Genomic DNA, 72,089 nt, shown 5'->3' with positions numbered 1-72,089 from the left:
TCTGTTAATTATCTTTTTTCTTTTTATTATTCATATTTTTGTTTTTTCGTTGTTCTTTTGTTACAACAATGACATTTTTCAAAACAAACAGCAGAGCAAAAACAATATGCGCAATTTTATTTCAGACAATATCGGACTTGAGTACATTTTCTTCTATTTTTCATTTCAACAAACACTTAGAATAATTTATGTAATAACTTCCTTTTTATCTATATTGTTTTCTGTATTTTCAAATTCAGAAAAATATGTCCATTCACAAAAATACGATGCGTGTAATGAAAAAATAAACTGAAAAAGTTTGATTTGTGTGCGATTTACTAAAGTAAGGCATTTCATCCCTCTTGGGCCTCTAGCTGTTTTACAAAATGAGGTGAAACATGCGCTGAAGTCATTGTTTATCATGGAGGCGAATTTGACAGCGAAAGGCTGTTGTGTTTGAAATGACGATGATTATCGTTGCTTTCGTGTGGAATTGAATGGTTTCAATTGTATTCCCTTGCGGCAAAATCATTCATGAATTGATTTATGTACGTTTTCGAACGATTCACATCAAATGTAAGCTGAAATAAATTCAAACCGAATCGCGACTGATTTCCCACATACTTTATGAAGGCTTGGACAGAAACGAGGGGGATAGGAAGACCGAATATAAATAACCCCCTCGTTTCCACAGAAACTAGGAGGAATGATAAACGCTACAACAGAAAAATTTGATATGGTCGCATTGGATGAAAAGTGGAGGATATGTACAACAATATTTTGAAATTGAAAACTTTAAATTTTTTCTTTAGTCAAACAATCCAGAATTAGTGGAAAGCAATCTGAAAATAAATAAATTAAAAAAAACAAACAAGATGTGATTGAAATGCCCCCGATAATGGCCAATTCCAAAGATGGCCAATGCCACAAGGACATTGGTACCTGTAGAAAGATCTTGTCACAAGATATGGTCATGTGCAATATGAAAGCTCTAATATTTACCATTTAGAAGTTATGACCAATGTCAATTTTTTAAAAAGTAGGTCAGACTCCCAAGGTCAAGGTCACAGGGTAAATTTTTTTGTTACCCACGGAAAGGTCTTGTCACAAGGAATACTACTTTTCCACTGGGCCAATTTCAAACTTGCCATAAAGCATAAGGTGAAGGGGATTCAAGCAAATAGGTCCCGATTGTTCCATCTTTTTAATGAGCAAGCGAGTTAGATTAACGAGTGGCCACAACTAGTAAAGACTAGTAAAATATGTGTAAAAAGGTTTAACATACGGGCGGACGAGGGAAAACAGATGATCTGAAAAATTCACTCGTGTTTTTCTCAGGCGAGCTAAAAATTCTCTTAAAAATTTAGATCGACTATCGTCAATAGTTTAAGTGCGATACAGTAATTGTTAAAAAGCAGAACATGGGGGACAGTACTAAGGTTATATACGATAGATATATAAAAATCTGTATAAAACACCCAAGGGAATCTTGTTTTCTCTTAAAGCGGACACAAAATTAGAAATCCACTTGTATTCTACATATTCTTTATAAGGTGAAAAAGTCAATTATCAGAACATCCGTTAGATGCGATTACTGGAATCCATGGCAAAATATTAAGGTATTAGATATTCATCCATCCTTGCAAATTCCAAGAAACTGAGTACTACCTATAATTATTCAGGCTAATTCGCCTCGACTCGCCGAGTAATACTATCTAATTATTCAATCTCTCACCAGAGGGCGTATTACGCTGCGCTACACCTCTGTCAACGTATGATGTCACAATTCTTGGAAAAACTTATTTCTACCTATTGCATTATAAAGTATGATTTTACAAGTTTTATTGTTAAGCTTAAAATCTTACAGCAAGTTCACAAAAACGAATTCCATGATTATTCTAGTATTATTGGATGAATTAATATTTATATAAAACCTTTTAATTCGCTCAGGTGTCTCATATTTACCAGCTTCTGCGTTTATAAAATTCAGACGTGTTTGATTTGCTTAGATATGATCATTACAGTTTGATATGCTAAGTTAGTTTTAGTACGTTTTGATATGATTTTTAGACGTTGACAGAAGTATTAGTGGAGCGTAGCGGGAACGATAACTCTGGGTAGAGATTGCTAATTATTCAGGCTTATTCGCCTCGCCTTGCCGAATAATAATTATTCAGGCCGATTCGCCTCGCCTTGCCGAATAATACTAATTATTCAGGCTGATTCGCCTCGCCTTGGCAAGTAATACTAATTATTCAGGCTCATTCGCCTCGCCTTGCCGAGTAATAAGCATAAAAATGTTTGGTATGATCTTTTATTTTTCAAATCAAAGTTTTTGAAAGCACTACAATGGGTCAATGATTTGTAAGGAATAGCTCTTTTCACACGGTTAGGATATCCCATGTCGAAACCGCATACATCATATGGTTCAGGCGTTCGTCTCATCTACATTCCCCGTTGAATTCTGTACATCTACCCCTGGAACGTCCGTTACCGATATTTTCGTTCCTTATTTGTTCCATTTCCATGATGTCGCGGATATTACCAGTATTGAGGAATTCAAAGACGGACTGCAAATACTGGAGCTGATGTGGTGCTGCATTTGTAAAAATTATCATTCTACAGTTCCTTAAAATCAAACTGCAATGGTTTATAACTTATTGTAAGCTCAATACAATTATGCATACTAGTATTTAGCATTATACAAATCCTTACCGAGAAATTCGGACATGAAATTGGTGATGTCCACCGTATTTCCGCTGGTCACGTGGTTCTCCATTTGTTCGAAGTGCAGCATGGCCGAGTTAACGTAGTTCTTGCATACTTGTAGGATGGCAGTTATGGCGTCTACAGTCATGTATTCGGGTAGAACTTTCTTTAACCAAGCCTCCGTCTCGGCGAAGGGTTTGGTTTCGGATAACCTGTTACAAATTTAAGCCATTTTCAGTTACATTTTCAAAAACGACATTTTCAAAAACGTCTTATCACTATCAATAAAAAATGACGACTTTAGTAAATCAGTTAGCAATGAAACGATTGCACTTTCAGCCTTACCTCTGTTGAACACGGCTAACAAGTTGTCGGTGGAATTCCCATAGATTATGCACACTTGGACACTGAAAGACAGCGTCATAGTCCGTCAGAAGTTGGTTCAGTTTCTCATCGAACACGACTGGTGTCCATTTTTCCTGCTCAGCTTTCCACATGAGCATTTTCATTTTTGCAAGGAATTCCACGATATCTGAAACATTGTAATTTAGATCATAGTAAAACCACTTTTACCTAAATCTACCTGTAAACAGTATTAACAAAAATTTACAAATACCATCAAGTTGGAAATATTCAATGTGCTCCATAATGTTCCCGTATGCAGGTTTATGCGCTGCCATAACAATTTTCTTGGCGACCTTGTCAACAACGGTTTTATCCGTTATCCAATTTCCCAAAATTTTCCTCACGCGAGTGTGAATTTTCCAGTCATCCTCGGCCATTGCACGTACTTGGTCCTTGAAAACATCTGGATAAAGTTTAATGTACAAATAAAAGTTCTTATAAATTTACATACCGGGTAGCATATGTACATAAAACATTTCTTTTATACGAGTATCATGCACTTATCAAATTAAAAGTTGCAAAATTTTACAGAATTTCGGTTTAGGTCGGGTCAAATATCAATTGACTACAGCTATACTCACAGAAAACCATTTGGTTGATTCTTGTCGTTGCACACTGGAAATGGGCATCCAAGAGCTCTCTGGCAACGTTAACAAAAGTCTGTTCTTTCATCATTTGGTCAGCGTTGTTGTACCACGCATTCAGCATTGTGACAACATTACGTGGTGTTAACTGCATCTCCACTGAAAATCCAAAGAACGTCAATGAAATGTTGGAATGTAATGAGTCTTACAACTATTATTTGAAAGCATTCCATTTGAACTTGGTATTTCACACATTGAACTTACATGAATATGGTCCATTTGGGAAATTGCGGAAGTACGGCTTAAGAAGCTTTCCGAACATTTTATGGAGATATTTGTATGTTGGAGATGAGGGGTCAAGTTCGTCGTTATCGAGCCCCCAAGGTCCAAGTAGTCTGGTACCGGGGATAGGGAATTCTGGCGTAGACCCGCTCAATAGTCTGATATCGCTCATGGAATTCACGGGGCTTCTACCGTCAACTACATACTGTCTTAAGCTTGTTGCCAGTCTCTCTAGTTCTCCGACAATGTCACGTAGTTCATCTTCAGAACTCACTGGCTTTGATAGTGAAACTGTGTGAAAATAAGATAAAAACAGTTCATGTGAACACAGAAATCATCTGCATGTTATTCAAATAGACAAGCATTACGTGCACTCCATTTTGTGCGTGTTCGAATGGTATAATCTCTTTCACTTGAGCTCGAAAATACTTGCCGATACATTTCTCAATCTCAATATTCACAGTGGAAAAGTTGAAGCAAAAAGTTTTTCCATGAAAAAGTCTCACCGTGCAAAACTACAATCAAAACCACGAGGACTTTCAAGAACTCCATGCTTAGTTTCCGTGTGATGCCAATTATACCTGTCGTCTCGAAGTGCACGCACTCACCCACTCAGCCCTTTTATACCTACCCAAAGTCGTGCTGCGTAACAATTGGCTGTTGAAAATTGATGACACATGCATTTTACCTGCTAGGAATTTGAAGGAATTGACTTAAGTTTTTGGGAGTCCAAAATTCTTATTGTCTTTTAAAATTAGTACAGCGCATCAGCTTACAACAAATACTATAAATACATGTAAAACACCAATCTCTACCCAGAGTTATCGTTCCCGCTACGCGCCACTGATACCTCTGTCAACGTCTAAAAATCATATCAAAACGTACTAAAACTAACTTAGCATATCAAACTGTAATGATCATATCTAAGCAAATCAAACATATAAACGCAGAAGCTGGTAAATATGAGACACCTGAGCGAATTAAAAGGTTTTATATAAATATTCATTCATCCAGTAATACTAGAATAATCATGGAATTCGTTGTTTTTGTGAACTTACTCTTAAGATTTTAAGCTTAACACTAAAACTTGTAAAATCATATTTTATAATGCAATAGGTAGAAATAAGTTTTGCCAAGAATCTTGACATTCAGACGTTGACAGAGGTGTTGTAGCGCAGCGTAATACGCCCTCTGGTGAGAGATTGGTAAAACACTTATGTATAGTTTAGATGAGGGTAAATATAATGTTTGTATATACATAATCATTGTAATAGTATTAGATGAAATAAGAGGCACATGGGACATAACGCTCACCCGAATTTCCTTGGATCTGTTGAAAATTAAAAAAATATTTCCTCTCTCATTCCCACCAAACATTTTAACACTCCCCCCCACCCCCAGTCGTGTGAGATACTGACTTAACCAGACGTGAATCCACACAACAATGTGACAACATAAGGATACTTTAATATCCATATCGTCAAAAAGGCCATCTTATTCTGGAGACTAAGGTTTTTGAAATATCCCCCCCCCCCGATATTCATATATTTTGTAAAATTTGATCGCAAATTTCAACCCCACCCCACCATGATTTGAAGAAAACAAAAACAGTGTGAATCCACATAACTTGGGAATTATTGCATGATTTATGATGAAATGATCAGGAATTTTAATGAATGAAACACAAGAAAAATCAAATATGAATCAACATGAAAAGTCTTGTGATAACTAAAATCTCGTATGCAAATTCTTAAATATTAATACTGGTACTAATAGAGATGGTAAAACTTATGAATAACACTCAGATATTCTTCATTCTAAGCCAGTATAGCTACGGGGTCCTTAAAACTGTTTTTTTTTTAAAACGATACAGTTCTGTTCTTTAAAATCATGTCTCTGAAAGAATGTGGGATGTTTCGGAGATCAATTTCAAGTGTTTAATTATTTTTATTGATTTTACACAATTTCAAATACATTTCTGCCAAACGCTTCATTTATTTAAGAAATAAATTTCATATCTGAAAATACATGAGAGCATGAACTGCGACGGTTCAATCCAACACGCTTCTGTGTGAGAGCTTCATGAAGTATGCCGGTGTTGTAGAGTGAGCCTTCCCCATGATGAGACTTCCCCCTGAAAGCCTGGCTCTAGAGTGAACCTTCTCCCTGGGGGAAGGCTCACTCTAGAACAGGAGAACCCCCGGGGAAGTCTCACTCTAGAGCCAGACTTCCCCGTGGGAAGACCTACTCTATCACTAGTTGTAGAGTCAGACTTCCCCCCATAGCAGGACTTCCCCCTTCATTTATATCTGGTAAACTACTAGGGTGTTATGGCTCTAAAATGAGTCTTCCCCCTGGGGGTAAGGTTTATTCTATAGCAAGTCTGCTGGGAGGAAGGTTCACTCTAGAGTGAGACTACTGGGGGGAGGCTCATTCTAGAGCCAGACTTCCGGGGGGAAGGCTCACTCTAGAGCGAGACTACTGGGGGGGGGGAGGAAGGCTCACTCTAGATCCAGACTTCCGCGGGGGGAAGGCTGGCTCTGGGGGGAAGTCTCACTATGGGGGGGGGGGGGGGGGGGGGTCTGGCTCTATAACACCGGCGTGAAGCGTCGCAGTTTTTCATGTACGTTGTATTTTTGAAAATGAATTTTTTTTTGGTATTTACATTCTTCTTTCATAATTCCCAGCCGTTAAAATAGACGTACTATATAAATTTTAATCAGAATAACACAGGCACCTGTTTCTGTAAATAAATTATGATGTCTGTATACTAATAATAACACAGACACCTGCTTCTGTAAATAAATTATGATGTCTGTATACTAGTCGTGACTTATTTACAGAAACAAGTGCCTGTGTTATTATTAGTACACAGACGTCGTGATTTACAGAAACAAGTGCCTGTGTTATTATTAGTACACAGACGTCATAACTTATTTACAGAAACAAGTACCTGTGTTATTATTAGTATACAGACGTCATGACTTATTTACAGAAACAAGTGCCTGTGTTATTATTAGTACACAGACGTCATAACTTATTTACAGAAACAAGTGCCTGTGTTATTATTAGTACACAGACGTCATAACTTATTTACAGAAACAAGTACCTGTGTTATTATTAGTACACAGACGTCATGACTTATTTACAGAAACAAGTGCCTTTGTTATTATTAGTACACAGACGTGGAGACTTATTTACAGAAACAAGTGTCTGTGTTATTATTAGTACACAGACGTCGAGACTTATTTACAGAAACAAGTGCCTGTGTTATTATTAGTACACAGACGTCGTGACTTATTTACAGAAACAAGTGCCTGTGTTATTATTAGTACACAGACGTCGAGACTTATTTACAGAAACAAGTGCCTGTGTTATTATTAGTACACAGACGTCATAACTTATTTACAGAAACAAGTGCCTGTGTTATTATTAGTACACAGACGTCATAACTTATTTACAGAAACAAGTGCCTGTGTTATTATTAGTACACAGACGTCATAACTTATTTACAGAAACAAGTACCTGTGTTATTATTAGTGCACAGACGTCATAACATATTTACAGAAACAAGTACCTGTGTTATTATTAGTACACAGACGTCATAACTTATTTACAGAAACAAGTGCCTGTGTTATTATTAGTGCACAGACGTCATAACTTATTTACAGAAACAAGTACCTGTGTTATTATTAGTATACAGACGTCATAACTTATTTACAGAAACAAGTGCCTGTGTTATTATTAGTACACAGACGTCATGACTTATTTACAGAAACAAGTGCATGTGTTATTATTAGTACACAGACGTCGAGACTTATTTACAGAAACAAGTACCTGTGTTATTATTAGTACAGACGTCATGACTTATTTACAGAAACAAGTGCCTGTGTTATTATTAGTACACAGACGTCGAGACTTATTTACAGAAACAAGTACCTGTGTTATTATTAGTACACAGACGTCGTGACTTATTTACAGAAACAAGTACCTGTGTTATTATTAGTACACAGACGTCATGACTTATTTACAGAAACAAGTACCTGTGTTATTATTAGTACAGACGTCGTGACTTATTTACAGAAACAAGTGCCTGTGTTATTATTAGTATACAGACGTCATGACTTATTTACAGAAACAAGTGCCTGTGTTATTATTAGTACACAGACGTCGAGACTTATTTACAGAAACAAGTGCCTGTGTTATTATTAGTACACAGACGTCATGACTTATTTACAGAAACAAGTGCCTGTGTTATTATTAGTACACAGACGTCGTGACTTATTTACAGAAACAAGTGCCTGTGTTATTATTAGTATACAGACGTCATGACTTATTTACAGAAACAAGTGCCTGTGTTATTATTAGTACACAGACGTCGAGACTTATTTACAGAAACAAGTGCCTGTGTTATTATTAGTACACAGACGTCGAGACTTATTTACAGAAACAAGTGCCTGTGTAGTGAGGGTTCTTTCACGTGTCAACGCCTGCCCACACATGGGACCTCCGTTTTTAATGTCTTCTAAATGCCGAATGTATGGCGAAGAACCATTCGGTAGTCTTAAGTTTGACGCAGCCATGTTACGAGCGAGTCCCATTGAAGTCAAAATTCTGATTATACATGTACATACCTCAAGATTTACATGTATTTAGTACAGATATTCAAAAAATTGCTAGTATAAAAAAAATAAAATGCAGTTGTATACTGAAAATCTTATTTGTTTTATGAAAAAGTTACTAAGTTCGTTTGGTATCATATTTGGCCCCCTGAATTATTCAAAAATGAAGTACATGTTAAATCAAACTTCTACATTGCAAAATACTGATGGAGATACACTTGTCTCAAAAATAAAACGAAACTTTGAAAATGTGTCACATTTCTACTACATTGACGTAGCCAAAATACGTACGGAACACCAATTTCCGGAAAATTTCATAAAATTTCACCACTTTTAAAGATATTTGAATAGGTCCGCATAATATCACCACTTTAAAATTTTCACACATGAAACATTTATGGTTAAGCATTTCACATACAAAAAATTACGATGGTGATATTGTGCGGACCATACTTATTTCTTATTTTAACGTTCATATTTTTAGCGTTTTTACAGCATGGAAATACATGTCATGTTTATGGATGTTGTTATATATGTGTTGTTACATAAGTTTACCTATATTTTGTTTACAAAAGAAAATACTTGCCTAACACCGCATCAAATGATAAAATTCCTAACATCAATTTAACGGGGCAATGTCACGATACGATATTTACATGTCTTCCTTTGTCAGGCTTGTGTTGTGTATTATATATTAATCATGCCATCTTACTTCCGTGTCCTGTAACTAAGCGAAATGTACACTAGTTAGGAATACTTTGATATCAATTACTTTTAATCAATGGAAAATGCATTATATGAAACATTTTGCCAAACACAAAATGCTACTATTTCTTATTAATCTATATGGCTAAATGCGTGGCAGAGCACGAGGCCGATTTATACATGTACAATGTATTTCGGTATATAGACGTCACTTTTCAAAAGTGACGTCATAATGGGTTGATAGATCATTTTGTCAACTTACATACTACGTTACCTCAGCCGGTAGAGTGTAGTGGAAACGACCAATATGAAGATTTTTTTTTCCATTTAAAGTAGAGCTATTTCAATGTAATTCTTATCTACTTTTTATTTAACTTTACAGTGCATATACCGTCGTGCTATACGACTATATTTAGGCCTAGGCCTATATCTGCAGGATTTGTATTGTTATAATTTTTTAATTACCCCAGGATTCGTAACGTGTTACCCTTTCGTGAATATTAGTATATTACCTATTTTATTACAGACATGTAGGATCGTTTTTTCAAGGGGGAGCGGGAAGCCGGAGAAGTTGACTTCACTATGTCTAAAAATAATACTTGTAAAATTCAGTGAAACAAAAAGCCAACATGTTCTTCAAAATCCTAATTTGTGGAGTGGGAGAGGGTTAGGGTTGACATACATCAAATATATTTTCATTAAATATAATATTGATTAAAGTTTACGTTTTCCCTAACTTCTAGTTCTTCATTCCGGGGGGTTGGGGGGGGGGGGGGGGTGCTCCCTTCTATATATGAATTCATTTCATAACTCCTATTAGTACTACTTCGAAACTGCATTCTTACCATTCACTATTACTTTTTAAAAAGTGGCCTAGGGAAGTCACCAAATATATCTTTACTACAAAAATATACGTTGTTAAGAAAGCATCCCCTATTCTATGTGCCTGTATCATACATCGCTTTGTGTTATACACGGATAAATATTATAAATTAATGTATTTTGTTATTTCGGATTTCAAACATTTCGGTTGAGCATCACTGAAGATACACAATTTGTCGAAATGCGCATCTGGTGCATCAAAATTGGTACCGTATAAGTTTTACATTATAAAGTTATTTTCTGTCATATATGTACATTCGTGACAAATTAATTTTGTATGTATACATGCACATGATTACTAATGGAATATTTTTCAAATAGCACATTCAAGTAGGCAGCATAAATGTCTATGTTTTGTGAAACGGTTGATTCAACAGGACATGGATTTCAAGGTTTTATTTCATTCCTACAAGCATTCACTACTACCATAAAGGGGAGGGTGATAAATCAAACTTCGTATCTTAGAATTATGGAAAAGCTATACATTGTCAAAAGAAAGAGGGGGCAAGTTCTCCTGTGTTAAGTTCCTGCAATATTTTTTGTGGAATCTAATGTGGTATATACTGGAATATGTGTTCTATGTCATGGTCCTTTTGAAAGATACATAATACCACTGGTTAATATTTTCAGTTGTTCAAGTAGTAGAGCACGATTTTCACGCACAGGGACACCGTTACACTCTGCCCATCCATCCGCCGTTGACGTAACATTTACATGTATATTGGCGTGTGCAGAATACATCGCATATCTAAATCATGCGTGGATCTAAAGTGGGGTCACCGGAACACCACCCCGGCCTGGAATTGAAGTTATTACATCTGTGCGCTAAGCAATAAGGACAGAACTAGATCACAATATTGATATCATGAAATCATCTTTACAAAACTGGAACATTGTTTAATATCCTTCTTCCATTTTCAATTTACATTATTACCGGTGATTAATTTTCTTTATAGTCATTTTTTATTATATAATATATATATACTGCCGTAAAATGGCTGAAATAATACCAATACGATGTAAAACCATAAACAATACTCTTCATGTAGGATTAAAAGTATAGATTATAATTTAAACATTTCACTAGTTAATGACAACAAACTGCTGGATAATACTAGTTTCTGTGGAAACGAGGGGGTTATTTACATCCGGTCTTTCTATCCCCCTCGTTTCTGTCCAAGCCTTCATAAAGTATGTGGGAAATCAGTCGCGATTCGGTTTGAATTTATTTCAGCTTACATCTGATGTGAATCGTTCGAAAACTTACATAAATCAATTCATAAATGATTTTGCCGCAATGAAATACAATTGAAACCATTCAATTCCACACGAAAGCAACGATAATCGTCGTCATTTCAAACACAACAGCCTTTCGCTGTCAAATTCGCCTCCATGATAAACAATGACTTCAGCGCATGCGTCACCTCATTTTGTAAAACAACTTGAGGCCCAAGAGGGGTGAAATTAGTTACTATTAGTAAATCGCACACAAATCTAACTTTTTCAGTTTATTTCTCATCACACGCATTGCATGTCATATCTGTGAGTGGACTTATTCTTCTGAATATGAAAATAATGAATTACTGGAAACAAAATAAGTAAAAAAAAATGTAATTGGGAATAAAAAATATTTTTAAAAAAGACCATTCAAAGGTGCAAAGTGGGCAATGTGTACTGCATTCCTGAAATGGGATTAAATATCATTAAAGGAACCGCATCTCATGTGCTTATTTCCCCCTTTTATATTCATTCATTTTTATTTTCATATTTTGTTATTATATTTATTCATTATACCTTCCCTTTTTAGGGGGGGGGGGGTGTATCTTCATTTCATACCATGAATTGAAAAACAACAAATCTATGACAGAACAACAAACCTGTGACAGAAGAACTTTGTCTGTTTATACAGACTGTTAAACTGCAAATCAATGAAGGTGATTAATTTCAGTCTACTTAACATTTATTGGCGGATCTCGATAGGGGGGGGGGGTGCACGGGCTGCAATCCTCGTTTTGATTTTGGAGTGGGAGAGAGAGAGTTTATTTATGCGGGGAAATGACTTTTAATCGCCCACGTCTCTCCAACACGAGGTCAGCGCTTGGAAACAGAAGTGGTCAGTCGTAGATTGAGTTGATGCCAAGTGGAATGCTTGTCGGAATTCAATAAAGATATTTTCCAACCTGCAGAAATTATAATTCTTCATCGGCTGCACCTTACCTGTTACCAACTGCAAAGAAGAAAGGTCCTTTTCATTTCAACACTTACTTGTAAAGATGTACTTTACGTTCCACAATGGGCAAAGAGAGACTTTCTGGAGTGTCATTATAAATGAACGATTACCCCCAATATCAAACTGGACATTAATTATCTAACAAAGAGATTCATTCACATGCATCCGAAAGAATCAATTGAACTCTTTTAGGGAAAATGTCAAATCATCAATGCTGGATCCAAACTTAATTTTAAATATTTATGGGGGATGGGTTCGAAACTCCTGCAAGTTTATGCAATCCGACATCGATATTCATGTACACTGACTACTATTTTCAACATCATCAAATTTTGTTTTAAGAGGGGGGGGGGGGGGTGTTGATGAAGACTGAGTGAATTAAGTTTTTTGTCAGATATTGAACGTTTATCAATGAACATTGTAAATATAAACGTTTGTCATATTCAATTCTTTTTTAAAGGATGTTTTAATCAGTAACTAACTTATAAAACTGCAAGCATACGATAAAAAATAAGTACACTGTACAAAACACATATCATGGTATCAACAACAGTCAACAGATCGTCTGGTTCATCCTCTTTGAAAATCTATATCCGCGCCTGATATTATGCGGGTCAAGATCAATCAAACAATATTTCAACACTTCTGTTAATTATCTTTTTTCTTTTTATTATTCATATTTTTGTTTTTTCGTTGTTTTTTTGTTACAACAATGACATTTTTCAAAACAAACAGCAGAGCAAAAACAATATGCGCAATTTTATTTCAGACAATATCGGACTTGAGTACATTTTCTTCTATTTTTCATTTCAACAAACACTTAGAATAATTTATGTAATAACTTCCTTTTTATCTATATTGTTTTCTGTATTTTCAAATTCAGAAAAATATGTCCATTCACAAAAATACGATGCGTGTAATGAAAAAATAAACTGAAAAAGTTTGATTTGTGTGCGATTTACTAAAGTAAGGCATTTCATCCCTCTTGGGCCTCTAGCTGTTTTACAAAATGAGGTGACACATGCGCTGAAGTCATTGTTTATCATGGAGGCGAATTTGAAAGCGAAAGGCTGTTGTGTTTGAAATGACGATGATTATCGTTGCTTTCGTGTGGAATTGAATGGTTTCAATTGTATTCCTTTGCGGCAAAATCATTCATGAATTGATTTATGTAAGTTTTCGAACGATTCACATCAAATGTAAGGCTGAAATAAATTCAAACCGAATCGCGACTGATTTCCCACATACTTTATGAAGGCTTGGACAGAAACGAGGGGGATAGAAAGACCGAATATAAATAACCCCCTCGTTTCCACAGAAACTAGGAGGAATGCTAAACGCTACAACAGAAAAATTTGATATGGTCGCATTGGATGAAAAGTGGAGGATATGTACAACAATATTTTGAAATTGAAAACTTTAAATTTTTTCTTTAGTCAAACAATCCAGAATTAGTGGAAAGCAATCTGAAAATAAATAAATAAAAAAAAAAAAAAACAAGATGTGATTGAAATGCCCCCGATAATGGCCAATTCCAAAGATGGCCAATGTCACAAGGACATTGGTACCTGTAGAAAGATCTTGTCACAAGATATGGTCATGTGCAATATGAAAGCTCTAATATTTACCATTTAGAAGTTATGACCAATGTCAATTTTTTAAAAAGTAGGTCAGACTCCCAAGGTCAAGGTCACAGCGTAAATTTTTTTGTTACCCACGGAAAGGTCTTGTCACAAGGAATACTACTTTCCCACAGGGCCAATTTCAAACTTGCCATAAAGCATAAGGTGAAGGGGATTCAAGCAAATAGGTCCCGACTGTTCCATCTTTTTAATGAGCAAGCGAGTTAGATTAACGAGTGGCCACAACTAGTAAAGACTAGTAAAATATGTGTAAAAAGGTTAACATACGGGCGGACGAGGGAAAACAGATGATCTGAAAAATTCACTCGTGTTTTTCTCAGGCGAGCTAAAAATTCTCTTAAAAATTTAGATCGACTATCGTCAATAGTTTTAAGTGCGATACAGTAATTGTTAAAAAGCAGAACATGGGGGATAGTGCTAAGGTTATATACGATAGATATATAAAAATCTGTATAAAACACCCAAGGGAATCTTTTCTCTTAAAGCGGACACAGAATTAGAAATCTACTTGTATTCTACATATTCTTTATAAGGTGAAAAAGTCAATCAGAACATCCGTTAGATGCGATTACTGGAATCCATGGCAAAATATTAAGGTATTAGATATTCATCCATCCTTGCAAATTCCAAGAAACTGAGTACTACCTATAATTATTCAGGCTAATTCGCCTCGCCTCGCCGAGTAATACTATCTAATTATTCAATCTCTCACCAGAGGGCGTATTACGCTGCGCTACAACACCTGTCAACGTATGATGTCAAGATTCTTGGCAAAACTTATTTCTACCTATTGCATTATAAAGTATGATTTTACAAGTTTTAGTTTTAAGCTTAAAATCTTACATAAGTTCACAAAAACGAATTCCATGATTATTCTAGTATTATTGGATGAATTAATATTTATATAAAACCTTTTAATTCGCTCAGGTGTCTCATATTTACCAGCTTCTGCGTTTATAAAATTCAGACGTGTTTGATTTGCTTAGATATGATCATTACAGTTTGATATGCTAAGTTAGTTTTAGTACGTTTTGATATGATTTTTAGACGTTGACAGATGTATTAGTGGAGCGTAGCGGGAACGATAACTCTGGGTAGAGATTGCTAATTATTCAGGCTTATTCGCCTTGCCTCGCCGAGTAATACTATCTAATTATTCAGGCTTATTCGCCTCGCCTTGCCGAATAATACTAATTATTCAGGCCGATTCGCCTCGCCTTGCCGAATAATACTAATTATTCAGGCCGATTCGCCTCGCCTTGGCAAGTAATACTAATTATTCAGGCTCATTCGCCTCGCCTTGCCGAGTTATAATTATTCAGGCTTATTCGCCTCGCCTTGCCGAGTAATAAGCATAAAAATGTTTGGTATGATCTTTTATTTTTCAAATCAAAGTTTTTGAAAGTACTACAATGGGTCAATGATTTGTAAGGAATAGCTCTTCACACGGTTAGGATATCCCATGTCGAAACCGCATACATCATATGGTTCAGGCGTTCGTCTCATCTACATTCCCCGTTGAATTCTGTACATCTACCCCTGGAACGTCCGTTACCGATATTTTCGTTCCTTATTTGTTCCATTTCCATGATGTCGCGGATATTACCAGTATTGAGGAATTCAAAGACTGACTGCAAATACTGGAGCTGATGTGGTGCTGCATTTGTAAAAAATATCATTCTACAGTTCCTTAAAATCAAACTGCAATGGTTTATAACTGATTGTAAGCTCAATACAATTATGCATACTAGTATTTAGCATTATACAAATCCTTACCGAGAAATTCGGACATGAAATTGATGTCCACCGTATTTCCGCTGGTCACGTGGTTCTCCATTTGTTCGAAGTGCAGCATGGCCGAGTTAACGTAGTTCTTGCATACTTGTAGGATGGCAGTTATGGCGTCTGCAGTCATGTATTCGGGTAGAACTTTCTTTAACCAAGCCTTCGTCTCAGCGAAGGGTTTGGTTTCGGATAACCTGTTACAAATTTAAGCCATTTTCAGTTACATTTTCAAAAACGTCTTATCGCTCTATCAATAAAGAATGACGACTTTAGTAAATCAGTTAGCAATAAAAAGACAACTGCACACTTCCAGCCTTACCTCTGTTGAACACGGCTAACAAGTTGTCGGTGGAATTCCCATAGATTATGCACACTTGGACACTGAAAGACAGCGTCATAGTCCGTCAGAAGTTGATTCAGTTTCTCATCGAACACGACTGGTGTCCATTTTTCCTGCTCAGCTTTCCACATGAGCATTTTCATTTTTGCAAGGAATTCCACGATATCTGAAACATTGTAATTTAGATCACAGTAAAACCACTTTTACCTAAATCTACCTGTAAACAGTATTAACAAAAATTTACAAATACCATCAAGTTGGAAATATTCAATGTGCTCCATAATGTCCCCGTATGCAGGTTTATGCGCTGCCATAACAATTTTCTTGGCGACCTTGTCAACAACGGTTTTATCCGTTATCCAATTTCCCAAAATTTTCCTCACGCGAGTGTGAATTTTCCAGTCATCCTCGGCCATTGCACGTACTTGGTCCTTGAAAACATCTGGATAAAGTTTAATGTACAAATAAAAGTTCTTATAAATTTACATACCGGGTAGTATATGTACATAAAACATTTCTTTTATACGAGTATCATGCACAATCAAATTAAAAGTTGCAAAATTTTACAGAATTTCGGTTTAGGTCGGGTCAAATATCAATTGACTACAGCTATACTCACAGAAAACCATTTGGTTGATTCTTGTCGTTGCACACTGGAAATGGGCATCCAAGAGCTCTCTGGCAACGCTAAAGTAGGTCTGTTCTTTGGTCATCATTTGGTCAGCGTTGTTGTACCATGCATTCAGCATTGTGACAACATTACGTGGTGTTAACTGCATCTCCACTGAAAATCCAAAGAACGTCAACGAAATGTTGGAATGTAATGAGTCTTACAACTATTATTTGAAAGCATTCCATGCGAACTTGGTATTTCACACATTGAACTTACATGAATATGGTCCATTTGGGAAATTGCGGAAGTACGGCTTAAGAAGCTTTCCGAACATTTTATGGAGATATTTGTATGTTGGAGATGAGGGGTCAAGTTCGTCGTTATCGAGCCCCCAAGGTCCGAGTAGTCTGGTACCGGGGATAGGGAATTCTGGCGTAGACCCGCTCAGTAGTCCGATACCGCTCATGGAATTCACGGGCCTTCTACCGTCAACTACATACTTTCTTAAGCTTGTTGCCAGTCTCTCTAATTCTCCGACAATGTCACGTAGTTCATCCTCAGAACTCACTGGCTTGGATAGCGAACCTGTGTGAACATAAGATAAAAACAGTTCATGTGAACACAGAAATAATCTGCATGTTATTCAAATAGACAAGCATTACGTGCACTCCATTTTGTGCGTGTTCGAATGGTATAATCTCTTTCACTAGAGCTCGAAAATACTTGCCGATACATTTCTCAATCTCAATACTCACAGTGGAAAAGTTGAAGCAAAAAGTCTTTCCATGAAAAAGTCTTACCGTGCAAAACTACAAACAAAACCACGAGGACTTTCAAGAACTCCATGCTTAGTTTCCGTGTGATGCCAATTATACCTGTCGTCTCGAAGTACACGCACTCACCCGCTCAGCCCTTTTATACCTACCCAACGTCGTGCTGCGTAACAATTGGCTGTTAAAAATTGATGACACATGCATTTTAGCTGCTAGGAATTTCAAGGAATTGACTTAAGTTTTTGGGAGTCCAAAATTCTTATTGTCTTTTAAAATTAGTACAGCGCATCAGCTTACAACAAATACTATAAATACATGTAAAACACCAATCTCTACCCAGAGTTATCGTTCCCGCTACGCTCCACTAATACCTCTGTCAACGTCTAAAATCATATCAAAACGTACTAAAACTAACTTAGCATATCAAACTGTAATGACCATATCTAAGCAAATCAAACACTTGTCTGAATTTTATAAACGCAGAAGCTGGTAAATATGAGACACCTGAGCGAATTAAGAGGTTTTATATAAATATTAATTCATCCAATAATACTAGAATAATCATGGAATTCGTTGTTTTTGTGAACTTACTCTAAGATTTTAAGCTTAACTCTAAAACTTGCATTGTAAAATCATACTTTATAATGCAATAGGTAGAAATAAGTTTTGCCAAGAATCTTGACATTCAGACGTTGACAGAGGTGTTGTAGCGCAGCGTAATACGCCCTCTGGTGAGAGATTGGTAAACACATATATAGTTTAGATGAGGGTAAATATAATATTTGTATATACATATTCATTGTAATAATATTAGATGAAATAAGAGGAACATGGGCCATAACGCTCACCCGAATTTCCTTGGATCTGTTGAAAATTAAAAAAATATTTCCCTCTCTTTATTCCCACCAAACATTTTAACACAACACCCCCCCCCCCTCCCCCAGTCTCGCGAGATACTGACTTAACCAGACGTGAATCCACACAACAATGTGACAACATAGGGATACTTTAATATCCATATCATCAAAAAGGCCATCTTATTCTGGAGACTAAGGTTTTTGAAATATCCCCCCCCCCCGATATTCATGTATTGTGTAAAATTTTATCGCAAATTTCAACCCCACCCCAACCATGATTTGAAGAAAACAAAAACAATGTGAATCCACATAACTTGGGAATTATTGCATAATTCTTAGATTTATGATGAAATGATCAGGAATTTTAATGAATGAAACACAAGAAAAATCAAATATGAATCAACATGAAAAGTCTTGTGATAACTAAAATCTCGTATGCAAATTCTCAAATATCAATACTGGTACTAATAGAGATGGTAAAACTTATGAATAACACTCAGATATTCTTCATTCTAAGCCAGTATAGCTACGGGGTCCTTAAAACTGTTTTTTTAAACGATACAGTTCTGTTCTTTAAAGGTCAAGTACGGTGATTTTCCTAAAACTTGACTTTTACACAGAAAAATGTCTGTCGTACACTTATGGATTAATTTCCATGGCAATTTTGATAAAAATCACTTGACGTGAAGTACACGGCACTATCAAACTTTTACCTGAGCGATCGATAAATGTGTCGTGACGTGAGTTATCGCTCGTAGCTTATGACGTCATCTGAGACAACTTTCGATTGCATTTATAGGGTTTTATAGTGTTTACATAGAAAAGTCCTGTATTTATGGTACAAGACGCTTCTTTGAACTGCAATGTCAAATCGGGACAGGGATTAAGTATGTTTCTTTTCCCAAAAGACCCTAAATTTCGAAGAATTTGGACACTGAAACTGAAAAGAGACACTGAGATTTGTGACAAGCCACGACACGAGGATCAGTGAGTGACACTTTAATTAACGAGGATCAGGTTTCCATCAACCCCGACGCATCATCCTGTTTGACTATAAACAAAATGCAAAGTGATGATTAACTGGACATCCTACAAAACAAGTGGAGGGATGTATTTTAATTATATAAAAAGTTCAACCCAAATTAAGGGTGGATGCAATCCACCCCTCTCTACATCCACCACTGAATGCTTTAATGCGACATTGTATTCAATGGGTTTGCGATTGCACATAAAAATTAATGTCACCCATTACCTAGTTCAAATTGATTTTATTTCTTTTATTAAATGAAATATATTTCGAATATTGTCGTACTCATACTATATTTATAAGGGACTCATCATTTCATTTCTTCACTATATATATATTTTGAAAAAATAAAATATAGTAAAAATGGAAGTGAATTCAATTTAAAAAACCCATTTTGATAAAACCTTATTTATTAGGTCAGTCCAATTTCCAAAGCTTTTTCTTCAAGTTCATTATGAAAACAAGTACAAGTTTTTCCTTTTCCTAATATGGTTTTAAGTGCTACAGACTGTACATTAATTAATATATCATGAATCATTAAGGCAAAATTTCACACCCCAAAATGCTACAATTCGTTAACTTTGTGCCGTAATATTTCAATTTAGCATTTGACGTGTGTTGTGAAAAATTACATGTACTAATAGGACTAGTTTACATTTTATGATATTGTATCTACATGTAAATGTTTTTCTTTTTTAAAAGGGGGGGGGGGGTACAAATAAGGTTGTGCACAATAAGTTTTTTCTTTCTTTTGTCTTTTGTTGTTCTTTTTTCAAAAAGGCATTTTTCAATTAAATATATATCTAGCTAAACACATTATAATCTGAATCTGATCAATCTCATACCAGTAAATTCCATTAAAAAAATACAAACGTTAGAGTCAATCTAGTTCAATTCAATTCAATTCTTTATTGGCACTAAAGCACATTATATAAGAATGTGTTGTTAGCCATACATAGATACACATATATATTGATACATTACAAAATATCAAACTGTTGAAAACTTATTTCTAACATTAAAACAGTCTCTGATGTATAGACAGGTTTGTTTTGTAGATACAAGGTTATGTGGATTTAGTAAACAAAATAAGGTATTAATATCTAGTAGTTTTGAATGCATTTTTCTAATATGTTCATACACAGGACAATCAAGTAAAAAAATGTTTTTCATCTTCAACAATAGTTTGACAATGAAAACAAAATCTATTTTCTCTAGGAATGACAGGATTACAATATCGACCTGTTTCTACATACAACTTATGTGCACTTATTCTTAATTTGGTAAGATAAGAAACTAAATTCTTAGGAAGTGGAAGACATAAATATGGTTGGATTTCTAGTTTCATAACATCATGGTTGAATAATGTACTATAAAATGAGAGCTTACCACTTTGAGTGTTGTTAATATGTTGAAGTTCAGAAAAGAATTTATTTTCAAAGAATTTTTTAAGTTTAGGAATAAACATTTTACATTCAGTGTCAACGTTAACATTTAACATCTTTTGTATTGATTTTATACAAGTTTGCCAGCATTTTTTTATTTTCACTAGCCAAGTGTACATCTTCCAAGTAAGCATTCCTTAGTAAAACATTGTGATTATCATTAGATTTTGCTAAATTTTCCAATCTAGAATAGTATTTAATAGCAAGCTGGTATATTTTGGCATGAATAGGGAGAACACCTAATTCCATTTTTGTTGCCAAGTTTGATGCTTTATTATGTACACCTAAGATGTTTTTAATACGTTCACAATCGCTACAATAGAGTATACGGCGAGTATCTATGAAGTCTGATTTTGATTAGCCTAGATTGTGTAAAATACAAAGGTTATCTTTTGATAGAACAATTTTTCCAATATCATTCCCACTTTTCTATGGACTGGCTCGGTAAATAATTTCTAACTGAGATTCCTATGAGATATTTGTCGAACATAGACTATCGGATGGTTTCGAAACGGGTGCAGGTACAAATATAAAAGGTTGAATCCCTAAACTCAAGTGTATCTACGGTATTTCACCGTCACTATCCACGGTGTTGCTAAAACTGGCAATTTCTCACAGAAATTAAAACGATGATATACAGGCGTAAACAACTACAATTGTCTCAGATGACGTCATAAGAAAGGGCGATAATTCCTTCATTCGTTTCTATAAACAACGATTTTGGAATAGGTATTTTGCGCATTTACCTGGATTTAAAAAAAATAATAAACACATCAATAAACTTTTCAAAACGGGTTTTAATGAATTATAAACTTTATTTTCAAATCTATTTTTATTACACTTGACCTTTTTAAAACCATATCTCTGAAAGAATGTGGGATGTTTCGGAGATCAATATCAAGTGTTTAATTATTTTTATTGATTTTACACAATTTCAAATACATTTCTGCCAAACGCTTCATTTATTTAAGAAATAAATTTGATATCTGAAAATACATGAGAGCATGAACTGCGACGGTTCAATCCAACACGCTTCTGTGTGAGAGCTTCATGAAGTATGCCGGTGTAGTAGAGTGAGCCTTCCCCCATGATGAGACTTCCCCCCGGAACCTTGGCTCTAGAGTGAGCCTTCCCCCAGAAGCTTGGCTCTAGAGTGAGCCTTCCCCCAGAAGCTTAATTGGCTCTAGAGTGAGCCTTCCCCCGGAAGCCTGGCTCTAGAGTGAACCTTCCCCCTGGTGGAAGGCTCACTCTAGAACAGGAGAACCCCCGGGGAAGTCTCACTCTAGAGCCAGACTTCCTCGTGGGAAGACCTACTCTATCACTAGTTGTAGAGTCAGACTTCCCCCCATAGCAGGACTTCCCCCTTCATTTATATCTGGTAAACTACTAGGGTGTTATGGCTCTAAAATGAGTCTTCCCCCTGGGGGTAAGGTTTATTCTATAGCAAGTCTGCTGGGGGAAGGTTCACTCTAGAGCGAGACTACTGGGGGGAGGCTCATTCTAGAGCCAGACTTCCGGGGGGAAGGCTCACTCTAGAGCGAGACTACTGGGGGGGGGGAGGAAGGCTCACTCTAGATCCAGACTTCCGCGGGGGGAAGGCTGGCTCTGGGGGGAAGTCTCACTATGGGGGGGGGGGGTCTGGCTCTATAACACCGTCGTGAAGCGTCGCAGTTTTTCATGTACGTTGTATTTTTGAAAATGAATTTTTTTTGGTATTTACATTCTTCTTTCATAATTCCCAGCCGTTAAAATAGACGTACTATATAAATTTTAATCAGAATATCAGTAAAATATGGTGTTTAACATTGGGCAAATTTTGGCCCTTAATGGCCCTTCTCCTTTGTACACGTGTTGTACACAACTGTAACACATTCGCTACATTCATTACAATTGGTTAAGATATGGCAAACAAACACATTGGAAATATCATCGAATGTGTAGAATATTTAAGATTGGTTTCTACGTTTGTGTATGCGTACGAGATGGCGAAACACATTTTTAGCTCACCTGATCCACGGGCTTCTCGGTCGAGATCTGTCTTACGTAAACTTTTCAACTTATCTTCTCGAGAACCAAGGTACCAATTTTTTAAAACTAAACTTGTAACCGGGATTCCTAAGGGGACGATAATTAAGAAATTGTGAAATTTAGGTATGATGTTTAAATGATGTTCATCTCATAAATGACTGATCTTTAAAAGCCAGAATTGGAACGAAACCTTTCAATATACAATGAAGATACAATTGTGTTCAAACTATGATTTAAGGGGGCATGGTGAGGCCACAATAGGGCTTCAAAGTTGGCAAAGGAATAGATAAGAAAATTCTTTAAAAATCTTCTCAAGAAGCACATATATACATGTGACGTCAAATTAACATGCACGCTTCCTCATGTAGTGTAGATTCATGCTTATTCACAACATGACCTCCTGGAGGGTTCAACATTTTACAAGGAATTATACATGACTATTCCCAAGACTATCACCCCAGTAGTCTGAGTGGGGCAACATATCAATTTAAAAAAATCTTTGTACATCTAAAAATTCTCAAAGGTAACAATTAGTTAAATAATATGCAAGAAATCATTATGTAGTGAAAATTCAAGTTTGTTCTCAATATAACACTCCCCAACACCACCCCCCGAAATCGTAGCGGGGCCACAAAAGGACTCTAAAGTTTTACATAGGAATATGCATGTACAGACGCATAGTAATACAGGCACTTGTTTCTGTAAATAAGTTATGACGTCTGTATACGAATAATAACACACACTTGTTTCTGTAAATAAGTTATGACGTCTGTATACTAATAATAACACAGGCACTTGTTTCTGTAAATAAGTTATGACGTCTGTATACTAAAAATAACATAGGCACTTGTTTCTGTAAATAAGTTATGACGTCTGTATACGAATAATAACACACACTTGTTTCTGTAAATAAGTTATGACGTCTGTATACTAATAATAACACAGGCACTTGTTTCTGTAAATAAGTTATGACGTCTGTATACTAAAAATAACATAGACACTTGTTTCTGTAAATACGTTATGACGTCTGTATACTAATAATAACACAGACACCTGTTTCTGTAAATAAGTTATGACATCTGTATACTAATAATAACACAGACACCTGTTTCTGTAAATAAGTTATGACATCTGTATACTAATAATAACACAGACACCTGTTTCTGTAAATAAGTTATGACGTCTGTATACTAATAATAACACAGACACCTGTTTCTGTAAATAAGTTATGACGTCTGTGTACTAGTAATAAGACAGGGTACTTAGCTTGAAATGACACTGAATGATACCCTCCTGAGAATGCCCGAATCTTTACAAACCAGGGGATATATGATGCAAATGTATTTACTACCCTTCTCTTCTACGATAATTTATCTAAAAACCTAATATAGCATGACTGCATTCATTGCGTCTTATCTCTGAACACTGCAACAGAACATAGATCTACAGCTCGGTGTTATTATTAGTACACAGACGTCATAACTTATTTACAGAAACAAGTGTCTGTGTTATTATTAATGTACAGACGTCATAACTTATTTACAGAAACAAGTGTCTGTGTTATTATTAATGTACAGACGTCATAACTTATTTACAGAAACAAGTGTCTGTGTTATTATTAGTACACAGACGTCATAACTTATTTACAGAAACAAGTGTCTGTGTTATTATTAGTACACAGACGTCATGACTTATTTACAGAAACAAGTGCCTGTGTTATTTTTAGTACACAGACGTCATGACTTATTTACAGAAACAAGTGCCTGTGTAGTGAGGGTTCTTTCACGTGTCAACGCCTGCCCACACATGGGACCTCCGTTTTTAATGTCTTCTAAATGCCGAATGTATGGCGAAGAACCATTCGCTAGACTTAGGTTTGACGCAGCCATGTTATGAGCGAGTCCCATTGAAGTCAAAATTCTGATTATACATGTACATACCTCAAGATTTACATGTATTTAGTACAGATGTTCAAAAAATTGCTAGTATAAAAAAAATAAAATGCAGTTGTATACTGAAAATATTATTTGTTTATGAAAAAGTTACTAAAATTTGAAATTTAGACTGAAAGTCTATTCTCAGATTATGGTCTTCAGGTCAAGCCTAGCGCAGGGCCACATGAGGGATTCAAAGTTTTACATAATAGGAATACACAGGAAAAATCCTTTACAAATCTTCTCCAATATCACATGCAAAATTAATTTGAAAGCATCACTCATGTTGTTGATGCTTTGTTTCTACAATGACCCCTGGGGCATGAATTTAAAACATTTTACAATAAACATGCTTGTAGCAAAATGCTGGGGATGAAAAAGGTTTGATCTGAAATAAATGTAATAAGTTTCCAGCAAGTGCATCATGTTTTAAAACTATAGGGAATGAAATCACAAAGCTGTAAGCACAAGCTCATCATAACTGTCACATGTAGTGTGTTCGCTGTAACAATGCTTTCATTATAAGCTTCTTCACTGTAACCGTGCTTTACTGTACGTGGGAAAACGGAACTGCTCAGGTGAGTGATGTGGCCTCTTTGATAATGCTATACCTTGGTTCATTTAGAGAAATTCTTTGATATTACTGAACAATTGCCTTGATACAGAGAATTCACAGAGAATTTGTGATGGCCTTATTGACAGACAGGAGAAGAAAATGTCTCCCCAAACTAGTTATAAGACAGAGAAACAACAGTGTCTGTACAGGAATTTATAGGAATAATTGCATAGCAATACAAACTTCAATATTTTCATCATTAATGAATTAAAACTATACAGTAGTGTACTAGTATTGTTCACAACACAGATAACATGATTCATTGAACATTGGTGAGCACTATTACTGTTATAAGTATTATCAAAAACAATACAAACTTCATTAGTCAACTCCTACAACATACAAAAACAGTTACATCATGAAAAACCTATTTTACAATGTACATATAATGTCTATATAACATATAATGTACATATAATGTCTATCTGTTTTTAGGTCATATGCGACGTTTCTCAGTAACAAATTTTTTTGTGACATTTCCAGTACAATGCTCTTTCATCCTATCATGTTTCTACAAAATAACCTGGGGTATATCACCATGCAGGTCTGTTTTAGAGTTAGCATTTTATAGTTCCTGTTGGGGCAAGTAAAAATATATAAAAATAATCTCATATATTACATTAGGTTGTATATATATATGGACATTATTACTAAATTATTGTAGCAAAGAAGGGGAAAAAAATCTCTGGATCAATCCGAGAGCCAACCCAGGACCCTTGCATGACTAGTTAGGTGATCTAGTGAGTGAATTAACCAGGCCGATATACAAAGTATGGTAATATCACTACAATATAACAATTTAGCCTATTTCAGAAACCATACAAGAACTCTTCATATCAAGGAGATAAAAATAGTTTTAGAAATAAATGGCAGAAACGTCGCACATGACCTTAAAAGAGAATTCTTGTGTCCACAGGAAATATGCTTTCCAAGTAAGTATTGCTGGATATCGACGTTTAACAAAAATTTATCAAACTATCAATTTAACAATGTACTGCAATATTCTTATAAAACAAACAAATCAATCAGACAAATGGGTCTAAAGGCAGCAACAATTTAATTTTTCTCTGATGTTCATAAAAGTTAAGGTGGTATGCTACACCAGAGAAAATTGATATGGATGAAAAGTGGAGGATATGTACAACAATATTTTGAAATTGAAAACTTTCAAATTTACTTTATTTAGTCACAGTTTTAGTAGAAAGCAATCTGCAAAATTTTTAAAAACCCCTGCTGGATTTGAACCCGCGATCTACAGTTCAGTAATCAACGTGCTAACCTATTTAGCTACTCAACTAGGCGATGAAATTTTAAATGAATAGGCAAATATTGCTGATTTTTATATTTTCCTCCATCATATGTCCATGTTCTAAAAGGAAGTCAGCCATTATGACGATGTAGAGTACCTCCTTAAATACGTATCATAATTCAAATAAAATTACATTGTTCAGCAATATTAAAAGTTTCAGTTTCCAGCAATTAGATTCTGTTCTACAGAAAATTATATGACAAACTTTTAAGTTTTAATATCCATTCTGAATTTTAAAAAAAAAAGATTATGCACAAATCTTAACATCTTTTCAATAAATAACACATTATTTATACTTCATGCTGTATTGAATATTCTGTCAATAAATAACAATTTTATACTTCATGATGTATTGAATATTCTGTACTTTTATGTAGCATATCTTCGGTAACTTATCGCTTTTCAATGTTCAAGATCAAACTCCATCCAGATAACACAAACACTGTATATGGCATGCAAAAGACTGTAAAAATGATTGTTTCTAACTAAAGATATACAAGCACATGGAATTTTAAGTTCACTGCGTAACAGGACCTACCCAGTAAATGAAGATACGCGGAATGTACAGTATCTATACAGACACGGTGGATATGTTCAGATGAAAATTTCTGCGATTTAATGGACATTGTTGGAGGCAAGAACATAAATGACAAACATTTGGCACGGATATATCATGACGTCTTGGTCATTACATGAGATGAGTAATATAGAGAATCTTAACGTTCAGTACGAGTTATCTCCCCTCCATGGAATGTTTTGAAGATATTGTGAATCTGAGTCATACTGACTGCTATTTTCTTGCCAATACACAAAAATTCCTTAAAAAATGTCATAATAAAACATTTCTTCTAAGGAAAGATTGATTGCACTGTGTTGATAATTGAAAATGTTAACATGCTGCATAAAATAATAAATATAATACATAAACTCTTCACACAATCTTATTCAAATGCCCAAAATTTTAAAGTTTCACACAAATAAAATTGTTATGAGTAACTAAAAATACTTCCGATATAAAATTGACTCCACACAACACAATATATAAATATTCAATACAAAAGTCACTGGAATCATGTCTCACATGGAATGATTAAATTATTGTCTTTGTTTGATTATACAAAATACAAAAGCAGAATTATTGCATCTATCCTAAAAAAAATCACACTGTCATTTCTAAAGTTCCTTTCATCATAGCGGTGTCTCCATTGGATACTCGTCCTCAGATATTTCCTGTGCGGGATTATCTTCTCCTGTCACGGCATCCAATGTCTGAAGAGTCTGTTGTACAGCACTGTCCAAAAGTTGATCCTGGGATGAACTTTGCACTACACTAACACTCACCGCCACAGTGCCTCCACCTTGTGGCTCCACTACAGTGGAGATACCATTTCTGTCTGTGGAACTGTTGTCTCGGGAATGTATACGGAAATTCCCAGCACTACTGTTCCGAGAATGCTGCTGTGAATTATACTGTCCAGTAAAAGCTATGTCACTTCCCTGTTGAATATAATCTTCAGGTAAGGATGGTCTTTGATGAGCTGCATGACCTTGAGTGCTGGCATGTGACCTGTAGGTTGGGGGTCGAGAGTTGTCTCCCTGGTTGGGAGGGAATGTGATTTGTATCCCTGTCCTAACGGTGCTGGCGCGTGACCTGTAGGAGGGAGGGGGGGAGCTGGGTAAGCTGTAATCCTCCGCAGGGAGCTCCTCTGTGGCATGGAACTCCTCCCGCTGACTCTGTGCCAAAGCCAGCTGATGCTGGAAGTCCTGCATTGAGGCATTGTATGAGGGAGGGGGGCGGCGGTACTGAAATTCTGGGTACATCATTCCTACAAAAAAGGCAAAAGGTCATCAAGAGGGATTTGGGGGAACTATGCCTGGGATATGGTATTACAGACCTACAGGTATTAAGATTTTTAAATAACATCATTCAACTCAAGTAATATAAACACATCGATAAAATTACAATTCAACAATTATTAGTAAAACTAATAAGCACCCATATAACAAAGTTTGGACTAAAAATATTTTTAAAGAAATTCATCATTGAGGTGAACTTCTATAATGTATCAGGGTTCAAAATTAGCTTTTTCAAGCACTAGTCCGTACGGACTAGTAACTGTTGGTGTTCACTAGTCCGTCCAGTATATAATAAAATGATCTTCATTTTATTCAATAGTATTTAATCAAATCAAACACGTCACAGTTGCAAACAATTCAATTTCTGACACCTATAGAAGAAAAAGAGACCACCATATTTTATTTCGCATTCAAGATCTTCAGAAGCATACAATATTAACCTCCGAGTTAATCCTTTTATAAATGTCCATAAGTGCGTTCGAGATCGACGTTCCTGTTGTTTTGGTGCTCAGATCTTAAAGTCAAAAGAGTTCGAAATTTTATTAATAAAGTAAAAACAATTCACTCGATTGACCAAGTCATGAGCTATAGTGTTATGAACTACTGTGTTAGAGTCACGAATGTCGAGAAAATGTGCGCACAAACGTGCATGTTCTCAGACCACACTACTTGCAATTCTTGCACCTAGAACACGTTCTCGTGATGTGTACTCGGCGTTCGGAATCGGCAGGAATTTGACAATTTGTGCACGTTCGAAGAACGGCGGTCTCGAACACACTTCATGTGTTAGGAAGATCAGGCTGTCATAGTCATGCAAACACTTGACCATGCAGGTAATCAACCATAAGTTCAAACATTTAAGAGACTCAGACAAATCTTGCTAAAAATCTTTACCAATTCAAGATTGATTTCTGGATTTTCACTAGTCCGTACGGACTAGTACTATAGAGAGTTCACTAGTCCGACACGTTTTTTACTAGTCTCGGACTTACGGACATGAGTTAATTTCGAACCCTGTGTATGTACGTGTACACAAAAAATGTGTCTATTATATGGATTCATTTTAATATATCTTATCTTACCTCCATGCCACTGATGCTCTCTGGTTCTGGATGGCCGACCATGACGACGTGACCTTGACCTCCGCTCATGATGGTGCCTGAAGTCTCCAAGACCAAACAAGGCATGGAGGGGTTCATGACCTCTAGGTGTACATTTCCACCCCACTGCAACCACGACAACCAACAGCACACCCAGACCTACAATTACAGAAAATTTGTCTTTCGGTGTAATAATGCTTTGGTAATAAAAATTTTAAGAGAAATTTCACATTCACAGGCAATATCTGGACTGATATCAAACAATAACATTTCATGAAATAATGGGATTAACATCAAAACATTACGAATTGCAATACAGTTGTAAACAAAGATGACGGACAAAATATCATTTGGTGAGCTCTGGTAGATATCATTTTGTGAGCTCTGGTAGATATCATTTGGTGAGTTCTGGTAAATATCATTTGGTGAGCTCTGGCAGATATCATTTGGTGAGCTCTAGTAGATATCATTTGGTGAGCTCTGGTAATCTACATCATTTGGTGAGCTCTGGTAGATATCATTTGGTGAGCTCTGGTAGATATCATTAATTTGGTGAGCTTTGGTAGCATGCTTTGAATGAAGTTTATCCATTAGTATCATTTCATTTGAATTATTTCACCAGCAATTGCAAATGGGACGTTAAAAACATGCAGAACTTCAATACTGCACATGTTCAGATCAATGTAAGTAATACTTCTCGTTTGTTCATATCTCATTTAGAGACAAGTCTTACTTTAAGTGACGTGCCACATATTTTGTCCATTGCATGTTGCTCAGGGCCAGAGTGTGGGTTCTGATATGCCTGCTCTGACACAGGCACAGTACCCCCATTTCTAATGTCATATCCAAAAAAACTTTATTTTCATTTCTAATGCTGGGTGCTTGGTGAAGGAACAGCCATCACCTATGTAACATCTTAAATCTGATTGGATAATGGGATCAGATTGTGAAGAGAACGTCCTAACCACTAAGTTACTGCGACCATTTATACTAGAAATAATGCTTCAGTTTCCAAACTTGATAAGAAAATAAATGCATCATCAACATAAAACAACAGAAATGTAAAAGAGTTATTAAACTTATGTTGGTGAAGATTGGCTCTCAAAGGCTGTAGAAATGTGCTTGTTACCTCACTCATTTAAACCCAACTTGTGCCGATATTCACCAACACAAGTTGAATAACCCTTAAACATTAAGACCAGGGACAACCTATGCCCCTAACCAGCAGTGTCTCTTATCATTAAACCCTTTTGGCTGTTTTAAATTTCATGGCAATTGAAGGATCTTTTTTTCACGCAATATCTATCATCATTATGTCACAAGCACATATGATATATAATGTCATATAAATAATATATATTATATGGACATTTTCTATATAAATAGAGGTCATATTATATTCAGTACAGCACAAAACAATTGATTTCCATAAATGTAAAACACAAAATAATCCTGATATGACATTTTTCTAGCACCTGGTGGCTGAGGGGTGATATCAAGTGACCTTGGGATGATGTCGGATGTGATGTCAAGTCAAAATCTATATATCAATACTGGCAGTTCTCAGTTAACTTAAATCACTACTGTATATGTTTAACAGCTGGCAACTTATCTATTAAATCAACAATGAGACTGTTATCAATGATAAGTGTCATTTATATAATGCTATAATAATGACAGATTGGTCTGCACTTCCAGGCTGTAGGGCACGGATAATGATGCTTGATATTGAATTTCAGATGATATATCGCCCTGCCTCACTTTTGTTGTAGTCTATACATAATTATTCACATACTGCATTTATGTGCAAGAAATATCTATCATGTTAATGTATAGGTAATTTATTACACTCTTCACATTTGTTCAATTTTCGTTGTAAAATTGTTCTCGATCTTTGAGTAAATAGATCGCTTTTATTCTTACCTATAAATCATACAGACTCTATTTTCAGTTTGTTTCCTCATTTCTTGAAAAGAATTAATTGACTGGTTTTTCTTAATTAGAATTTTTTTTAAAAAATGTTTTGAAATGGAAAGTCACAGCATGATACTACATGTGAAAATAAAGAACCTTGTAAATCTAACAAAGCTCAAACATCAATGTTAACAACACATCTATTAATAGAAACATCCAAACAGTCTCATAAAGCTAATTTGTGCATAACCATAAATTTAAGATGACGTCAGAGCTTTTTCGTGATTTTTTATGGACAAATAGAAAAGACAGCTCAAGAATAATTCACCTGGCTTCAGTGATTTATTTCCCAAAAATTAAAACCAAATGAAAGTTTACACTCGAAATAATTTTGCTCTCTCTCTGTGTGTGTGTGTCAGTGTGTGTGTATGATTGTGTGTGAGAATACATCACAGTGTCTGGCAATAGGTAAATGATCAATTGATTGATTGAATATTGAGAATATTCCACTCGTAAGGAGATGTCACCATTGCCGGTGAAGGGCTGCAAAATTTAGGCCTATGCTCTGCACTTACGGCCTTTGAGCAGGGAGGGATCTTTATCGTGCCACACCTGCTGTGACATGGGGCCTGGTTTTTGTGGTCTCATCCAAAGGACTGCCCCATTTAGTCAAGCAAGGGGTACTGAAGAGCAATTCTAACCCGAATCCCCATGGGAAATAAGTAAAAGAGAATGACAACACATGCAAACATTCTAATTAATGTCACTTAGTTTTCTCTCTCCAAATTTGTGGACAATATCATTGTTTCTATATATAAATATCTAACTTTAAAACAGTTGATACATGTTCATATGTGTTTTTTTAATCTCGTCTTTCAGGTTTGCGTGATGTATAATGTTTGTAAATATGATACCCCTAGGTGTAATGAGATAGGCCTGTACTATGACCTTGAGACCACACCAGATCCATATTACCTGTGTAATAACACCCTGAATACAGAACAATCAAATGAATGTCCTCAGGTAGGACAAGGTGTAAAAATAGGACCCATGGCAGGTAACAGAGATTTCACAGAACTAGAAATTACATACATTTGTGTAATGCAAGTGATCCTCCATCTAAAATCTGGGAAAGTTTGAGGATCAACTGATAATCTCAAGTAGATGTCTTATATATCAGACACATCCTGTTACAGGTTTAGTTTTTCATTGTCAAAGTGCTTAAAGCCCTCTTAAGAACAGACTGCTGTGTTTCCTGACATAATGGCCGTCACATAAAGAAAAAAAAATCTGCTAATTTTCAGGAAGTTGTTTTTAGTGCCATTGTTGACAGCCACAAAGATAAAAGTGATTAATGAGTTGAAATCAGCTTTGTCATATATCATCACTGGAAGATACAGACCTGAGCATACATTACAATTAATTCTATTTCAATGTAAAAAAGAAGTGACATCCCCCCAAATTTAATAGCATTACACATTTAACTCAAATCGATCACTATGTAAAGAAGAAAGCTTTGCATCAGAGGTTGCATTACAGTGATTGAATAGGGTGGTAATTTACATATCAATCAGAACAAATTGATCTCAAGGAACACTCTGTCCCCTTTTCATGCTTTTATTCATTTCCTTTACTCAACAACAACCTCAAAGCAGATTGCACTGAACCAGCTCCTGGGTTTACTTAATAATGCATCAACAAATATTGATATAGGCCGTAGTGGAGATTTTTTAACACTACACCGACTGAAGCCTTTGTTAATCTGGGCCCCGGAAACAGACAATTCTAAATTGTACAGGCTTAGTTGGGAATAAATTTACAATTTGATAAAAAGGAGAAGTATTCCTCAGGTAACCCTAACTCTTTAAAGTAGGTTTTTATAATGCCCGTGAACTTTTAGCATGCCATTTACTAAAATTTATTTCCTTTGCTTGATGGCACGTATGCTCTTGGCTGTTTTATGTCTACACATTATAAACTGTCCAAACAGTAAACCTAGACACCCACCTCCAGACAAGAGAACTTGAAGAAAGTTGTTAGAAAAGCATACTGAGTAGAGTACCTAATATCATTGGGACCTATAGACCTTCATATAATGTTGATCATTAGATTTTGAGGCGGTCAATTTTCATGAAATTTCATGGGTGTACACCCATAGCCCTAGCTGCAGAACTGTAGCTCTCTGGTTATGTCAAAATATTTTTTCAGAGAGCTACAGTTCTGCAGCTACCATATCCCATGAATTAAAAACCACAATGAAAATTAGAAATACATAAATGATATGAGTTTCAGTGTAGAGAATCATTTCCCAGATAAAATATCCTAAGGAAACTGTAAATATTAGCAATCCACAAAAATTGGCCTCTTACATATATATTCAAATGATTCTACAGTGATTGAAAATGATGTTCAAAATTGCATACCCAATTCTTACCTATAAACATAATGGCAAGGAAAAGAAAACTGTTCCCCGTGGCATGAAGGGCCGCCAATACAATCCCAGTCACAACACAACACACACCTAACAAAGAGAGAATCACAAGAATCCATCGGAAAGAAGTGCTGGCAGCTAAACACGATAGACACCCCGCCTTGCAGGGTTCCGGTTCTGTGGAGGAAGAGCTACGTGACCGGTGCCGCCGCCGACCATGGTGTGAGCGGTGGCCAGATCTGTGGTGGTGCCGTGAGTGGTGGCGGTGGTGGTGGGGATGATGACTGTAACCCCGGGATTCCTGGACCCCTGGGTGGGACTGTCCAGTCTGCCAGGGTGGGGAGGAACTGTGTGAAGGAATGACGTGAGAGTGAAGAAGGTCGGGTAGAGGGTCGTGTCGCATCTCTTGCCTGGTTGCAGTCACTCCAATGTCTATATCCTGAGTTTGTATTGAATGTCCCGGGGCCATGTTTTCGTTGTTGACTGCCTGCTGTGATGTATCTATGTGTACAAAGGGTTCAGTTCCTACATTCATCTCCCCTACAACTTCATGTCTTTCTGCCGAGGAAATGTTGTTAGCAGTGATATTTGATTGGCTGGGGGTGCCACTAGTTTGTCCTACTGATTCATGTAAATTAGAATTATAATTGCCTATGGCTGGCGCACGACTGTCACTATCTTCATTGTTTTGATCCATGTTTATACAACTATGCAAATTACGACTGTTATGCACCCAATTGCGGTTGTCAACAAAATTTGACTGGTAGTGCACGTGTCGTCTCCCTGGGTCCTCCTGTGCGATATCAACCCCAGAGTTAATGGCACCACCTGTTGTGACTGCAGTGGTGGCTCCACTTCCTGTGCTAGTGCCCGAGTTATCCTGGGGAGGTTGTGGTGCCGTTCGTTTGTCGGGATTCCACACTATCGGTCTGCTTCTCTCACGGCTGCCGCTCGCCATTCCCCATACATCCAAGCCCAAGAAAATGATTTTCAATATAACTCCCACATATTTTAATACCCAGATAAGAATAGTCAATCTCCTTGAAATATATCAATGTTTTTTATCTTCCAAATAAAACTGGATCACTTTATCAATAATCTTTACAGTGATCCAAGTTATTCACCTTTTCCAAAAGAGAGCTGTCCTCAGTCTGTCCCACTAAAATCTTTCTCCATGTTTAAGGATCAGAATTTGACACTGGTAAAGAAATCCCAAGACTAGCATTTTATGCTGTCTGTTAATAAAGACATTTAAAAACCAGGAGTTTTGATTTCCCCATGATTATTGTGGCTTGTCTGTCACTACACAAAGAGCTTTATTTGGATATTGCCTCATGGTCATTAAATTTAGTCTTAGATTATCGACATCTGGTAGCATGACCTCCAATTCACTTCACGGACTGATGGTTGTACTAGTCTCTGTAAAAAAGAAAAAAGAATATGAAGATGACATCACTAAATGAATTGTCTTTGTTCAGAAGTGCTGATTTTATCGACAAGTGTCATATGAACTTAACAAATAAACAAACATCATGAACATAGAAAGGTTTGTGGATCAAGGGCCCCTGCATTTCTTTCGTATCTGTTGACCCCCAACAATTGTTCAAAGCACTCATGTGTAACAGTTTAAATTTGTTAAGACCAGCGCTACATTGTAACTTATCAGGAAATTGCCGGAGATTTATTTTTTACCTGTACGCATGACCACAGAGTCGGACATTTATGTACAGTTTTTTATATATTTATATACAGAATCTATCCATAAATTATATGATGTACTGGTAGGTGTTTTCGGCTGCCACTAGTATACATTATGTGACAAAATATCAAAAGCTCATTAACATGTGTAAGCTGTTTGTCAATCCATTATTTATCATAATTATTTCATACATTAATAAATTATCTCAACCTGCATTTTTAAAACAGAAAACCTATATACATGTATATAATGCATGCTAATGTACGAAGATATATACACTTCTAAAATATGATGTCAAGTGAAGCAGTTTGTCATAAATATTCAATATTCAAGCAGTGATAATTCAATGTTTTCCATTCCTTCATGTTTTCTATAGCAACTGATCAATGCCTTCTCCTCCTCCAGTTTTGCCAAACAAACGCCTTCTTACTCAGAGAGTGTTTTATGTTTCTACTCACTTTCAAGTGTATTGAAGCAAAAAAACAAAAACAAAAAACAAAAAAAAAACACCATTTTTATGATCATGAATTCATGTAATATGCATTCATGATTGTATCATTTTCTAAGAAAAAAAAGTGAAGAATAATTACTGGAGATATAGCATGGATATATTTCTTGTCATAAAATCAGCATGTCCTCCAATAAATATTAATGTTACAAACAACAACCTGCCTCAGGGTCTTCTAAATGTTTTATCTTCTTTTAATTATAGCTATGTGAAATATATGTGCAGGAAAATTTAAGGCAGTGAATTTTTTCAGCACACAAGTTCTATGAAGACAGTAAATGCACACACTTTCCAACATTTAGTGCTATGATCATTACAAGTTATAAAGGTGACAAACTTAATTTATCTAACTTATCTAATTTTTTTTTTTATAGATAAAATTAATGATTTATAAAATCAATATTTCTGGAAGACATTTTCTTTAATAATAGATGTATTAAACATTCTAATTAATCATAATGATGACATACTTCAGTATGATAATATGAAATTATGGACACCAATATTCATTCAGTAACATGCATATATTCCTATTCATCACTGTTTGATAAATCAGTCTCATGCCTATACCTTATCTCCAGCTGACCATTTGAACAGATTTGCCATTGAACAGGACAACAAATAAAAACCTGGATGTAAAAGTGGACATTCCTGTACAGCAAATAATGAAAAGATTACAAATTAGAACCACAAGTCAGGAGGGGGTGGGGTAGGGGGGCATCTTGAATTGATTTTAATTAGTGCCGATAGATAGAATAAAATAAATTCAGTATGTTGTCTATAATTTCAAGGAAATGTACATTTATGTATCTAAACATGTGAATGTCATGCAAAGATACAAAGTTTCACAATGGCTTTACTAGTACGCAATGAACAGGTGTACTACAACATTGTTTTAGAACGACAACATTCAACATGGACATGGCCTGCACGGATCTCACTCAGACTTGCTTAAAATCAAGACTTCTTAAATGATTATTTAAAAACCCTGTATTTTAAACAAATGATCTTCCACTTTTATCTTTATGTCCCCAAGAATGGTACTGTCTCTTGGTATTCTTGTCTTCAACTTAACCTTTGGTCAATACTGGTATGTCTTTTAACATGATGGAAATACCACACTAAGAACTGAGGGTTCAAGGTCAAAGCCAAGCAACTGATAAAGGGCAGGTTATCCATCAAGCTAGGTCAAGGTCAATTTTAATTGGGGAAACAGTGTCTCATAAGCACACCTTGCTTCATTTCACTTTTAAAAAGTAGGTGTTGCTCAATTATACTGCGGAAGTAGTTAATACACATGTGCGGAAATTATCATCCAGCAGTCTATTGTAAGATGATAATAAAGAAAATCTCCAGTGAATCAAAAGAAAAATAAATTCATGTACTTTTTAAAATATATATGCAATAAGTCTTCATCTAATTTCTTGGGAAAAAATCCTCTGAAAATATGCTATCAGTGTTAAACCTAATCAGGATAAGACCTATTTATACCCAATTGCATGATAGCTAGGAGATTTACAACACTGTCAATTAGTTAAACAAAATCTAATCTAATCTAATAGTTAATGCATTGTAATAGATAGTTGATACAATGTGTATTGATCAGCAATATTTACCCAGATTCAATATTTCTATTGAAGTATGACTCTGCAACAGGACTCTACAGTGTGTATCAAAAGCAAACACCTCTTTGTCTCTCCAGTAAATTAACAGCTCATGTGATCCAGCTTTCACATGTGTAACATTTGCAGCTGTGATGCTGAGTTGTCATAGCACAAAATGCCACATAATTATACTAATAGGGGTCTATACCATACCACCCCCTAATAATAGTTAGGGATGAAACGATACAGTACCTTCTCGATTTGATTTTCGATACTTGAGTCTCGATTCGATGATTTTCGATTCGATACAATAGTATGTACCAAATTCTTTATAATGCTTAGATTTTTTATGTTTATTGTATTTATTGCTCTCTGCAAATAAATTTTAAATAATATTTAAAAGCGTTTAACATAAAGCAACACTCTTATCACTTGTCCTAAAGCCGAACTGCCACCATACCCAGGACTTATCCATTGGGGGTGCATTTTTCAACTCGACTGTGTCCATTTTGGTACAGCAAAGTTTACTCGTATGTTGAATAGGCAATTTTCAATTCCACTGGCCAATCAGAAACCGTGTTATCAAAAGCAATGTATGCTATGATTCTAGAACTGTATCGAACCGAAACAGACCCGGAATAAATTGAACATCGAATCGAGACCTCTACATCGCGATTCGGCCGCATCGCGATGCATCGTTTCACCCCTAATAATAGTAGGGGTCTATACCATACCACCCCCTTAAATAATAAGAACCACAAGCCATGTGTTTTTTTTATTAGGGGTGGTATGGTATAGACCCCTACTATCATTATTACAGTTGCAGGTTCCTGTGAAATGACATACCACAGGAGTCTGCAATTTTAACAATAAAGTAGAAAAGAAATATATTTGAGCTTATTGGTAGTATTTATGCCCATTTCTCATAGATTTCTGCTTTATTGATAAAATGCCGACTCATGTGGACTGGACATACTATACACATGCTTTTTTAAAAAAAAAAAAAAAGTAGCCTGCATCCAGGCTAAGCCTGTCCACTTTGCTAAAAAGAATAAACGACATACGTATGCCTATGTAGAATACTTTACCAACTAGGCCTACATATACTTCTAAGGTAAAATGTAAAGGTCTAAAATAGTCTGTCAATATTTGATATAAACGGACTTTGAACAATCTTCATTTCTCTTTCAATGTAACACATTTTAAACCCATATTATAGCATCTTCAGGAATAACAAGACTAAGTTTATTCAGTGCAAACAAACCACAAACCTTTGAGTAAGAATAATGATAGATCTCCATTAGATATATATCACATTACCATAACGATTAACGTCTCCGAAAACCAAAACAAACATAGCGTGACAAAATGTAAACAAATGAATGAATATCGCACTCATATATTTTGAAGGTAAATTTGCTCTGTGAAAATTATACTAAACAATCATAGAAATGCCACCTTACCATTTGCATATTTTCTTTGTTTATCACTCAAGGCTAACTAAACCAGGAAATGAAATCTCGCACGCAGTCCCGGCGAAAACGAGATTAATGGCAGCCTCCATAGTCAACAGAGGAAGAGGTAGGCAAATCAAAATTTGTTGGTTGATATCAAATCGTAGGCATAAATTTTATAGCAAACACATACATTTTTTACAATAACACTTAGAAGTATTCCGAAAATGTTCTTAGGAAATTTTTAAATAAAATCTCTGCTCTCAACTGTTCATGGAATTGAAGGATCAGGATTGACGAGCATGAAGTACTTGTTGAGTGATATTGAATTAGCAGTAGACATGCCTGTATTCAGTATGTAACACATTCTCTTTACATTGCAGACAGTCTTTTATGTTGATATCTGTTCATTGTGATTTTTAATAAATATTTTGAAAGAATGCCAAATGTCATAAACATTTTTACAATTTAGATTTTTAGGTGGATTGCAGGTACTTGTCTGTTTCACATAAAGATGACCCAGCAGTTGATTCAAAATGTTGTTGATATCATGGACAATGCTCATTCACAGCAACAACAACTGTCAGAGTCCATGAATTCACTGCTGGAGGCCAAACACCAGGTAATTAAAATTCTGAATGTTTAAAAATATTGAACTTAAATAATTTTAAGTACTGTATATTAATTGTAGCTGGAACAATTCAGCCAGTTTGGCCCATGTAGACATCCTGCTGAAATTTTTGGAAGACTTGCTGCAAACGATGATTTGGCCCATTGACAAATCCTTCGCAAACTATTTGAATCGGCTATGATTTTGATATACCTGTCAGATAAATTTAAATTGTTATTTATTTAGTTTTTGATTAGATGAATAAGATATCCCAAACATTTGTGTACATTCATATGCTTAAATATGGTTACTGAAAAAAACCCACTTATCACTAATTATTTCATGTAATTTAAATTAACTGATTACTGAAGTGTTGATTGTTAGAAAATTGACAATTTTGTAATTAAGCTATTACAGTCACAGATTGTACTATAAACAAATATCAAAGTGAAGGAAATGTGATGCTGCAGTATGCCAGTATATATTGACTGATAATAGAATATAAATTATGTTTTAAATTTAATAATTGAAATGTTTAAAACTTTCAGAATTGTTAATTTGATATTTGGGGTCCATATAAACCATAATGTATTGGATTTAATGCACAATACACACGAAAAGCACTTTATAAGTATTAGAATATAGTCGTTATTTGTATTTCTTTGAAAGTTCTGTACAGAGAAAAAAAAAGAACTTCAAATGGGACTGATTTATTTGGGATATTGTCTAAGTTGAAAAAAAAGCTGAATTGACAGAGAATCAATTTATTTTACAAATTGAGAATAATCCCCATAAATTTTTTGTCCGAATCATATGGTCTAAATTGTCAATGGACCAAAGTGTCCGACATATCTGAAGCTGTTAGATTTTTTTGTTGTTGAGTTGTTGGACTTTGTATGATTTATATCAGAGACATTGGACGGTAAGGTTGACTGGCAGTATTTGATTAGATCTGATGAAGTCCTCTCGGTGTGGCATGATCTAATAAGTTATAATGTGTTATGTGTCATAACACCCCTCCCCCTCTCCATTTTATTTTTAAAAATGTCCATTTAAAATTGAATTTATTCAAGTTGCCATAGGTTTTGCAGAGTTATCTTTCTTGAACATTTGAATTTAGTATTAATTCCTAATATGACTTTGATGATGATGTTGTCTTAATCTTGGAGATGCTTGTACACAAGCAAAGCTTGCTGATCCTCTCTTTCTGCCATCACCCACACTGGCTATGATGGGCTTTAATTCCCATTTGGAGAAAAATTTTCAGGTGACATTTAGTGCGGAGCAGTCAAAGAAAAGTCTGAAGCAACACTTCAAATGGTTAGAGGAAAAAGCCATAGAAATCTTGACCCATAGATTAGAAGAATTGCTCTCAGAAGTTGACAGGGTTTCTAGTGAGGCATTGTCTCCCCTTACAGACTGTGAGGATATTTTAAATACAGGCATCTCAGCTGCTGCCCGAGTTATGGAGGAAGGTACAAAAATTTGGTTGAAAACTTTTTTTTCTTGGCTTAAATTATAATTGTGGAACACAGAAAACTTACAATGGCCTAATTCACATTTAGAAATAATTTTTCTTGGCAACTACAAGTGTGAGTGTCTTTCTGTACAGTATGGTGCCAGCCTGCCTCAGGGTAGATTAAAACATACAAATCATTTGCAGATCCAAAACTCATCTAATTCTTGGTTCCTAATTAAATGCATGTCCTTTATGATTTCTGTAGTCATGAAAAAAAAAAATAGTGCATGTTGGGCTACAACAAGTTGGTACTTTTATATCATTTGGTTCAATACTTTCTGTTGGTATTTAAAGGTATACTGTATGACTGGATTTTTAGTTCCTTTTTGTAATATCTATTTCCTTGTTGTAATATCTACTTCCTTGCTGAATATCTTCTCATAAAGAAGACGTTCTATACATAAACATGATGGCAGCGAGCAGTAATTCACACATTGTTTTCTTTATACAGCTTGTATCGGGTTATGCATTAGGGCAGATAACTCTTACAACTGTTCAAAAACTATCATGGGAAAGTTTGATCATGTTTATTCAATGTTTTTAGGGAAGAAAATCTTGGGTAATAATCCAGATGACCATGTTGAGGACTTGGTGAAATTCAAAGACAATCCAGATACAAAGCAGCTCAATAGGTGGGTGTTTATTTATTCATAAAAAAATATTCCATCATCATGTCCACAGAGAAGCTCTTCAATGATATACATGTATTGCAGAGAAACTCTTTGATGTTCTATTAATTTTGTTAGCCCGGTAGCGCCGATGAGATTTTCTGAATGTACATTATGCATTGAGTTTATTCATATTATGGGGTTTGGTTTAATATGGAGCCATGAGAAAGAGTTCAGTTTTATAACGTGCATTTTTATGAGAGCAACAAGACACTGGTGAGCAGTGCGGCCTATGGACCAATTTCAAAAACTTTCTTTTACAAATCAGTGACATAATTGCAATTGAAAGTAAGTCGAACAGAACATCTATCCAATCATTTTCATGTGATTTAACCTAGAGGAGACAAATTGGTTATCGTAGAGCAGACTGTGACTGTACAGTTAATTGTCATTGCTTCCTCAGCGTTCCAGAAATCCCATGCTTGGCCGATGTGCCGTACCTGTCTGTAGACAACTTCCACTGCGACCTTGAAAGAAAACTCAACCAGCTGTTTGAGAATGAGGGTCGGGTGTTAGAGAGGGCACCGGCTCAGATCTCGGATATCGAGGAGCGTCCAGGGAGTCTGCTTATTACCTGGGCAGAGGTTTGTCATGTATATAGTGAATACCAGGCTAAGTAAACTCAATCACAAGATGACATTTTTAAAATGGGTGTCCTGCATCTTCAGGCTTTCAATAATAATGATAATAATAATAAATTTAAAAAAAAATTTAAAAAGTACAAATGAAGAAGATTGAATGAAGTCAAAAGAGTGATTTTACTATTTTTTCTTTGGATGTTTGATTGTATGTATTGTATGAAGGGTACTGAACAAGGCTACACTCTGGAACAGTCTCTTGTACATTTGACTTTAGGTGGATGAGGAGGTAGAAGCAGGGGAGTTCTGTGTACAGTATTGCTATGGCAGAGTTCAGTCTAATGAAGACAAAAACATCACATTCCACACTGCCTACACCGGCCCAAACACTTCCTGTACCATACGCCACCTGAGGACCAACACACCATACTCATTCAGGGTCCGGTCTCGTCCGGAGGGCGAGGAGAAGTGGAGTGTCTGGAGTGTGCCTAGGACAGCTATCACAACCATTCCACATTACCGTAAGTACTCTGAATGATTAACCTTAAATTTTCTAGCAATCGTAAGTAATGATAACAAATCTTGAAATAATTCATATTACTGTACCTGACACTACCATAATTACTCTAATGACTTAAAAAAAACCCAGTAAGATTACTGTAAATATTCTAATGAATTTCAAAACATCTACATGTACATTACCATAACTACTCATTGAAGGTTATAAGATACACATCCTCACAACACCTCTAGTAAACTTTAAGACATCCACATGAAGCATCTGTCTTGTCATTAGTATTATATTGAATTTAAAACATTCTCGCTACTGTGTGTATTCTGCCTAACTATAAAACATTCACACTACCGAAAACATTCTAGTGACCCTGACTATAAAACATTCACACTACCGTAAGCATTCTAATGACCCTGACTATAAAACATTCACACTACCGTAAGCATTCTAATGACCCTGACTATAAAACATTCACACTACTTAAGCATTCTAATGACCCTGAAAGCCACACTCCACTCATATATACTGCATGATTAAGAGGTAAATTCCATATTCTGTTGTTTTCAATTTGGACACATTTTGGACACAATTTGTTGTTAGAATGGAATAATACAACTGAGGGATACAGCACAAGTAATGAAGAAAAGACAGCAACTCGACTGCCCGAGGGCCAAACCCGAGTATTATACTCTAGCAGCAGTATTTATTGCTGTGGTTTCCCAATCACCTTCAGAATGCTGGATTCGGGAGAGAAGACACCATTTGATGGCATTGGTTTAGCTGCTAACGATGAGGACTCGGAAACTCTACAGAGGAGCAACTCCATTTTTGTTGCAACATCAGGTATTTTGAAAAGCAGAAAACATTCATTATAGCTCAACTGATCCAAAGGCTGAAGTGTGCTGTTCAAATCAAAGTTTTTCCACTGTGTTCATTTTTGTGATGTTTAAGAGGTTTTGTTACATCATTAGATGGTTTTCAAGCTACAGATTTGTTGAGGCATGTTTCACTGCTCCTCCTTCATGCTTCAGTAAAGATTTCTGGACATGTATTCTGCATGTGGTGCAAGTCAGATATTTGATACTTCTGAAATGTGTAATGATGAATACTATAAATATATATTAATGCTTGATTTACAAACTGATAAATGCCGATTGACATTGTAAGTATCATGACATATGAACATTTGTTTTGAACAAATTCAAAATGCCTTGTAATGAACAGAACAATCACATGAGTGTATGCTCTCTGCAGAAGGTGAAATTCAGTACTGTAAAAGTGGTTATTTACACTGGGGGTTACATGTGAGTATGTGTTTTTACACATCCAACATTACGCATGGGGGGAAATACACGGTAAATGAATGTAATACAGATTATATAAAATATTTTAAACTGTACATGTGGGGAAAATTTACGCACTTATTACATGTCTGCATAATCAGTGCAACCCCCACCCCACCCCACCCCACCCCCACCCCACCCTCCGTGCGTAAATAGTAAATAACCACTATTACAGTATTGTGTAAGGAAATGATTTTGGGATATGGTAGGACAACTTTGTAGTATACATGTACCAGTAAAATGTTGTTTTTTTTATTTCAAAGGGAAAAATAAACATCATTTTTATGTTTTTGTTTCCTTGCAGGAAGTGTGTTTGTAGATGGTCAAGAAATGAAAACCAAACTACCCAACCTGACAAGAGGATCGTCCACAACCATAGAAACGGAAAACCTTGGTAACGGCAAAGTAAGAGTCAGTATCGAAGTGGAGGGAAAGGCTGTCACATTTGACTGGAAAGTGGAGCAGAGCCTGGATGCCAGCAGTCTGATGGGACTAGGGATGAGAGCTAAGACAGAGTCTGTCTGCCTGTTCTTTGGGATGAGATTCAGCCACGAAGACTGGAAAGTAGGCGTCGAATGACCTCTCCCTTTCCCCATGCTGAGTAGATAAATGTGTATTCTAGTCACTTATTGGGAATCGCATCAGGAGAACACAATCTCTTAGCTTTCTGTGGTGCTTTTGGAAGAGTTCTAAAGCTGCCCTTTTCCGTCTTTCCTCTCTGAATTTCTAACAGTTTGACCAAGTCAGTCTTTAATTTTTTGAATTTTTTTAAAGGGAAAGTGCTTATTACTTTCATTTATCATTAATGGTCTGGTGTAGATTTTTCACTATCATTTTTTTCAGTGCAACTGAAAATGTAGTATAGGTTTTTGAAAATAATATCATTATTGCGTACTTGATTGCAATACTTAAGTAACGGAAGTAAGAGGTGACCAGTCATTGATTAAGAGGTGACTAATCATTGATTATGAGGTGACCAGTCTGATTAAGAGGTGACTAATCATTGATTATGAGGTGATCAGTCAGTGATTAAGAGGTGACTAATCATTGATTATGAGGTGACTAATCATTGATTATGAGGTGATTAATCATTGATTATGAGGTGATTAATCATTGATTATGAGATGACCAGTCAGTGATTATGAGGTAACTAATCATTGATTATGAGGAGACCAGTCAGTGATTATGAGGTGACTAATCATTGATTATGAGGTGACCAGTCAGTGATTATGAGGTGACCAGTCAGTGATTAAGAGGTGACTAATCATTGATTATGAGGTGACTAATCATTGATTATGAGGTGATTAATCATTGATTATGAGATGACCAGTCAGTGATTATGAGGTGACCAGTCAGTGATTATGAGGTGATTAATCATTGATTATGAGGTGACCAGTCATTGATTATGAGGTGACCAGTCAGTGATTAAGAGGTGACTAATCATTGATTATGAGGTGACTAATCATTGATTATGAGGTGATTAATCATTGATTATGAGATGACCAGTCAGTGATTATGAGGTGACCAGTCAGTGATTATGAGATGATTAATCATTGATTATGAGGTGACCAGTCATTGATTATGAGGTGATCAGTCAGTGATTATGAGGTGACCCATCAGTGATTAAGAGGTGACTAATCATTGATTATGAGGTGACTAATCATTGATTATGAGGTGACCAGTCATTGATTATGAGGTGACCAGTCAGTGATTAAGAGGTGACTAATCATTGATTATGAGGTGACTAATCATTGATTATGAGGTGACCGGTCAGTGATTATGAGGTGACCGGTCAGTGATTATGAGGTGACCAGTCAGTGATTATGAGGTGACCAATCAGTGATTATGAGGTGACCGGTCAGTGATTATGAGGTGACCGGTCAGTGATTATGAGGTGACCAGTCAGTGATTAAGAGGTGACCAATCAGTGATTATGAGGTGACCAGTCATTGATTATGAGGTGACCAATCATTGATTATGAGGTGACTAGTCAGTGATTATGAGGTGACCAGTCTGTGATCTCTCTAGAACTTGTTGCTCATAAAGGAAGTTGAATTACAATATTGGTATTAAGATGAAGAAAATATTTTTGAAATTCATACATTTTGTTTGTTATAGGACATAAACAGCAATACACAGCTTTTGGTGGGCTGAAAGAAGACAAATATATTGCTAAATATTTTTTTACAAATATTTTTCACAATTTTTTCTTCAGAATATAGTTATTATTGTATCATTACTTTGTACATAAAAGATTTTGATAAGATATATGCATAAACAGTGTTAGGTAGATTATATTTCTACGTATAACAACCCCCAACCCCCAACCCCCCAAACCTTCACATATCAATGTAACATGACCCACTTCATTGTTTTGTAATAAATTGTAAGTCCACTTATTATATATTATATATTCTCATTAGTTTTCCCTTATTCAAGTACATTTATTATGCATAAGATTACATAATTGGAACACTTGTACACAATATTTATGTAAGAGAGAAAACACAACCCTTTCTTTTTGACCTCAACCCCCCCCCCCTCCCAAAAAAAAGGAAACCAGGTTTGTGAAAGTAAAATTCTATTGGAGCATTGTCCACTATCTCTGATATTGTAGAAGATTAATTAAATTTAATCAAACAATATTTTATTCATTAATAAGTGAATGGGATTGAACAGCAGCCCCCCCCCTCCCCCCCCCCCCCTCCTCCCCCCCCCCCCCCCCCCCCCCCCCCCCCCGTGTAGAAGATGATGTCACATACACCATATCATAGTAAGTTTGACAAGATGTTCAAATAAGGTGTAAAAGAAAATCTTGGAAGTGTTGGGGGGTGGGGGGGTCTATTTGTGAATGAGCAGTGTATATAACACTGAGCCTGGAAGCATGTACACATGCGGTCAATACTGCCGTGTGTTTGGAAGTGTTGGGGGGGGTCTATTTGTGAATGAGCAGTGTATATAACACTGAGGAAGCATGTACACATGCGGTCAATACTGCCGGGTGTTTGGTGTACCCCATTGTTTTAAGACATAATTGTTGAATCAGTGTGTTGGAAAAGATGTTTATTCTGAGTGTGTTGTGTTTTATGTTGTTTGAATAAGATTTTGTTTTTCAAGTCGTGTTTAAATTGGTGATAAAAAGAGGTGAATATGTCAAACATACTCTGAGTACTGATTTTCCAATATCCAAATTTTTAAAAAAGGAGAAAGAATTATACATGCATTCTTGAGCAATTTTGACACGCTTTGTTTGACAGCGTGTTTTAACACTTCATAACGAGGCTTGCCAGCCAGTGTAGAGTTTTGCGGGAGGTCTAAATCACGTGTAGATCAATAATGAATTCCCCCAGAATTCTGTCTATTACTTAAGCACTTGTGAATTACCAGGCAGGTTAATGTTGATATTAGATTTGACATTCAGTTATTCTGGGGTGTTGTATAAATCATAACTACGATGTTATAAGTGAATATCATCTTTATTTTACTTGCCAACTTTTTCTTTGATGTTTATATCTAATCAGAATGCAAGTGTTATTTTGTGAGGAGATTTGAATTTTTAATCCCTGCTAAATTTGAGAAATACATGATTTAATTTGTCTTCCATATTTTCCAAAGTCACTCTTCAGTGGTGCTAAACATTGCATTAATTCTGTTGCTTGACTTAATATTGTTTTTGAATCACATTAGAGATGCAGACGAAGAAAGCTGTACTCATTCACCAGTTAACTCAATAAAGTATAAAACCCATTTTTGTTCCTGCAAATTTTTGAAGAGACTGAATGAAATCTCTTGTGAAATAGATGGTGTATAGGGAACTTCATTTTAAAACAAAGAATAAATTATATAAAGAAATTCCATGTAAAATAAAATACTGATTAAAAATCAATCTTTTTATTGTGATCGGGGTTTTAAAGCTCAATTCACGAGATCTTTGTTTGGTGATCTAAGTGAGCTGATGAAATTTTTATCGCGGGCTGCCAGTGTTATATAAACCGTTCTTGTTAAAGGGTTGGAGATTTCACCTTGATGCCAGGTATAAAAAGAGAACTGTACGTACCACAGATATCGCCGTGGTACAATAGAAATAATTACCTAGTCGTCGAAATTGTTGAAAAATAACTGCTTCGGGCTCGATTTTTACATCCAACAAACATGTAGACCCTTCCCACATCCCCTTTGCGGTTATTGCTTGTAAAGTAGACTGGTGCATTCTGACCAACATAGTGGTCAAGCGTCCCAGAAGACGGAGATATAAATGTCATAAGATGTGGAAAACCCCCCAAAGAAAGTCCAGATAGACTGCTTTGATTTCGTCTTGCTGTCTCGTGACTCTTCTTGCCTAATGTACTAAGTTACTATTTGATCGACTCAATTTCAAACACACACAACCTTGGTATGCCGCATTATCTGCATATCTATCGCCGTTTTACCAAATTTGACTAATTTTCATGTGCAGCATCTCTTGGGATTTATATTTAAAAAAAAAATTGTGGTGAAGGAAAGACTAGGAGGATTGTGAACATGCACGGAACTTTCTTTAAACCTGGAAATGAATGTTGAAGGTCTAGCTTCTAAGTTCTTCACTGAGAAATTCTAATTGAATTTTTTTATGCAAGTAATGATTCGGAGGGTTTTTATGTAGTGCCCGGAGGAGATGTGTGTATTTTCACGTTTAGATAATACAATTAATAAACTTCGCAAGTAATATTGAATTAAATTATATGCGAGCAGACATGCTAGAGGACATCCGCACTTTTCTTGAAGAAATATTTCTGTTTAGTCAGATTTAAGACATGCTTTGGTAATTATTGTCAGGTCACGTGTCTGCATGCTTCCCTCTGATCTTGGGGGTTTCGTGCAAGTAAGTTAAGAAAATTCATTACGTTTTCCAGAAATAACTTTACCAATCGGTAGAAAAGGGAGAGTCGTGTTTTGTACTTTTAATTGGGAGTAGAAAGTGGGAAGAATTCGTGTTGGAAGTAACGATATCGTGAAGATAATTTACACAGTGTGTGACTTGATCAAAGAAAATTCCGAAAGCTTGCACCTTAAGAACAATTTCGCAATAAAAATAGGAAAAAACAAAAACAATTGTAATTTTTAACACTTTGAACCATACCCTAAAATTTACCCCCATCAAGAAAATATGCAAGAATTGCAAAACTGGCAACAAAGCATGCAATGGTTGATTAGAACGTTATGCATGTTATTGATATTTAGTATTTTCTTTTTGTTGGAGTTTATAATCATCTGTGAAATTATAAAAGCAGTGGCGGATACCGATATTTGTGAAGGGGGCACAGTAAACGGATGGAGGTTGTCTGGAAGCCCCCAGTGGGTCTAGGGGAAACCTAGTGAAGTTCTGACAAAAGACGTATATACTTTAGTGTTTTGGGATACATTTTTATAACAAGTAGATTATATTTGTGAATGGGTTGTTTTTTGGAGATATTTCTATAACAAATGCATGCCGGTGCTGAATCTGCCACTGAAATGGGGAAAGGATTTATTTTTATGGTGAAGTAAGATTGCTGTAGCATTAAATATGACATGTTCGAAACCAATATTTCAAATTGGAGAATGATTGAATGAAATTACAGGGTATGGTCGCGCGCACTTGAACTGTGACACTACACAGCATCAGGACACCAAGAAGTACATCACTAAAATATCGTGAACTACTTCCGCGAAGATTCATCCTGCATATAGTATATAATTCCATGTTTTCTTAATTGTCAAAGAAAAGGCTATCGCACATATTTTGTAGAGTGTTTACACAAATCCAGGCGTCTGTGAGATATAACGCTCAATATTAAGCTTGATGGAAGAACGAAAGCTTGAAAACAGCAATATTAAATAACGTAAAACAGGCATGCCAAAGGCTTTAATGCTCATCTATTTTGTGAAAATATTGCGTCATATAGTGACCTCGTCCGCAATTGTTGTTCAGGTATTGTTAAACAGATTGCATATTCTGTTTTAGTTCCGTAAACATAAAAATCTCTTGAAATTGAATTAAGATGTTCTTAACCTTAACGATACGTACAGTGTATAAACAAATGCTGGGTAATTTTACGACTTCGATTTATTTGAAAGCGGTTTTCTGCCATTTCAGACGTAAAAGCAATAAAAAGTATTTTAGTAAAGTATACCTGTATTACATAATTGTTTTTCATTGTCCTATATGCCTGCTAGAATAATTCCCAAAAGTAAACAAATAATGAATATTCATGACATTGTTACACTCACGACAATCGGTTATATTGAACTTTGGATATATAATGAACAATTCAGATAAGTCACAGTTCAATACCGGTATAACAGGATTAGACTGTATTTGCGTCCCATTCGAAAATCCTTCACTCGCACTAACACCCCACCAGCCGAAGGTGAAGTGCCACAAATTTAGACCTATGCTTAGCGCCCACAGCTGTATCAATGATGGTTCTTTCTCGTACCAACGCCTACTGTGACAGGGAACCTCGGTTTTGAGAGCCCTTTATCTTAACTTTTAAATTTCTCTCACTGCATGTTTGATTATTAGGAATATACTAGCTGTTTATAATTGTCAATATTCTCTACAAGGCCTTCAGTAGTCACAGACCTCATAGTAATAATACTGTAAATACTAATAGTCCTACGCAATATAGCTGTTTGTTCTGTGTTCTATTATAAGTTTTCTCTTCTTTTTCATGACACATGGTTTCTCAGTAATAGGGTGGGGGGGGGGGGGGGGGGGGGGGTTGTTGTTGTCAGGAATGATGTATTTCGTAAACAGCTGGAAATGTTTTTCTGACCTCAGGTTATGATTTATCGCCCATTTCTTGGAACAATTTTCATTGACCTGTTTGTTACTACACGTAGACTATGAAGTGTGAACAATACACAAAGTCAACTTAATGACAGTCTGCTGACTTTTTGAAAACGCACGTTCATTAACATGGATAGAAAGCCAGAATCCGGGGCCATAATCTTAGACGAGCTCACTTTTGATCTCAATCTCACTTTTTTAAGACGGAAAACATGATAAAAAAGTAAAGCTAAGCTCAATAATGAGTTCGCTCAAGTTTTATCACCTCGGAGTCCCCCGGAAGCAAAGGTCCAATCACTCGACTAGGTACCGCGACCGGCCCAAATATTTCACTATGTTAATTAAGTATACGTGATATAGACAAACACTTTGCTGATATGTTTATTGGTGTAAGTCCATATGTTTTTATCAAATAATTGAAATAAATGATCATAACGACATATACCATAATAAAGGTGTCATAATAGTATATACGGTCCTTAGTTACGTAAAACAATGTTCCTTCGTTACACATAACGTGATATTATAAAGGCAGTAAGATTAGGACATTAATTAAATGAGAATTGAAAAATTACTATTTATTTTGACAATGAAGAAGTTTTATATATAAAAAAAAGACACAACCTAGTTGGGGTCAGAACGCCTAGGTAAAAACACATTAGAACATTTAAAATGTGCATCATATGGTTATGCAATCCTACCCTCCTAAAACACGTAATGAAATATAATGCTATCGGTAACATTACATTTCCATTGTTTTTGCGTTTAATGTGTACACAAATTGTAATGATAGCCAATCCATATTCTAATCTGATTATTTCTTAAGACTGCTCCAGCTGTGTTAGATAAAATCCTACCTGTATCTTTTCCAGCTTTCCGAGACTGCTCTCACGAGGGTGGGTAAATTTTTGTTCAGCTTCCCGAGATTGCTCTCATGTTGATTAGTAAATTCCTACCTGTATTTTGTCCAGCTTCCTGAGACTGTTCTCACGTTGATGGGTAAATTCCTAAGAAGGTTTCTTTATGGTGTACAACTTTCTGTTTTTTCCTAAGAATTGTGCCTAATTTCAGAAAGCTATTATCTACACGATCAATATCAATTTCAGCTTTAAAATATTATTATCGATTTCAACACTTTAAATCTCTGCAATATCATTTCAAAGTACTACAAGTAACTGCAGATAGTTTTTATTTTAATTGTGAAAATAAAAGACTTGAAATAACGTGGGAATTTTATAAAATCATTTAGTATAATTTCTTGTGAACTTTGATTAATTGTGCATTTCTGTAAAATGTAATTTCAACCGTCAAATTTGTGTGTACATTCTGTAAATGCATTGTATGATTTGTAATTAATTGATGTAAAACGTGACACTTCTTGAAAAAGAAATGTTTGGTACGAGTAATAATTTTCCTGGAAACAGAACGCGCTGGGCTTGGAATGGAACGATGTCGGTTTGAACTTTGAACTGAAAGCTTTGATGTATAAACATATCACAACGATTCATTTGCTGAAGTATCACGTTTCAAGATTTGTATTTGCAACTATATCTTTCAGATATCTCATAGGAACATATTATTTTTGGTCAAGAAATAAAAAACAAAAACAAAAAAACCCATGAAGAACTATAAATTATTGAACATTCGAAGGACAGCAGATGGTGCTTCATTTCATACGTCAATTCACAAAAAAGAAGGCCAAAAAAAAAAAAGTCATTATAATGCTTGTTTGGCAGCTAAATCAAGCACAACTATAATCTACTATGTATAATCCTTTGATGTGCTTCTGCTGTGCCTGATGACAACGGAACCAAACTCCATCACCTCATTATCCATTTCGTAAATCTTTGTTATTCATCACATAACAGTTCGGATGTTGTTTTCTTTAAAATGACAATGTGACTCGTTTGACAGGAGCATCGCATGACAATCACTCGGGTATATGCACTCAGTTACAGCAAACATTTTCTATCGGGTATATGCACTCGGTGACAGCAAACATTTTCTATTTTATATGCACTCAGTGACAGCAAACATTTTCTATAGATCTCTGTGACACGTCCTCCGGATGTAGAGGTACAAGTTTATATAATCCGGTTTCGGTTTCAAAAATCAAAGTACGGATTCGGATCTGCTGCAGTCCGATTTATTACTGGTCACTACTGACCGGTAAGGAGCTATGTAATGTGTGTCAGTGCTCCCTTTGCAAAGGGACAGAACTGAGATATAACTAGACTGTTGTATGACATCATTGGTGTCAATGCAAACCACACATGTTACTATTTCAGTAAGAGTTAAGTCCAAAAATTTTAATTAAGCATTATCACCGATTATTGTGATTAAGCTTCGTTGGTATTTTGGTGATGTATAAGTAAAGATAGGCTGTTTAAGTTGCGGGTATGATATGATACATGTGTTAGTTGTAATTCGCGTAAACCACAAGGCCTGTCCGTACGATCAAATGATTGTTACTTCTTTATAAAATTTAAAATTATAATGAAATGCAAAAATTCATATTCACAAGAAGGAAGATTTTGAAACACTTTAGATGTATAGAACTTTCAGAGTAATGGCAGATTGACCTTAAATTGGTTTTCAAGGTCAATACCAAAGATCAAGGTCAATTTCTGGAAATTCCGACGTTTCTTATCTGATTTTTATCAAACATTAGGGAATGGTACTTTAAACTTCACTTATGTTTGTTTCATATCAGAATAAGAAAAGTGTTCTTAGAAGATACATATCTGTGAACTTTTATATCTGACACGTTATTTTTATGGAAGTAAGAATGTGTTCAACATAGTTTTCCAAACACTAATGGGATTAAAGTGACAGATTTAACAAGAAATGCATTATACACGTTGTGAATCTAAGAAACTATTCAGGAAGAGGGAATCATTTTCAAATTCTATATACAGGGTGAGGTATCACTCTTGCGTTCATTTGGTGCGGATTACCACTATCAGACGGATGACAGACTTTCTTTACCACAGAGGATTAATTAGGTTTGGAAAGCTTGAATTATAAAGAATCCATGCCGGAACAGTGAGCACAGTGTGAAGTGGAACTGAATTATTTAATAATGTACAGAATATCCACAAAAGAACCCCGTGCTCTATCTGACGTTCGGAAGCATATACTAGTCCGTGTAACCAGCTGAAATTTTTATCACATATGACTGATGTTGTTAGAGGTTTCTCGAATGAAGAATGAACTTTGTTGTACATTCAAGGATCCTTTTACACTGCCTTTTCATACTGATAACGTGGTTACATTCATTTTCGTGGGCATTAAATGTCGTTCCACTGCTTTACCAATTGTAATGATAGTCATTTTCTCATGGATGCGATGTATTTGTGAACAATAAATTTTACGTCTATTTTAACGGCTGGGAACTCCGACAGAAATGAAAGTAGAATGTAAATATATGAAATAAATTTCAGTTTTAAAAATACAGAAGGGTATGACCTGCAACGCTTCACGCCGGCGTACTTTTCCAAAATTAGCCTTTTTGGTCATCTTTAAAGTATCGTTCTATTGTTGCCATGGTGACAACTATAATCACCTATATTGCTAATAGTCTCTATACATGATATGTCACTATAAGGCATGGAATGAAGGCGTCTATCATCATTAATGATCTTAATTACTGCAATTCCAATTTAAGGAATTTTAGAAGTTTTCAACATGTTGCCATGGCAACTATAGTGTATTGTAATCGAGGTATGGTATAATCTTCAGGTACCATGTTGTATTTCTATTAGAAATGTCAAAGAATCATTCTTGCAAAACAAATTGAAGTGAAAAAAAATATGAACGATTATTAATAAGGAGTACACCAGTTCTCTCTGTGGTCATCTGCAGGATACTTGTATGATTCAGGGATAAATTGTATATACATTGTAGGGCTCACGGCGGGTGTGATCGGTCGACAGGGGAAGCTTACTCCTCCTAAACACCTGATCCCACCTCTGGCATATCTAGGGGTCCGTGTTTGTCCAACTCTCTATTTTGTATAGCTTATCGAAGATATGAGATTGATCACTGTTCGTTATCTTCGCCTTTCATGATACAGGTATGAAATGTATTATTAAGATGTAAATTGTATGATTAAGGTATACATTTCATGATTAAGGTATAACTTGAATGATTCAGGTGTAAATTGCATGATTCAGGTATAAATTAAATGATTCAGGTATGAAATGTATGATTCAGGTACAAGTCATATTAAACTGCCAAGCAGCATCATAACATTTAGATGTTATATGAGTTTTAACAGTCTTGTTTATAGTCAGCATTTCGCAAACTCTATAGTCGTTATAACAATCTTATCTCAAGTTATCTGCACATACAAGCTGTCGTTAAGTGGAATGCTGTCTGCTGTGTTTCATACCAATTGTTAGGACGTTCTTTACAAACTGATTTTGACCGACGATTATTCAATTTACCTGATCAAGATATAGGGCCCACAACGTGTATGACCGGTCAACAGGGGAGTCTTACTCCTCCTAGACACCTGGTCTCACCTCTGGTATGTCCAGGGATTCGTGTTTGCCCTTCTCTTAATTTTGTGTTCTTTATAGGAATTATGAGATTGATCAATATTCGATATCTTCACTTGTTGATTTTCAAATTATTATTCTGTACATTTTCTTTTAACACAAATCGAGCATTCTTCAGAGAAACTTGGCAATCCAGATGATATGGTAAACCATAAGATAATCATGGTTGATTTTGGTGTTTATAATTAAAATTAAGATTAAAATAGAAATAATGATTTTTTTTTCAAAATATCAGATTCATAGAAAATTCATAGAAAATGTGACTATATATCTTTATATATTTTGTTATTATTTAATTTTCTGTTAAAATGTATTTCTTATCCCCATAAATGCCCTTGATGGTTTTTGTTTGCACATTGATGCATTAATAGAGGAATTTCTTTACAACGCACTGAAGATTCCAGCGACTGATGCTTCTTTAACATTGATCCCTCCTTCAAGATAAACTACTCACAACTTTGCCACTATTATTTTACAACAACAGCAATGCAAACTTTTATGTATGGGCACATAGCACATGGTTACGTTTCAAGAAATCAGATGTAAAAATAGGGTGTTCCCTAAGTTTACATCGTATGATTTATCTGTTTTAGTGAAAGAAAACTGTAATGTTCGCTGATATATGAAACACATATTGTAACTTATACAAGAACACCTGTCAGAAATAAAACATTTATTCTGGGTTTATAGGCAACTTTTCGACCCGTGTAATACATTAGAAAATGATCTCGCTTAAAGTTATTTCTTAATAGTTTAAAGAAAGAAATGAACTCATGTTCGTTCAGTTTTGAAATCGCCTAATTAGTATAAGGGCGAGACGGACGAAAATAAAACGGGGACGAAATTTACCATGTATTCAGCAAAACATTTCACTGGTTTTTATTTTTGAGATAGTTTCCTAGGCGTTTAATCAGTCACACGTTAAAGACAACAATGGTGGCGTGTTTGCCAGCATCTTGAACAGTCGAAAAATTGCCTTAAAGTACCAAAATGTTTTAAGTTAACAATTTGTCATTTTTTTGGGTGTGTGTGACGTATTTCACTGATGTAAAAAAAAAAATCCATCACTCCTCCAGGCCACTCGCCTTGCTGCTGACAGACGACTGTACATATCTCCCCGCGACACCCACCAGTAAAAGCGGAAGGAAAAAGTAAAGCGAAAGTTTGAAAAATCTACAAGTTACTCACTAAGCTTGTCATATCAAGCTAAATTGTATTTAGAATGCCATTTATAGGATAATTCATTTCAAAGGCAATGCTGATGGTGAAAGGATTTTATGATCATGGAGATAGAAAAATCTCGCGAAATATCTTAATTAGTTAAACAAACAAAAAAAAAACAAAAAAATTAGCAAATCTCACCTTGTGAAAAAATATCAGTAAAGTTTGGAATTCTTATAGGCATCTTAAAAGGAAACATTCTGTAATGAACAGCATTCCCTAATGACCAAGTCAAGCTTTACATCGGGCAGTTCAATCTGGTCTTATTATGATAAGTTTTTTCGAATGACCTAATGTTCACCTTTCCTATGACGTCATCAAATGTGAGATGAAATGATTGATTTATGCATACTGACTTATGAACCATGCGTATAGTAGAGAAATGTGAAAACAGAATCTTTCATATTTCTTGAAAATCCTAGGGCCGAATGTGGTCCTTATTATCCCTACTTCTTTAATATTCTTTCCACTGATCAATATATACATTCTACTTGACACGTGTAGATAAAATAATGTTATAACTTGGGTGTGAGCTCTTGAATGTATCTGTAGTGAATTGTCTTTCTTGTTACTACCACAACAGAAAAACCTGACCTGTGTGTACTTTACAAAGTACGAGGCAGATGGCTATTCAATTAAGGCTTCTCATATACTGCGCCATTCAGAAACCATCAAATGGGAATAAAACATCCCGCTTACAGGAGAGTAGCAGGTTTATGATTGTGGTAGGTCTTTGAAGAAATAACATTTTGTTAATAACGAGAATATACATGTACGTACTGGACCATGATTTTTATAATTTCGTCGCGAGTTCTTTTTCTTGATCTTATCAGGAATTTTATCTATATTCCTTTGTAAATGCTTTAAGATAAACACATGCATAAGATTGAATTAAAAATGAATATACCAGGTGTATTGAAATCTAAGCTAAGTTATAATGAATGGATAAATAAATAAAACAATCCATTTTTAAACACAGCTGTGCAATTCCAAATCACATACAGATTTAAACAATTAACATAATTGATAAATTAAATTCAAGGTTCTATAAATTGTTTTTGAGATACTATTTACGTTTTAGCTGAAGATTGAGACATTTAATAGAGTAACATCTGTTTAAATATACAACGTTTAGACAAGGATTTCATATTTTGTTAATGTTATCAATTATGCCATATTTCAAAGTCAGTTAATATTCTACAATCATAGAGGAAACACCAAAACCAGACATTCTCTTTCTCAGCTGTGCTCTCATCATACGAAAACATAATAAAGTCAAGGTGAAAACAACAGATTTTAAAGAAATTAAAGGTAACTTAAGAAATCAATTTTTGCAAAAAGTCAGTAGGCTTTTATCAAAACTTTTTGCTTTACAATATTGATTAAAGTGTGTTTATTTTGACCAATTTATATTTTTGTATTAGCTCAAATAATCAGCACCCGTAAGATGCGCTGTGTACGATTAAACGTCACCGACGTTATCTCCCGTGATTGACAGCCGATAGCGCTAATCATCATCGTGAATAGACCTCAATCGAGTGAAGTTGAAAGAGAGTGTTGTCTGCGGTTTGTTTGTCTAAGATCGGAAATCTTGAAGCATTACCACGTGGATATAGCACTATGGAGCAGGTCCAAAGTCACGCCCCTTCACTATAACACTATCACAGCAACTGCTCAGTGCAGGTTGCTCTCTGTATTCCAGTAGTAACGTAAAGGAATGATGGAGGAAAACGCTTATGTACTTCTGCACAAAATTGACGAGGGTGCATTTGGAGAAATTTTCTGTGTTCGGGGTCGTAAAGACAAACAATTGCTAGCAATGAAACAAATTCTGTACCGCGGAGATATTTCTAGTGATCCTTACATAATGCATGAGCTTAGAAATCTGTCAAATTTAAAGCACAAAAATATTATTATGTTAATGGACGTTATCATAACAGATAAATCTGTAAACTTGGTTATGGAATTGGCTGAAAATGGAAACTTGGAAGAAGCAGTCCAGGGAAACAAAGTTGCCAGCGACCAGTTCTCTCACATCTTTCATCAAATATTGTCAGCTGTTCACTTCTGTCATTTAAATAAGGTTGCACATCGGGACTTAACGCCATGTAACATTCTACTCACAAGTCAGACGAGTGTTCGATTGGCAGATTTTGGTCTGTCCGTTCCTTGTCGTGATTCCGAGGGCAAAGTGATTCTGTGTGACGACTACCTCGGACATCTACATTATTCAGCCCCGGAAGTGTTGAAAAAGACCCCATACGACCCTCTGTTGTCAGACATGTGGAGTCTCGGAGTGGTTCTATACTTTATGATTCATTCAAGCGTCCCTTTTGTCGGCGAGGAAGAAGACATTATTTCTCAACAAACGGACATTAAGATGGTCACGGATAAAATCAACAGAAAAAAAGAATCTAAAGATACATACTTTGGAATGCTTCAAGTTGTCATGAAAAATGTACTGCGGGTAGCTCCAGCGAAGCGTCGTGTTACGGGTGACTTGTTACAGCTTATGAATAATGAAACATAAAAAGGCAACTTAAGGGGGGAAAAAAAGCATCTGCAACATTCCTAGTCAATGTTATAAGAGTTTTGTTTTGTTTGAACTGAACGCATACACCGTGGATGCGTTTTGTGTTTTTGTTAAATTGTCTTTGTTGGAGAAGTATTTCATGAATAAATACACAGAATCTATCCGTGCTGATTTTGTCATTCATCATCATTTGATCCGGAATTAAAAGCAAGTCTTTAACTTTAAGTTGGACAATCTTAAACAAAGCTAAGGTATGCATTTTATTATGAAATCGTAATGATTCTCATTATTAACATCATCAGATATCATCGGCTACTTTAATCTTTCTGTCATCGTGGGTAAACTCTTTAAAAAAAACTTAGTTGATGACATTGCAAAGCCCCGAGTTCGATGAGATTTGAACCACACAAAAATGCGCGCTGTGTATCCGTAAGTGTACTTGTAATACATGTATAATAACCAGTGATCCTTTTCACAAAAATATTACGATTAAGACGGAAATTTTACACCATCGTAATTCTTCTATAATTCGTCATTCATATATTTCAGAATGAACAAAACTAAGTGATGAAATTTTTACTCAGAGTAGAGTTGCACTCACCTGAAATGACGATGGAGACAAATTTTTAATCTTTGTAGTAAGGTTTTTATCGGGGAAATGGCCACTACTTTTCGAAATAAACAAAGACGGACGACACTATCGAAGTTTCAAATTGATAGATAATTTTTAGTTTGGTTGTAAGAATGGCGTGTTTGTGGACAGGTGATGAGTAGAACGACGAAAGCAACCGGAAGTATCCAATACGGAGAGACATTGCAAGGCATATTGAATTACCAAAAGCATTACTAGAATTAATTATCAACATTTTATGCAAGTATCAGCCATATCTTGCATTTCAAATGTAAATTAACAGGAAATTCGGATTTTATGAACATGTTTTCCTGATTAAGAGAGATGGGGGAATGGAATACCATATATTCAATATGAATTCGTTATCTGCAGTAAGACAGGCGGCCAGTGGGGGGGAAAAGACAGGAGGCAGACATTCTCACGTGCAAATAAAATCTACTGTATAAATTTTGTGTTTGCCAGCAAATCTATTATACGAAAAACCATACAATCCCCGATCTATCAGGATATCGACCTTTAACGAATGTTTTAATCATTTATTTCGATTGAGATATTGTCGAACAAACAACAGAGGCAAAACTGTTTTCATTCTTCAGACTTGAAGTGGCATATTTTTAGTCGCGCAAAACTTTCATATCATGATTTTTTTGTTACGAAGATTGAATTTACACCTGCTTTACGTCAGATGACTATAACATGCATATCACAGGCACTTTGAATGATGGCGTTTTTGCTGTGGTCTATTTTCAAGGCTTATATCCTCTGACCATATCATGTAAATTTTTTCAACACTTACTAGCTATGAGTTCAGAATGGAGTAAACAATTTTTGATCCTAGAGTATGTTGAATGTAATAAATCTGTTTATTTGTAATTTTCAATAATTATTGCAAAATAAAAAGAATGATGGAAAGATGATAGAAATACGTGACCAAAATGTACAAAAATGGTTGAACACAAGCACGATTACTATAATAGAATACTTATTTACACGGTCTCTATTGGTGCAATCCTGTAGGGATCCGAGTTAGAATAGGTTCTCAGTACCCCTTGCTTGTCGTAAGAGGCGACGAAATGGGGTGGTCCTTCGGATGAGACCACAAAAACCGAGGTCCTGTGTCACAGCAGGTTTAGCACTATAAATATCTCTCCCTGCTCAAAGGCCAAACAATACACACACACTTTCTCTATTAGTGCGTGGGAGCAATGGTTACCTTTATTGATTACAGATTATTCTTTTAATTAAGAAAGTACAGAAAGGAAAGGAAATGTACCACCAAAAAAAAAAAAAAAGACGTTCACCTTGTTATTTGAAGCAGATTGGTATAGTTACTAGCATTCGTTAACCAATGAGAATTTTACAGTGTAGTTCTTTGTAACAAAGTTATTTACATATGAGATACGTGTAATTTCAGATACTGTTTAATCTGTAGTGTAATAAATCTGTTATATTCTACTTGAGAAATCGTCTTAAACTTCAATTACATTCAAGCACAATTGAGTATATCAATTTTTACACCACATCTGTCTTTTATTGTCTTTCGAAAAACGTTTTAAAGTCAAGGCTATTTATTTCCCTGAAAACTCTTAGAAGCTGTATCAGAATTTCGAATTATGTAGAATATGAAGGATGTGTAATATCTTATTAATTTTCTGAAATTAATGCAAATAAATTATGAATTTGATTTAGATAGCTTTAAAACAAATCAATATGATATAGATCAGATTAATTTTTTTCGTATGTAAACCATATTTTCCCTTTTAAGTCAGGGAATGTACAATAATTTATTTTGAATATTTGTGTTTGTATTCTGAAAGACACTTAAATTTATTGTTCGCTGAAAAAACCCGTGTTATTATTAATGTGAAGTATGGGCATTCTAGGTAGGGGAGCACATCTTATTTATTGTTTTTTTGTTTTCATGGTTATTGCTTACAATGTATTCACCAATTCAAAGTTAATTCCCGTGGGGACCCAGGTTAGAATAGGTCCTCAGTACCCCTTGCTTGTCGTAAGAGGCGACTAAATGGGGCGGTCCTTCAGATGAGACCGTAAAAACCGAGGCAATTCAATTCAATTTATTGGATCTCATCACCATTGTGCAATGGTATAAAGAGATATAAAGATAAGAAGTTATTATAATATACATTTAGTAAATAATCGAGATTATTTGAGTTTATATCAAATAGTCCGTATTAATTTTGATACACCCTGTAGGTCGGGTCTACGTGACTTTAGCGGCTAGATGGTACAAGTTAATTTGTATGCACTACGTCACACTCGGTAATCCCTGTGATCGAACCCATTCATTACACTTTTTCCAACCGAAGCACCCACCCACCCTCCCCCAATTTTAATTTGTATATACATGTTCTTTCCTTTTGGTTCTGCTGTTTCCTTCTTTTTCATAGGTTTCGCAACAGACGAAGACTCCCAACAGGTTACCTGGATAAAGTAAATGGTAAAGCCTGGACCACACCAAGTGTGACTGCATTGCCATTCGGGATGGAGTGCCTTAATAACAACTTTTTAAATGTTAAGGGGGAATTTTTAATTTTAAGGCAAATTGTTGATACAGTGTATTTGAGTCTGATTAATTAGACTGCCGCATGTTTAAGGGGTGGTGGGGACTGGGGAGTCGGTAATGGTATGTGATGACTGTTTCTGCTCCAAAACCTGGTTGTTTCCCCCACCTGCTTCTATGCAGGGGGCAATTTACAGTACTAAAAGTCGTACAAGTTAAAACAAGTAAATTAATAGTGGGGCCACCACCGGGGACGGTTGGACCCACATCCACCTCACTTCAGTGAGGGGATGCTACAGTCTGATGCATGTTTGGGGCTTATGTCCAACATGATAATGTACATACCAGGTAGCACTGCAGGAGACAGGGTGAGAAGGGCGGGTCTCGCTTACCTCCTTAGAACGCTGGCGTCCGTTCAGGTCTGCGCACTGAATGTTTTACTCGCCCCCCCCCCCCCCCCCCCCCCCAGTGTACCCCTTACAAGTTAAGTTAAACTGGCTCACTGGGCGACTCCCCAGTTTCACATGCGGCCGATATTGTCCATTTCAGTATATCCCGAATGTGTCATTGCTGTTATATGAATAAATTGGTAAACGTTGCTTGTGTCTGTTATTCACTGCAATGAGTCATGGACTGTTATTACAGCCAGTTTTTTGGTTTTATCTATCAGGCGGATTCTTTAATTAATACATGCGTGTAATAAAGTATTTATCAAGTTAGAAAAAAACCGTGTTATTATTAATGTGAAGTATGGGCATTCTAGGTAGGGGAGCACATCTTATTTATTTTTATAATGAAAGTACAGAGTTTTCTAAAAAACAAAAATCCCCCCCAAAAATCCAGTAAATCAGAAATCAGAGTGTCACAGCAGGTGTGGCCGTAAGCGCCGAGCATAGGCCTAAATTTTGCAACCCTTCACCGGTATTGGTGACGTCTCCATATGAAAGAAATATTCTCAAGCGGGACGTTAAACAATATTCAATCAATCAAAAATTTCTATATGTAACATGTGTTAACAATTGCAATTTTTTTTTTAAATACCAAAAAAAAAAAAAAAAAAAAAAAAAAAGAAGCCATTTAACATTAAATTTCGATAAACTTTATAATGCTGTAACAATTTAGAATTTTGATAAACTGACAGGTATACTGCTGTAACAATTTAGAATTAACCGAATCGCGGATTTTTGTTCCCACGAATAAAGAAAAGCATAAACCACCGAAACCGGATAACCGCGAATATAAAATGAAAAGCTTATCCTTGTGACTGTAAGATTCATTAACCAACGTACATTCATTCAGGTAAATATAATAATAAAGCTACAATGTTTACTTTCAATTAAATATGATAATAAAGCTACAATATCTATATTCAATTAAATATGATTATAAAGCTACAATGTTTACATTCAGTTAAATATGATAATAAAGCTACAATGTTTATATTCAGTTAAATATGATAATAAAGCTATAATGTTTATATTCAGTTAAATATAATAATAAAGCTATAATGTTTATATTCAGTTAAATATGATAATAAAGCTATAATGTTTATATTCAGTTAAATATGATAATAAAGCTACAATGTTTATGTTCAGGTAAATATGATAATCAAGCTACAATGTTTACATTCAATTTGTAATCCATGTAGCATGACACATTGGTTTAAAAAAGGTCAAATCATATACCTATAGTAATAGATAACGTACGTTTACCCATTAATCGCCGGGATAATAGCTCTCCAACCTTCTATCTTTTAAATTGCGTTGATGCTCGGCAGAATCCGCTTGCTGTTTTTGAAATTATCCTTCAATAATTCTTCATAATTGATAGATATTGCAATTAGCTTAGATGTTCCACGTAATTCAGGGTATCAACGCTTTTAGAATCAAGATTTATGTTGTGAAAAAATAACCTTGGATTCGCGGGAATTTATGATAAAAACCTGGATAATGAAATCTAGATCAATGTGTACTCTTATCAGTGATATGTAGTGCTATTTACATTCTTGTATATACATTTTCAATGTATTGCTTTTGATATCTTTAACAGTCCTCATGAATGCAGTGAAGTTGTAAAGCTGTGAAAGTGATGGAAACCATTTATTTTCAAAATCTCTCAATGGCATAGGAATGTGTAAAATGACTAATAAAAATGTTCATTTTGTACCACCAAAAAAAAAAACCAAAAAAAAAAAACCAAAAAAAACAACAACAAACAAACAAACCAAAAAAAACAACAAAAAAACAACAACAAAAAACAACCCACCACCAAGAAAAACCTCATAAAACTGTTAGATAACCACTTTTAGTGTAAAAAAAAATATATATATAAGGAAGAATTATACAAGACAATAATTTATTAATCACCAAAATTTATGTGTCTGCTTTGAGGTTAAAAAGTGTTGGAAATATTGAATACTGGTGTTATTACCGAAATATATGATTTAGAGCAATTTACATTGAATTTAATTTTTGGTAACAGCTAATAATAAATATAGTACGTCTATTTTTACCGCTTGGAATTCTGACAGAGATGGACACAGAATACATATATATTCATAAATGAGGGTATGAACGCTCATATGAACGCTTTACGACGGTATACCTTTTATTGGGCGCTAACGCTAGCGACGTGAAACGTCACAGTTCATACCCCCATGAATTTCAAAAATGAAATTAATTTCTTTTTTGAAAGTAAATGCTGAAGAAAGTCGAAACACCGAACACAGTCAAACACCCGGCAATACAGATGAAAATCACGTGTCTTTTGGATAAGACTGTAGGTCACAGTACTACTAGGTGTTAACTTTCACTGCCGTCAATGTGACACTTCACCTACAGCTGGTAACGTTTCTATTGGAGTGAAAAATTCTCAAACGTGACGTAAAACAACATACAATCAAAACTTTTCTTCCGTACATTCAAACCCCCGAAATGTTAATAACACCTATCCGAGGTTGTCTTCACTCGCACACAAACTTTACTGGGTCTGCACCTGAATATTTCTCGAATCAGTGTGGAAAATTCAAGTCTGTGCCATGTCGTTTTATTTTGAAATAAATTACTTAATCAATTATTGATTTATGAATACAATTTCAATCACGACTATTTTAAAGCGCGTGTTTCTATATACCTGGTATTGCATAGATGTATTACACCATTTTGATATTGTTTGATGATATTATTACATGTAAATTACATTTATATAGCATTTGATATACTAATTACTTTTAGTCACACAGCATCGAAAGTTTGAAAATGATTAAGGACAAAGATTTACATGATTTACTAAGATGGAAAGTTGATTAAATTTGACAATACGAATCAAATACGCATGATTGAAACACCTATATGATATTGATCACATTCACTCGATTGTGAATAGACATGGTATATACTGCAGATATATTCAATGGGAATTAAACTGATATTAGATATGAAATCAGTAAAGACATTGACGAGACAGGCAGTTCTTTATTTCTTTTTTTAACTCTTTGAAATGTTTCATTAAATATTTTTAAATATGGGGCCGTGTCTCATTCTTATCTGTGCGGTATTACATGCAGAATGAAGGGCGTGCCTCATTCTTATCTGTGCAGTATTACATGAAGAATGAAGGGCGTGTCTCATTCTTATCTCTGCGGTATTACAGGCAGAATGAATCGCGTGTCTCATTCTTACAGGCAGAATGAATCGCGTGTCTCATTCTTATCTGTGCGTATTACAGGCAGAATGAAGGGCGTGTCTTATTCTTATCTGTGCAGTATTACATGCAGAATGATGGGCGTGTCTCATTCTTATCTATGCGGTATTACATGCAGAATGAAGGACGTGTCTCATTCTTATCTGTGCAGTATTACAGGCAGAATGAAGGGCGTGTCTCATTCTTATCTGTGCAGTATTACAGGCAGAATGAAGGGCGTGTCTCATTCTTGTCTGTACGGTATTATAGGCAGACTGAAGGGCGTGTCTCATTCTTACAGGCAGAATGATGGGCGTGTCTCATTCTTATCTGTGCGGTATTACATGCAGAATGAAGGGCGTGTCTCATTCTTATCTGTGTTATTACAGGCAGAATGAAGGGCGTGTCTCATTTCTAGCTATGTGTTATTACAGGCACAATGAAGGGCGTGTCTCATTTCTATCTGTGTGTTATGACAGGCAGAATGAAGGACGTGTCTCATTCTTATCTGTGCTGTATTACATGCAGAATGAAAGGCGTGTCTCATTGTTATCTGTGCAGTATTACATGCAGAATGAAGGGCGTGTCTTATTCTTATCTGTGCGGTATTACATGCAGAATGAAGGACGTGTCTCATTCTTATCTGTGCAGTATTACAGGCAGAATGAAGGGCGTGTCTCATTCTTATCTGTGCAGTATTACAGGCAGAATGAAGGGCGTGTCTCATTCTTGTCTGTACGGTATTACAGGCAGACTGAAGGGCGTGTCTCATTCTTACAGGCAGAATGATGGGCGTGTCTCATTCTTATCTGTGCGGTATTACATGCAGAATGAATCGCGTGTCTCATTCTTATCTGTGCGTATTACAGGCAGAATGAAGGGCGTGTCTTATTCTTATCTGTGTGGTATACATGCAGAATGAAGGGCGTGTCTCATTCTTATCTGTGCGGTATTACAGGCAGAATGAAGGGCGTGTCTCATTTTTACCTGTGCAGTATATGTATTACACACAGAATGAAGTTGCTCATGTGAAATGATTCATTGAGAGTTTTGGAATATCACCTAAGTCAGAACGGCTTCAGATTTAGCTGTTTTGATGGATTAATTTGAACATATTTTATTGTACAGGTTGTTTCATAATATATGTTACATTTTAACTTTAAATATCTTTGTTACTTATCATACTTTTTACACACACCATCCAATCCTACATTTTTAGTCTTGAGAAAAAGTTCGGGAAATGATTGCGTCATTAAGCTTAATTGTGACATGAACGATGATGTCACAATTTGAATGCCTTTCAAAATAGATTTAACCAATCAACAGAAGGCTGAAATTGTAAAACTCTATTACCAATATAAATCACCAAAAATCATTCAGAAGTTAATGATGGAAAATATGCCATAGGAGAAGCTCTCTAGAATGCTCATCAGGAGGTTAGTAACAAAGTTTGAGAAGACAGGAACAGTATGTGATAAAAGACAGGCAACCCGGAAAGACCAAGGACTTCAAGAACCGATGACTTTATCAATGAAGTGAAGACTTTAGTTACAGAAACTCTTCAGAAAAGTGTCAGACAGATGTTTATGGAAATTAATGCTGAAAGCACCAGTATTTCCAGTGATTACAGAACTTTGAAATATGACATGAAGTTGACACCTTGCAAGCTCTCAGTAATACAGCACCTCAAGGAATCAGATTTCCAACACTGACTTGAATTCGCAAGGCTGTTGCTTCAGCAAGGAAATGACGTTTTCCAGAAAATTTGGTTTTCGGATGAGGCACATTTTTACTTAGACTGTGAAGTAAATATCATCAAAATGTGCGATACTGGTCAACAGAAAAACCAGAATTTCACCTAGAATAACCTCTTCATTCACAAAAAGTGACAGTATGGGCTGCATTGAGTAGTCAGAAGGTCATTGGACCCTTCTTTTTTGAAGAAAATGGTGAAACAGCAACAGTTAACTCAGAACGCTACCTCCACTTATTGAGAACCAAATTTCTCCCTATCTTGCGAAGAAAATATGGCGATCTACAGACTGTTTGGTTTCAACAGGATGGAGATACACCTCGCACTTCATTTGCTGTTTTACACTGGTTACATTTGTGGACAGATTAATATCACACAGAACACAAAGAGTTTGGCCTCCACATTCACCGGATCTAAACCCTTTGGACTTTTTTCTATGGGGATTCTTAAAAGATAGGGTATACAGCCCAAAACCACAGACACTGGCCGAACTCAAAAGGAACATCGAATTTCAAGGAGTGTCTCAGTAGAAATGTGCGACAATGTAGTGAAAAATTTCCCCAAAACCGCTTTCATTTGTTGTTTGAAGAGACGGTGGTCATTTAGAACATTTAAATGTAAAATTTGACGTTACGAGATTGAACATGATAAAAATGACGTAATTCAGAAATTTGATAAATTTCAGTTGATGATTCAAATGTCCTCATAAATTTGAAAGTTAGGTTCAGCAGTAATCACAATGAATCTAATGGATACATGTAGTTATATGATATAAACTTTTTTTATTTTTCTATTTCCTGTGTTTGTTCAATTATAGATTCAAAACGTAAAATATATTATGAAACACCCTATTATACAAAAGGTTTTTTGTTTTTTAGACTCTTACAATCAAAAGAAGGACACGCGACTTTTACTGGCAATATGACAATCCTTGATGTTCATTTGTAATTACTGAAGATAAACGTGTCCATGTTTTTCACAGGTAGTAACTGGTGACGATGGACTCGTGATGTTCATATGTAGTAACTGGCGACGAATGGACTCGTGATGTTCATATGTAGTAACTGGCGACGATGGACTCGTGATGGTCACAATTAGTAACTGGCGACGAATGGACTCGTGATGTTCATATGTAGTAACTGGCGACCAATGAATTGGTGTTCACAGGTAGTAACTGGCAACGAATGGACTCATGATGTTCATATTTAGTAACTGGCGACGATGGACTCGTGATGTTCACAGGTAGTAACTGGCAACGAATGGATTCGTGGTGTTCATATGTAGTAACTGGCGACCAATGAATTGGTGTTCACAGGTAGTAACTGGCAACGAATGGACTCGTGATGTTCATATTTAGTAACTGGCGACGATGGACTCGTGATGTTCACAGGTAGTAACTGGCAACGAATGGATTCGTGATGTTCATATGTAGTAACTGGCGACGAATGGACTCATGATGTTCATATGTAGTAACTGGCGACGATGGACTCGTGATGTTCACAGGTAGTAACTTGTGAGGAATGGACTCGTGATGTTCACAGGTAGTAACTGGCGACAAATGGACTCGTGATGTTCACAGGTAGTAATTGGCAAACGTGACTTTTACTTGTAATCACTGGCGATTGATTAATCATCATTACCTACTGGTATGTCAAGACTGCAGAATGTGGCTTACTTGACCTATTTTATTAATTAAATCCATGAAAATGTCAATGTCTTCCGGAATGATATTGAAATTGATTGATTGTATATTGTTTAACGTCTCTCTGGAGAATATTTCACTCATATGGAGACGTTATTGAAATTGAAAACATCGCGGTTTAGATTTAATATTCCAGGCGCCACACTAGGTCGTTCAGTGGATTTTATTGTCAGGGTGCTAATTTAGGTTCAAATTTAACCTTTTAAAATCGTCCAAAATAATGACCACCAAATTGAATCTTATAGACCGCCAAATTCCAACCATCCAAAATGATAATTACCAAAATGAACCCTTCAAACCGCAAATTGAACCCTTTAAACCGCAAATTGAACTATTTAAACCGCAAATTGAACCCTTCAAATCGCAAATTGAACCTTTTAAACCGCCAAATCCCTGCCGTCCAAAATAATATTCACTAAATTGAACCTTTTAAACCGCCAAATTCCAGCTGTCCAAAATAATAATCACTGAATTGAACCCTTTAAGGTGGCTCACTACACCCTGAAATAGTTTTTCAAATCAGTACGAATTGATTTAATCATGAAATATATGATGATACATAATACGTATATATGCCAAAAAGGCAGAAAATATGCAAATTTGGATAAAAACAAGATTTTCAAAAAAATATTTCGACACATATTAACAGAAGACTCTGGCTGATTTGAACCCGAGATCTGCGGTTCACCAGCCGAATGCTTTAACCACTGAGCTACGATGATAAACAAACAAATCGATCGATACAAATAATTTCATAAAACAATTAAATCGCCATCTTGTGACGTAGTGTCGTAAAGAGTATAAACTTAGTGTAGTGAGCTACCTTAAACCGCGAAATTCCAATGGACAAAATTTTAGACATGCATCTATTAGATTCGCCAAAATTTACGTCCGCGAAAAACCCGTTACACGGCATTTCTAATGTTTGCTGCGTATAATTCGACACGCAATAAATCTAGTGATGGAATGGCACATTGGAAAGGCTGAATTAAATGGCAAACACCTTTCCTTGATGATAAATGACGAGAATAAAAGCAGGCAGCTGGTGTTTTCACCCCTAAATAATTGCAGCGATACATTCTAAAAATGCTTATTTTTGACTTCATGCCAGAAAAAATACGTTTCACTGGCATCAGAAAACACTTGGTTAACCAATTGTAATAAAATTAATCGAAGTTCATACACATTGATGCATTTTTAATTTTTCTAGTCAAATTATATTTGATATCCTAGATATCATAGTAGAAAACGTGACTAGTAATAAGGACCCCCCCCCCAAAAAAAACCCACTTACCGAGGAAAAATTTCCTAAACAACCCTACCTACCTCTAATATCTAACTTGAATTCATTCATTCACTGAATGAAAAAAAAATATGCAAATATTTAGAAGTATAATTGATTGATTTTATCTTGTTTAACGTCTCTCTCTCTCTCTCTCTCTCTCTCGAATTTTTCACTCATATGGAGACGTCACCAAGACCGATGAATGGCTTCAATTTAGACCTATGCTTGGCGCTTACGGCCATTGTGCAGTGAGGGTTCTTTAGAGTACCACACCTACTGTGACACGAGACATCCCTTTTTAAGGTCATCTTTGAGGACCCGTGACATTCACACCTGATGCCAAGCGTTTGGCGATGGAACTGTCACTATCTGTTTTAACGACTTAGGTCTGCCGCCGCCGGAATTCGAACCCCGACCTTCCGCATGCGGGGCAAACACTCTACCTCTAGACTACTACGGCGATTTTTAGATGTATGAAGTAGGGGCAAAATAATGTAGAGTGTTCAACATCACATTGTTATTTCATCAAAATAACGCAAAACGTTCAATATCATTACTTACATGTAATCCGAGATGCACGTTCATGTAAAAGGAAGGATAATTAACAGTAATCAATGAAAGGCAAAGATAACGAACAATGACCAATCTCATAACTCCTATAAAGGTGAAGATAACGAACAGTGATCAATCTCATTAACTCCTATATAACGAACAGTGATCAATCTCATAACTCCTATAATCCCGTGGGGATCCGGGTTAGAATAGGTCCTCAGTACCACTTGCTTGTCAAACGTATGTAGAAGGCGACTAAATGGGACG

The 72,089-nt window shown here is 35.6% G+C and overlaps 4 protein-coding genes across 20 annotated transcripts; 2 read left to right on the top strand and 2 right to left on the bottom strand.

The window, feature by feature from the left end:
- Nucleotides 1–2,279: 2,279 nt before the first annotated feature.
- Nucleotides 2,280–18,419, bottom strand: LOC125669955 (uncharacterized). 3 transcript variants are annotated; one of them, XM_048904830.2, is made up of 8 exons: nucleotides 18,401–18,419; nucleotides 17,580–17,730; nucleotides 17,056–17,364; nucleotides 16,786–16,950; nucleotides 16,417–16,608; nucleotides 16,146–16,332; nucleotides 15,818–16,020; nucleotides 15,405–15,698 (listed from the first exon to the last, which is right to left on the bottom strand). In XM_048904830.2, exons 2-8 carry the CDS (start codon nucleotides 17,623–17,625, stop codon nucleotides 15,544–15,546), a joined length of 1,257 nt encoding a protein of 418 aa, XP_048760787.2. In that variant the 5' UTR covers nucleotides 17,626–17,730; nucleotides 18,401–18,419; the 3' UTR covers nucleotides 15,405–15,543. The 3 variants fall into 3 exon arrangements, with proteins under 3 accessions (XP_056019723.1, XP_048760789.1, XP_048760787.2); XM_056163748.1 differs by lacking the exons at nucleotides 15,405–15,698; nucleotides 15,818–16,020; nucleotides 16,146–16,332; ... (2 more) ...; nucleotides 17,056–17,364; nucleotides 18,401–18,419 and adding exons at nucleotides 2,280–2,575; nucleotides 2,695–2,900; nucleotides 3,034–3,220; ... (1 more) ...; nucleotides 3,675–3,836; nucleotides 3,942–4,250 and having other exon boundaries at nucleotides 17,580–17,681; XM_048904832.2 differs by lacking the exons at nucleotides 15,405–15,698; nucleotides 15,818–16,020; nucleotides 16,146–16,332; ... (3 more) ...; nucleotides 17,580–17,730; nucleotides 18,401–18,419 and adding exons at nucleotides 2,280–2,575; nucleotides 2,695–2,900; nucleotides 3,034–3,220; ... (2 more) ...; nucleotides 3,942–4,250; nucleotides 4,466–4,606.
- Nucleotides 18,420–25,597: 7,178 nt separating this feature from the next.
- Nucleotides 25,598–41,278, bottom strand: LOC125668394 (uncharacterized). 4 transcript variants are annotated; one of them, XM_048902520.2, is made up of 4 exons: nucleotides 39,345–41,278; nucleotides 34,074–35,489; nucleotides 29,708–29,884; nucleotides 25,598–28,594 (listed from the first exon to the last, which is right to left on the bottom strand). In XM_048902520.2, exons 2-4 carry the CDS (start codon nucleotides 35,026–35,028, stop codon nucleotides 27,957–27,959), a joined length of 1,770 nt encoding a protein of 589 aa, XP_048758477.2. In that variant the 5' UTR covers nucleotides 35,029–35,489; nucleotides 39,345–41,278; the 3' UTR covers nucleotides 25,598–27,956. The 4 variants fall into 4 exon arrangements, with proteins under 4 accessions (XP_048758477.2, XP_048758480.2, XP_048758478.2 ...); XM_048902523.2 differs by having other exon boundaries at nucleotides 39,153–39,351; XM_048902521.2 differs by lacking the exon at nucleotides 39,345–41,278 and adding an exon at nucleotides 36,848–36,942.
- LOC125668395 (cytokine receptor-like factor 3) lies at nucleotides 39,376–63,524 on the top strand. Of its 11 annotated transcripts, XR_008802625.1 has the most exons (11): nucleotides 39,415–39,462; nucleotides 39,621–39,689; nucleotides 39,808–39,957; nucleotides 41,213–41,420; nucleotides 42,009–42,096; nucleotides 42,536–42,716; nucleotides 42,988–43,231; nucleotides 43,825–44,067; nucleotides 44,872–46,241; nucleotides 46,352–46,395; nucleotides 46,462–46,911. XR_008802625.1 is itself a non-coding variant. In XM_056163745.1 (10 exons), the coding sequence occupies exons 3-10, from the start codon at nucleotides 39,850–39,852 to the stop codon at nucleotides 62,776–62,778; spliced, it is 1,374 nt and encodes a 457-aa protein (XP_056019720.1). In that variant the 5' UTR covers nucleotides 39,415–39,462; nucleotides 39,621–39,689; nucleotides 39,808–39,849; the 3' UTR covers nucleotides 62,779–63,524. The 11 variants fall into 11 exon arrangements, 4 of the variants coding, with proteins under 4 accessions (XP_048758481.2, XP_056019720.1, XP_056019719.1 ...); XR_008802628.1 differs by having other exon boundaries at nucleotides 44,872–45,539; nucleotides 45,802–46,911; XR_008802627.1 differs by having other exon boundaries at nucleotides 44,872–45,539; nucleotides 45,736–46,911.
- Nucleotides 57,474–59,857, top strand: LOC125668398 (testis-specific serine/threonine-protein kinase 1-like). 2 transcript variants are annotated; one of them, XM_056163747.1, is made up of 3 exons: nucleotides 57,474–57,886; nucleotides 58,371–58,472; nucleotides 58,586–59,857. In XM_056163747.1, exon 3 carries the CDS (start codon nucleotides 58,879–58,881, stop codon nucleotides 59,689–59,691), a length of 813 nt encoding a protein of 270 aa, XP_056019722.1. In that variant the 5' UTR covers nucleotides 57,474–57,886; nucleotides 58,371–58,472; nucleotides 58,586–58,878; the 3' UTR covers nucleotides 59,692–59,857. The 2 variants fall into 2 exon arrangements, with proteins under 2 accessions (XP_056019722.1, XP_056019721.1); XM_056163746.1 differs by having other exon boundaries at nucleotides 57,478–57,886; nucleotides 58,405–58,472.
- Nucleotides 63,525–72,089: the final 8,565 nt, after the last annotated feature.

This window comes from Ostrea edulis, chromosome 4 (assembly GCF_947568905.1).
Source record: "Ostrea edulis chromosome 4, xbOstEdul1.1, whole genome shotgun sequence".
NCBI lineage: Eukaryota > Metazoa > Mollusca > Bivalvia > Ostreida > Ostreidae > Ostrea > Ostrea edulis.
Note: the sequence above shows the minus strand (reverse complement) of the source record. Positions and strands in the feature narration are given on the sequence as shown.

Coding starts and splice junctions, on each gene's coding strand:
- LOC125669955 (XM_048904830.2), bottom strand. CDS start 17,625: ATGGAGTTCTTGAAAGTCCTCGTGGTTTTGTTTGTAGTTTTGCACG. Junction 16,951..17,055: donor CCCAAATGGACCATATTCAT/GTAAGTTCAATG, acceptor TTGGATTTTCAG/TGGAGATGCAGTTAACACCA. Junction 16,333..16,416: donor TGAATATTTCCAACTTGATG/GTATTTGTAAAT, acceptor ACAATGTTTCAG/ATATCGTGGAATTCCTTGCA.
- LOC125668394 (XM_048902520.2), bottom strand. CDS start 35,028: ATGGCGAGCGGCAGCCGTGAGAGAAGCAGACCGATAGTGTGGAATCCC. Junction 29,885..34,073: donor CCTTGCCATTATGTTTATAG/GTAAGAATTGGG, acceptor CTGTAATTGTAG/GTCTGGGTGTGCTGTTGGTT. Junction 28,595..29,707: donor AGAGCATCAGTGGCATGGAG/GTAAGATAAGAT, acceptor CCTTTTTTGTAG/GAATGATGTACCCAGAATTT.
- LOC125668395 (XM_048902524.2), top strand. CDS start 39,850: ATGACCCAGCAGTTGATTCAAAATGTTGTTGATATCATGGACAATGCT. Junction 39,958..41,212: donor TGCTGGAGGCCAAACACCAG/GTAATTAAAATT, acceptor AAAAATTTTCAG/GTGACATTTAGTGCGGAGCA. Junction 41,421..42,008: donor TGCCCGAGTTATGGAGGAAG/GTACAAAAATTT, acceptor CAATGTTTTTAG/GGAAGAAAATCTTGGGTAAT.
- LOC125668398 (XM_056163747.1), top strand. CDS start 58,879: ATGATGGAGGAAAACGCTTATGTACTTCTGCACAAAATTGACGAGGGT.